The sequence below is a fragment of the Trichogramma pretiosum genome, unplaced genomic scaffold, assembly GCF_000599845.2.
Source record: "Trichogramma pretiosum strain Unisexual culture from Peru unplaced genomic scaffold, Tpre_2.0 scaffold37, whole genome shotgun sequence".
In the NCBI taxonomy this organism is placed as follows: Eukaryota; Metazoa; Arthropoda; class Insecta; order Hymenoptera; family Trichogrammatidae; genus Trichogramma; species Trichogramma pretiosum.
In genome coordinates this window covers 1099330-1169741 of record NW_019641622.1, presented here as the reverse complement: position 1 = coordinate 1169741, position 70412 = coordinate 1099330, and the positions used below count along the sequence as shown (strand labels likewise).

General features: G+C 40.6%; 7 protein-coding genes across 9 annotated transcripts in view; 4 read left to right on the top strand and 3 right to left on the bottom strand.

Annotated features, from left to right (window-relative positions):
* LOC106649662 (BAG domain-containing protein Samui) overlaps window positions 1-20308 on the bottom strand; it is a 22278-nt gene extending 1970 nt beyond the window's left edge. Inside the window, exons 1-5 of one of the 2 annotated variants that reach the window (XM_014367193.2) lie at window positions 8653-8916; window positions 7191-7293; window positions 1716-1934; window positions 850-1624; window positions 435-760 (exon numbers count right to left, since the gene is read on the bottom strand). In XM_014367193.2, coding sequence (XP_014222679.1) covers window positions 435-760; window positions 850-1624; window positions 1716-1934; window positions 7191-7262 — 1392 coding nt within the window. In that variant the 5' untranslated portion in view covers window positions 7263-7293; window positions 8653-8916. Of the gene's footprint in view, window positions 1-434; window positions 761-849; window positions 1625-1715; window positions 1935-7190; window positions 7294-8652; window positions 8917-19993 lie in introns of those variants that run through there. The other variant, XM_014367192.2, reaches the window with a different exon arrangement.
* A 4571-nt stretch (window positions 20309-24879) lies between these two features.
* On the top strand, window positions 24880-27078 carry LOC106649623. Of its 2 annotated transcripts, none has more exons than XR_001339302.2 (2): window positions 24880-24973; window positions 26334-26416. XR_001339302.2 is itself a non-coding variant. In XM_014367098.2 (2 exons), the coding sequence occupies exons 1-2, from the start codon at window positions 25841-25843 to the stop codon at window positions 27027-27029; spliced, it is 774 nt and encodes a 257-aa protein (XP_014222584.1). In that variant the 5' UTR covers window positions 25429-25840; the 3' UTR covers window positions 27030-27078. The 2 variants fall into 2 exon arrangements, 1 of the variants encoding a protein (XP_014222584.1); XM_014367098.2 differs by lacking the exon at window positions 24880-24973 and adding an exon at window positions 25429-25918 and having other exon boundaries at window positions 26334-27078.
* A 277-nt stretch (window positions 27079-27355) lies between these two features.
* Window positions 27356-32028, bottom strand: LOC106649573. The gene is made up of 11 exons (XM_014367033.2): window positions 31403-32028; window positions 31130-31295; window positions 30566-31060; window positions 30032-30492; window positions 29747-29962; window positions 29320-29682; window positions 29040-29238; window positions 28805-28977; window positions 28642-28739; window positions 28303-28564; window positions 27356-28227 (listed from the first exon to the last, which is right to left on the bottom strand). The coding sequence occupies exons 2-11, from the start codon at window positions 31260-31262 to the stop codon at window positions 27727-27729; spliced, it is 2901 nt and encodes a 966-aa protein (XP_014222519.1). The 5' UTR covers window positions 31263-31295; window positions 31403-32028; the 3' UTR covers window positions 27356-27726.
* A 7038-nt stretch (window positions 32029-39066) lies between these two features.
* LOC106649486 (signal transducer and activator of transcription C-like) lies at window positions 39067-40995 on the top strand. The gene is made up of 2 exons (XM_023458951.1): window positions 39067-39665; window positions 39828-40995. The coding sequence occupies exons 1-2, from the start codon at window positions 39522-39524 to the stop codon at window positions 40878-40880; spliced, it is 1197 nt and encodes a 398-aa protein (XP_023314719.1). The 5' UTR covers window positions 39067-39521; the 3' UTR covers window positions 40881-40995.
* Window positions 40996-41688: 693 nt separating this feature from the next.
* On the top strand, window positions 41689-58689 carry LOC106649666 (transmembrane protein 94). The gene is made up of 23 exons (XM_014367199.2): window positions 41689-42520; window positions 42617-42784; window positions 42859-42993; window positions 43060-43196; window positions 43260-43453; window positions 43510-43977; window positions 44045-44200; window positions 44282-44424; window positions 44488-44585; window positions 44657-44894; window positions 45578-45724; window positions 46136-46229; window positions 46308-46525; window positions 46589-46949; window positions 47035-47183; window positions 47858-48019; window positions 48534-48749; window positions 49244-49606; window positions 56259-56433; window positions 56508-56997; window positions 57063-57156; window positions 57242-57400; window positions 57466-58689. Exons 2-23 carry the CDS (start codon window positions 42624-42626, stop codon window positions 57536-57538), a joined length of 4431 nt encoding a protein of 1476 aa, XP_014222685.1. The 5' UTR covers window positions 41689-42520; window positions 42617-42623; the 3' UTR covers window positions 57539-58689.
* Window positions 58690-58746: 57 nt separating this feature from the next.
* LOC106649667 (GPI ethanolamine phosphate transferase 2) lies at window positions 58747-62613 on the bottom strand. The gene is made up of 11 exons (XM_014367202.2): window positions 62257-62613; window positions 62027-62186; window positions 61762-61960; window positions 61301-61699; window positions 60693-61223; window positions 60348-60593; window positions 59958-60291; window positions 59728-59881; window positions 59361-59658; window positions 59128-59294; window positions 58747-59054 (listed from the first exon to the last, which is right to left on the bottom strand). Exons 1-11 carry the CDS (start codon window positions 62294-62296, stop codon window positions 58814-58816), a joined length of 2769 nt encoding a protein of 922 aa, XP_014222688.1. The 5' UTR covers window positions 62297-62613; the 3' UTR covers window positions 58747-58813.
* A 467-nt stretch (window positions 62614-63080) lies between these two features.
* LOC106649611 lies at window positions 63081-65589 on the top strand. Its single transcript, XM_014367084.2, has 3 exons — window positions 63081-63552; window positions 63631-63949; window positions 64027-65589. Exons 1-3 carry the CDS (start codon window positions 63338-63340, stop codon window positions 64138-64140), a joined length of 648 nt encoding a protein of 215 aa, XP_014222570.1. The 5' UTR covers window positions 63081-63337; the 3' UTR covers window positions 64141-65589.
* Window positions 65590-70412: the final 4823 nt, after the last annotated feature.

Genomic DNA, 70412 nt, shown 5'->3' with positions numbered 1-70412 from the left:
CAAAAAGTATATGTATTATTAAAAATTAAACCCAGAAAAATAGTATATTTCATATTGAGTACGTAATAATCAAGTTAGTTTCTTTAAAAGAAGAAACGTTATTTTTGTTCGGTATTCTTTAGAAGCTTTTAAGAATTTTATTGTTAATGCATAAATTCGAAAATTGGTCAACTTCAAAGTCATAGTAAATTCATTGAAATTAATTCAATCACATGATTTACTTTATATTCTAGTTTCGACAAGCCTTACACATTCCATTGCCGTGAATACACTTCCAATTAAGAATGCACAAAATATCCAACATCTGTGCATTTTTCTACATTTCCAAGTGCTACACTCTTATTGAAAGTTTGGATACAAGAAAACGATGCAATATTTCTCAAACAACCGATGATCTCAATCAGAAAACTGAAAAGTTCTTGATTTCAACCTACCTCATTGGTCTCCATTTTTTCCTCACTATTTTCGTCGGTTGCCATAGACTCATTTTCTGGGGCAACTTCGTTATTCTCCGGCTGACCCGGCAGAGGTGCTTTGGATTCCAGAAGAGCGATGGACTCTTGTATACTTTTAATAGCTTGTTTGCGGGCTTGTCGGACATTGTCCTTGCCCTCAGTTTCGATGTCGTCGAGCTTAATAAGCTCTCGCGTCAACATCTCGTCGAGATACATGTACTGCTTGTCCTGTCGCGAGTTACCCGAATACTGTTTCACTTGCTCGGTCAGTTCATCCACCTCTTTTTGGACTAGTGCAACTTTTTCTAAAATACAAAGTTAAGTAGTTATTATCTTGATCGTCGATCGTCTATATAGTAAAGTACTCGATTGTTAATCATTTCAAGACACTCACCTAGTGGATCTTTCGGCTGAACCTGTTGCCTGGGTTTAGGCGGTTCAGCTTGTGGCACTTCCGTTTGTTGGTGTGGTTTTTGCTGATGTGGCTGTTGGGGATGATGGGGCTGCTGCTGATGTGCTTGCTGGTGTCGCTGCGTCGGTATCGTTTGCTCGGTGTGCCTCTTCTGTTGATGATGTGGCTTCTCCTGAGCTCCGAACCGACTGTATAACGGACTGGACGTCGGCGGCGAGCCCCAGCTGCTGGCCGGCTGATCGAAGAACGGATCTTGGAAGTGCCAGGCGGACGAGGGCTTGTAGTGCTGCTGATAATGCGACGGCCTCTGGAAGTGAACGGGCGACTCCCGATGTTGCTCGCGAGTCTGTGGTCTGACGAAGTCCGGCTCGTCGACGTCCTTCGGCAGCACGGGTCTGTCGCGACCCTCGACGAAGATCGGTATGTGCCTGACGTTTCCGCCTCCGGTCTGCTGTGGCTGTGGCGACTGTGGCTTCTGTTGCTGGGACGAGGGTGGCGACTTCTCGCGCTGTCCGTTCTGTTGGGGCTGGTCGTTCATCTTCTGCGATGCGTTGGCCGTGACGAACGGGCTGCCGTTGCTCTGTGGGACGTTCTGACGATTGTCCGGTGGCGCCGACATGGCACGCACGTTACGCGCTGGATTTTCCATCGTCGATGGCTGTGTCTGTTGCTTCTGTTCTGTCTCGCTGCCGTTGTGCGAGCTCACGCCACTTGCACCGCTCGCCGCGCTGCTTCCGCTTGCTTGTGATCGCGCGTCCTGTCAACGAACGAGTTGGGGGCGGTTTAGTCGATCGAACGAAAAGAGAGGCGACGAGTAAGATATGTTTAATTCACAAGGCGACACCTACCTCGTCCGATTGATTATTGGCTCGTTCCTGTGAGCCTCGTCTGACCGATCCGTTGCGATTGCGATGCAGCGAGTTTGTATTGAAGGGTATGTCCGCCCACGGTGGGCCCAACAGCTGATCGGCGAATTCCGGATGCCGAGCGGCTAGATCGTCGAGGTGGGTGCGTATGTTGTTGCCGCGGCGATGATGGCCAAAACCTTCGTCGTCGAATGGAAAGCCCTGCAAAAACAAAAGTACAAAGAAAACGGTGAGATTCTCTTGTCGATTTCATTCAACGATCTTTTTTTTTATCTTCGTAAATTAGCGATGACGAATGGCGTAATTGTGGGTCGAATGTAGAGCGGAAAAGGATAAATCTTCGTTACGAAAAATACGAGACAGATGTGTAAAAATAAATATGGATTCATAACAACAACAACAAAAAAAACCTCTTTCGCGTTCGCTTAATTATTTGAAAAGATAACCGGTTTCTTCTTCGTGCGAGCTTATAATCTCGTGGGTGGAGGTATTGGCCGCGAGCGAGAAACAAAAATTAAAAAATAAAAGAACGATCCTCTCTAGATATAATTGTTTTCGGGGGTTCAGCTCGCACAAATCATCGCACAGAACGGAAGTGGAAAATTCAAAATTAGTCGACAAATGGACTCGTTGTGTTTTTCAATTCCAACCGCAGCAGCAGCAGCAGCTTTTGAATATTAAAATCGCTGAACACGATATAACACATCGGAGATCGTATTAACGATTCGTTTGATCGCGTGCTCGCGCGCGGACGGAACTTATAAATATGCAAATACACGAGAGCGCGATTTTATAAAAACGTAAATAAGTGTGTCAGTGTTACCGTGTGCGCCGTCGCCGCCGATCGTTTTTATTATATATTTTGAGATTTTCACTTTGGTATCCTTGAAGAGACCATCGCGTCGTCGTGTACGTATAGTATATAGTAAGTATGTTTTAATAATTCGCACGTATACATAACGCCGCGCGATCGACGGATCGGAAACAGCTGCACGCGTTTATATGGATTAATTACTCACGCGTGCATGATTTATTGTAAATCTTCGCGTAGTTTCGCACTACCGAGGGGAGGGAGAAAAAAAGGAAGAACAAAGAGAAGAATCGTGGAAAAATGCTATTATGCTATACATCTCGAATGGCAGAAAAACGCCATCGTCATCGAGATATCCCAGCAGAGTCGCAGAGTCGCAATCGATTTAACATTGCCTTTTACGTGGATTTCGAAAGGTCGCCCGGAACGACGCCGATCGTTCGCTCCGTCTCTCGTCATATACGCGGCGCTCGAACGTGGGAGTAGGTGTACATATTTCTCTCTTTCTCTTATATGATTGTAAAATGTTGATTTTTTTCGCTTACAATACTTATAAACGCACGGAAACTTTTTCTATGATTGATAATTCCGTATTATTTATAATTGTTATCTTTGTTTCCTATAGTTACAAACAAAAGGCTCGAACACACAACGAGACACTATATACATGTTTACAAAGAGCTGTACGTGCGACCAGACGATAATTTGTTATTGTACATGTAGTAATAGTAGCGGTAATGAATATACAAAAAAAAATCAATAGGCTCAGCTATTGAAGCTATACTACCACTGGTATACTAGCTATTATATACGACGCACATTATGAGATTTAACGATTGCGAAAATGTATAACAATACAAGCTCGGGCATGTATGTATTACGCAATGTACAAATTGACATAGGCTACAACACGTGCTCGGCCCGTATACATAGGAGAGGAGCAACGGACACTTAAAATTTGAAGTATGCTCGAATAGTATGCTACGAATAGTCATCAGTTATTATAATTCAATTTTTTTTTCTTCATAATTAAACGATGCTACACGTGCCGCGTTTAATTATCGTTCTCGTATGGACACGCGCGTGCAACGAATAGATTTTGCTTTTCGTGCACTGCTACACGATTCATCATTGTTATTATCGTTTGGTTCGCCAAGACAGAGTGAGAGCAAAAAAAAAGTTACAAACACGATTTCTGGATAACTGGGTGAGTGTCAGGGTTTACCGCAGACGCTCATTTGAATAATTGTGCGTGATTCGTGCTCCGCATGTAACTGCTCAAGGGTGCCCCACCGACGACAATGGCACATACGGCACGAGCCTTAACCCTGTTTCTTGTTGTTTTTTTTTATCCAACTACATCGAAAAGTCGTGGAAATCGGACCGATTTCTCGAGAATCGTGTCGCAGATTATTTTTAACGTACTGTCAAAAAAAGAAGCAAACGAAATTAAGACGGGCGATAAAAAGTGAAGTAGCCAGCCTTCGATCGCGCCTGCATGTCCGCGTGCCAAATTGCATTCATACAAATATATAACATGCCCTTTTCAAGAAAACGCACTGCGGTGTCGGAGGCGACGCGGTGCAATCGTGTGTTGTTATTGGTGCGAGTTAACGTTGCAGCGATAAGAAAAGACGACCAGTGCACGCATACAGAGCCAGTAGTATAGCCCAGTCATACGGGTCAAGGACGAGCAGCAGCATGATACACAATCCCAGCAGCAGCAGCAGCCGGTGGTGCTAAATCTCTCGATATACATACATAATTGAGCACTGGGCAAGGCCGCGAAGGTTACATTGTTTTCATTAATTTTTAACTCTTCGCGATTTTATTAGCACGTGCTACTGCTGGGATTGTGTGTGCATTGTCTGTCTGTGTGTATACAGGCCGCGCTCCGTGGCGTTGTTCAAAGGCACGACGTGCGATATTTTCGTTCGGAATACTTACACACGCGCAGAAAAAAAAAGAGACGAAGACGACTTATGTACGTAGGAGAGCGAATTCGATTCAGAGTCGTGTGTTTTCAAAAAAGAAAAACAGAAAGAGAACACCGCCGACGCATAATAGAGAGAGAGATGTGGCGGTCGCTTATTTATAGAAGTGACTCTTCCGCGATGAACGACGAATTTTTCTCTTACGTAGGTATACGACATAGCGCGACATTTATTCCACAAAGCTCGATTCCAAAAGTTCGCCAGCGGAGAGCAAGTGTCTTCCATAAAGTATATAAAGTGAAATCTCTGCCGAGATACCGAATTTTATTTATAAAACTCGAGCAATAATTCGACCTTTTCTTTTCTTTAAAGGCATTTAAAAAGACGAGAGAACGAGAAGCGCCTACTATATTTAAGCTCGCAAAAGTTGTTTAGTCGTTGCTCGCGCGCGCGCGCGTGTGTGTATTTTTTTTGCTTCCTCTTCGTCTTTGGTTCAAGAAACTTGTAATGTTATGCTCGCTCACTTCGGTGGTTTATGCGAGCGCGTGTGGATTTACCTGTTCCGTCTCTCTCTCTCTCTGTCTCTCTCATTCTCATATACGCCAACGCTGCGAGTTTGTATGTATCTCGCGCACATAAACACGTGATTTTCGAGCGATATTGCTATATGGATTAGAAACAAAAATCTTTTTCGTCAACTCGAGCGAAATCGTGCTTGCACTCTGGTTAATGGGCGAAAAGAAAACCCGCGAATGTTACAAACAAACAAAAAAAAGGCTCTTTTATTGCTAAATGCACTTTTGATATTGCAAGAAGAGAGCGAAGCGTGTGTGTGCGTATGTGCTTGGTCGAAGAGCGCTTGCTCATTCGTTATATTATTAGCCAGCGAGCAATAGCGGCGACGCGTGGGCGAGTGAAAACATCGAAATTTGGCGATCTCTCTCTCTCCTTCTCGTATAACGCCATTTTACAACGCGTTAAAAGCATTTTTTCCGCTCTCGAAATTTACTACAAAACGTAATAATGCTATGTTTTCCGCGCGAGCTTTCCTGCGTATATCGAGCATACATACCAAAATATCGTCTCGTGCAAGTTGAATAAATTAAAATCCTGCGATATCTGAACTGCGGATCACTGCGTTTTTCGATTTGTCATCGCACGACACACAGAACTATATATCGATCGGAAATCGGCACACATATATCTCGAAAGACCAAGAAGCAACCAAAAGAAAAAACAAAGTTTATACTGCCGAAACGACGCGAGAGTTGTGGAGCGCGTTGAAAGCTGTATCGCGACTGTACGCTGCCAAGAGCTTTAAAAGCGACTAATAAATATCGAGTCTCTCTCTCTCTCTGCTCGCGCTCGCGCCTCGATACCGCACCGAAAACGCGCAAAGATCGTCGTTATTGCACGTACGGCGCTCGGTACACTACATATGTATAACGCACGACGACGACGACGACTTGTAACACCGAGAGTCCGAGAGAGAGAGAAAAACACGTCATTGTGGCTATTTCTAAACTGACGCGTAACCAATTTACACACATACAAACGATCGTCGCGCGTACATATAATATGTCGTTACATTAGCGCGTTTGTGTGTTACTGTGCCGTGCACGTACCGTATATCGTTCGCGGATTTATTTCCTTTTTGTTGCTTTTATTGTTTCACCGCGACGACGCGATGCAGGCACGAACGAGCGTGCAGCGAGTATTATAACAGCGACGAGCGATGTAAAAAAAAAAAAAAACAGAATCGAAGTTCAGGTAGCATAGCGGGGCTCTCTGTTAAAAAAGAGGTCTATGCGCGCTCGTAAAAGCGAATCGCTTTCAAGGTTGAAGTACGAATAATATTTAACCGAGTTTTTTTAAAACCCCTGCCTCATTAACGAGCAACAACAACGACGACGACGACGACGACCACGACGACGAAGAGGAGAAAAACAAACGCTGCAAGGTTTACTCGTATAACAAAACAACGAGAAAAGAGTCGAAAATGCAGAGAGGCAGAGAGTGTGATTCAAATTATGTGCGAAGCTTAGAGCTGTGCTGCTGCTGATTATGATGATGCTGGTCGTCGATCGCAAGGTCGCGCCTTAAGGCGAAACGAAGAAGTAGAAGGAAAAAGAAATACAAAAAAGAAGAAAAGGTATATAAATATAATGCGTTTCGTGGGCACACACTCTTGGTTTTGCCAAATAAGGGTAAGATCCGATTGTGAATAATCATGAGATTCGAGTGGATAATGCAAGTATATTACTCTACCGAGAGCTCGACGCATCGGTGGTGCGTGTGTCCTTCGAGCAGCGCCGCCGCCGCGTCAACAGCGGAAAAGCCAGTCTCGCCGTTTTGAAACGCGAAGGAAAAAAGAAAAAAAACAACAAAGAGACGAGAGGAACGCACACGTTGGATAACGCGTTATATAGCATTGCCCGATATATATATAGTCAAGTTTGTTTGAGGACAGAGAGACGTGCTGCTGCGCGTCGACTATGCTGACTGCACTTTTTTTCGCTGCTGCTGCAGCTGCTTTATACCGCGGTAGCAATACAAGAGCTTTCGAGAGTGTAACACTATATACACATGTGCGATATCGTACATATCGATTTCTCTGAACTTTGGGTTAAATTTGGGTAATGAGATTTCTTAAACTTGCTTTGGTTTACTTCCATTTTTTTTTTTTTTAGGAGGACGAGAAAAAAAACTTACAGGAAATTCATTATCCAAGTCGAGTCCCCGGCCAAATCTTGTGGCACCGTCAAGGATGAGTGGCGAATCCATCGTGTTTCTTCCTTGTATATTAATTTTTGCCCTTCGAAAAATTGCATACAAGAATAATTATCGATTACTTTCGCGGCTCTCTCAATTTTTTTATCTTTTTTTATTCTCTTTTTAACCTACATAACACCTACTATATAAATTATACGATATACGATTGCCTTTCGTGTTGCGTCCCTTCATGAATCGATCGCAGAATAAAAGGTTTTCGATGTAATTATACTGATAATTGTTAGTTCACGCGTACACCTCGATTAAATTTATTAATTTTAAAAATCGCAAATCAATAATCCATTTTCGATAATGCTAATGGTTTATGTTTATACAAATTTCGGGCTCGACGCTGTAATAACGTATGAGCCACATTGGATTTTATCGATTATTAGAAGTCTGAAAGTTAAAAGTGGCACGAAAAAGACATTACATGTATTTAGCTAAAAAATATATGAAAATGTTACTGAAATGATAATCGTAATTATGACGCAATATTCTATGATTTAGCGTTTAAATAAAAAAAAAGAAAAAGCAAAAACGCGTTTTTTGCGTATTCTGGACAATTGCATGATAATTACTACGAAAACCTGATTTCTACGTTGCGTGAAATAATTATAATATTATAATGCGTCTATTCGTGTGCTCGTTTTGATGATGAGAACGATAATTGAAAATGTCAAGTGCAAATCTGTACCCATCGTTAATTTCGGAGTCTGGTTATAATCAGAATTTAAGAATTTTCCTCGTTGGAAGCTTCATCTCGGCCCGTACAAGTGGTACGCGTTCTTGATGTACGAGATTTAACGCACGATACATAACACTATATATAAGCGATAAAGTCCAAAAATAAAAACAAAGCCGAATTCGTGTATATTACAAGCTATAATACGCGTTGATATTCGCATCGATGTGTGTGTGTGTGTGCTCTCGATTTTCTCTTTAAGCATCGACAAGAGAGCTCGAGAAAAACATTCTCGAATACGCGCGACGTTCTCGTTTTCGGCATTCGCGAAGCGTCTCGAAGGAAGCTAACCTATAAGGCGCGCGCCAGACTCGTCGTCTCGCAGACAGGCCAGACTCCGCCGCGTATAGAGATGAGGATAGATTTGCACAATTCCATCTTATTTTTTGCGAAAGTCAATTGAGAAAAAGGAAAGGAAAAAAATAAGAGAAACACAAGCGTGATATTGACGCAGGCGGTTATTCGTGGATACTGATATTTCTGGTGCGGTGTGTCGTTGATGTAATAACGGACGTAATTATGTATGTATGAATGATGAGAGAACGATTCGGGTAGCAGCACTAGTAGGCAAAAAAAGACACTAAACTATTAAAGAAAATCAAGAAAAAAAAAATCGTACGATAGAAAAAAACTTAAAGGCAAGTGTTGTCTATTTACCAATTAGACTTTTTAAGTAAAAATTATCACTCCTCGTTCTTCACTTCAAATAATCACTCGAATTCGTTGGTAGATTATAAAGTTCACTCACAAATTGTCTTAAACACAGAAGAACTTTCGTCGGTCAATGTAATAATTTCACACAATCGATTTGGAAATGTAGTAATATGAATGTTAGCGTTATAACGCCGTACAAGAATACGTTGCGAAATGTTCGCAGTGTTGATTCAAACTCTGTCGTTTGTATACTGGCTCGCGGTGCGATCGAACGCCAGCTTAAATAACGCAGGTTGTGCTGTGCGAGTGGCGCTGCCGCCGCCGCCGCTACTATGCATTACATATATACACGAGAATGTACAGGCCGAGCCGAGCACCCACGCGTACGCTCGAGAACGTGCTGGAAGCTTCAGGTAGAGGCTCGATTCAAGAGACGCCTAGAAAGAGACAAGATTCTAATTTCTCCGATTTCTCGTAGGATGTATTCGGGCTACGAGGCAGAAAATTTTGGCTGCGGGAAGCTCGACGTGTATCGATTCGAGGGATAATAGTTTGTCATTTCGCATGCACGAAAAGCGTTACTTTGCGCGATTTTTACAACGTTGTACGGCTTTGCAACTTATAAGGTGTGATGATCGACATTAGTCATACGTACGGCGTATAATACGCGTTTGAATCATCGCGTTAAATTTGCATCTCGAATTACATTATCGCGCGTGTGTGTGCTGGCGAGCGAGCGAGACCTTATTATAAATAAAAATATGATCGAATTTTCTATATATCCAATTTGTACAGACCTCCGATCGGGCAATAAAGAAAAGTAAAAAAAATAGTCGATACTGTCACATTGTGGGGGAAAAGAACTCTGTCGCTCGATTTTGAGCCCTCGCGCGTGCGCGCATACTCGAGTTACTTATATCGTTGTTTCGAATTCAACGAAAATGTGCAAATGATTGTTTATATATTTACGCGAATTTTATACGTACAGTAGAACGTTAGTACCAGACGGCAAACGCCAGACGGCGCCAACGATCAATGCTGCCGCGATTTGTCGTCTGCTGGCGTTTGACGTTTCTTCGCGCACGACGCTTGACAGCAGCACGGCGCGCGCGCGTTTGTTGTGACGCGCATTTTTACATACATACACGAAAAAATCGAAGAACGTCGCGATCGCGCAATTGAAATGATTTACGCAACGTCGCGGAGGAAGCGAACGATTACACGCAGGAACGCGGTGCAGATAAAGGAAAAAAAAAGTTTTCTCACCTTTGGCGCGGCCCGCGATAATAATATGTAAACAAAGCAAGCGCGCGCACGTGATTTTTACGAGCTCGCGACGCGCCAATTACATGGTCCCGCACCTTTTTTCGTATAGATAGAGGTGCATACGCACGAGGCACAATCGGTTGACGACGTTTTTTATTTCAGCTATCTTCCACGAACTTCTGCGTTTGCATGTGGTCGTTCTTACCCGATGTAGCAGCCAGAATTAGGCTGTCAATAGTAAATCTCGCGAGTCCTAAATTTCCAATGTAATCAGGTCATATACGAATTTTTTTTTGTTTCTCGCGGTCGATAAACATCTTCGTATTATAAATTCCAATTGGCTCAAAATCTTATTAAATTTAAATACTTTGATCTAATTCCGCGCTCCAAGTTGCCACGTAGCGATTAAGTACTCGCAGTTTACTTATTCTACGTCAAACACGCGCTCATCGATCGAGTTATAAGCGTATATAAGTACGCGCCGCGCTGTTCTTACTTTGACATAAGTATATATGCAAGTGCTTATTAAATTTCGATGTATATAAAGAAACCATTTCATCTTCGTTTACGATGACACGAGCAGCGAAAAATTCTGCGGCGCGACGAGTACGCTTAAAAAAACAAACATATATGTGTGTACGTCACGACAAAGAGAGACAAATAATACACATCTCGACAATGCTCGTTGTTATTTTTGGTAACTTCGAATATCATTATAAATACGGTATACCGTACAAACTTTTAATAAGTATTAAGAGGGAAATTATGTTTCGGCTCGTATTTCGTTGCGGGCGCTGCTCTCTGGAGTAATAAACTCGCACGATAATAATATATGGTCAAGCCCAAAGAAAAATTCAGTTTCGTTTATAAAAAATAGTAACAGTTTTTTTGTTTATTGAGGTACTGTTTTTGAAAATTCCAGATTGGATTGCAGAACCTGTAATGATTGAATTGCGTTAGATACATGTATCGCACGATTTGATTCATTGAATCTTACCAGAAAGTAATTTTTGTTTCCTATGGGCAATCATCGCAGATTGGCTTATCACCATTAATTTGGGATCACAATTTTAGGAGATGGATTCGGAACGAATAATTGTACTTTAGTGGATAATTATTCGAGAAACTCCTAAAATTTGGAGCTATCTAATTTTTTATTCAAGTCACTCACGCTTTCTTTATTACTTTCGATTATTTGTATTCCTCTGTAAACTCGTCAACCTTGAAAATCTTTTTTTACATTCAGTGATCTGTACCCATCTTGTAATGCATGTAAGTATAAGTTTTCACATATTTTTGCTTTACTTTATATACCGTATATACAAAAACAGCAGCAGCGAAAAAAAAACGCAATACAACAGAGAGAAGAATCACGTCATAGCTAGTTGTATTAGAGACCTTCGGGTTTTTTGCATAGGATCTATGTACAGGAAAAAAGGCGCGGCTGACTGGCTGGTTGCGGTTAATTCGAATGAAGTGTCATTAAGGCGTGCTCTTACGTTATACATCCAGGCGAAGATCGCGCAGCGCAGCCAACGTCAAACGTGTGTCTATGAACGATACGATTAAAACGGTATTAATGACGCATTATACGCGTGTATATACTGCGATGGACGGTACATACATCGCTAGTAGTGCGGCAAAGCTTCCGCGTATTAACGACCCCGACATTGAAGCGCGCGGCAACATTTTAAACTTTATTTTTCTTCTTTCGTTTTTTTTTGTTGGTAAATTATGGTCGCGACCGCGCGCAACTGCGGCCTTGAACTCGCCCGAGCTTTAACATTAAGTAAACACTTATTGCCGATCGACGCTCGAGTAATAAACCTCAAAGTCCACTCGGCGCGATTGGCGATTATAGTTTTTCCAGCGAGTAATCGTGCAGCATAAATATTTCTTACGTAATTTTCGCATTACGTCGCTCGCGCGAGCCGCGGCGTATCGGTGGCGTTGAACTAATTCAGAAAATATGGCCTATCTAAATGAGCGCACTGGCGCCGCTCTAGAATGCTCCTATCGCGCGCACTCGTCGCGTAAATATGTACGTGCGAGTCGAGCCTCACGTGCACGACGAAGCGCAGACGGCAATTATTTATTCGATTTTTCTACATAATACATAATATGGATCATACATCTTTCGTTATAGTTAAAAATTTTGTGCTTTAATGTACGCTCGAATAAACCAAAAAAAAAAAACATTATGCGCGCGTCGTCCGAAGCTGCGTTTGCTACAGCGCGCCTCACCGATTCTAATCTCCAAATATCGCTCGTGTTCCGGCCTACGCGTTGCCAACTCGTCCAATTGCGCGTATTGTTACACGCTTTTTATACGAGACTACCGTACAGAGTCCCATATCTCGTACATTACGCGCGCGCACACACGTATCCCGGAAAAATCTCAAACTTCGTATTCGTTTTCTTCGTGCCCTTGAAATTGCGAGAGAAAAAAAAATTTCTCTTTTCCTTTTTATCGACGCGTACACAATATACAATCTGAAAATCGTCTGGCCGTTTTTTTCGATTATATAGTAGACGGGCAAGAATATATATAGGCTCGATCGTCGATTAGCAACGGCAGCTCCTGTCTGGCATATGTGTGTGTGTGTGTGTGTGCAGTGCAATCGATGTGCCCGTGTGCCATGCGCGCATTGACAAACGGCCGGAAAAATATATACGTCTGCGACGCGGCGTAAATCGAGCGCACCGCACGACGACGACGACGACGACGACGACGAGCAGCGGAGCAGCACAATATCTTCCACGCGAGGATTCGCACGTGATAAAGGTGGAGGCAATACTTATGTATGGTGTATGTATGGCGGTTTCCAAGTAACGAGCTTGGCAGCGAGCCATCCTGGCTCGAGTCTACTCGCGAAGAATTTCGAGACCGCGATAGTAAGAAGCTCTCGATTTTTTTTTCAATTCCGTCGCGAAACGGTGCACGCAACGATCGAGGTACAAGCTCGCCGCGAAAACGTATCTAAAATATCAAACTTTACAACGATTTTGCCCCTTTGGAGGAACTCATTCGGAGTTGGAAAACAAAGCGGAAGCTAATTTTATTCGCGCAAAGCGAGAGAGAGAAATGACGTGATCGCGTTTAAAAGAATCCGAGATCGCGTTCGAAGGTTGCGCATCGTTTTTTTTCTTCTTCTTGCGACCTATAAGGCGAGCGCGTTTATGGATATATCGAGTCGTTGTCGCCACGAGTTTACGCGCAAACTACACAATTAATAGGTGGATATCGGAAGCGGAGTGTCCTCTCTCGGATTCAAATCGATCTTATACATATAGCTTCTCCGGCAACGAGAAGCGCAGGCAGATCGATTTCCGAGACGAGATAAATGAATTCCCGATCTCCTCGCAGTGTGTCGTTTCAATGTATTGACCTTTGAGGCAAAGATTTATACGATTTTTTTTCTTATTCTCTTCAACTGCGCGTGGCATTGACCTTGTGTTTTTAATTAAAAACCAAAAAAAAATCAATAATGAATAAGCCGAAGACGAAAAGCTCCGTTGCATATACGCTCGATCGTGGATTCGACTGCAGTTTGCCGTTCTTGGTGCTTATAACATACGCGCACACACGAGCGCATACGTGTGCAGCGCAAATCCAACCGATTTTGCTCGCGTAGCGTATGTGCGATCGCGAGCGAATCGAGCGATACATGAAAATAATGACGTTTGTTTTGTAAAGCGATACGATCGAGTATCACACACCTAAACGCGAGTGAAACAATCGTCCAACTATATACAATAGGAATAAGAGACACGTCGATCGACACGCGGAGATCGATCATCGTTTCGAAGCAATGAGTAGAATGCGACGAAAAAAGTACGAGCGCAGCTGCAGCGCGGTATCGTTGCGTTCGTTGACGATCAATGATCTAGACCGATCGATCGATTGATCAGGAGCGCAGTCGACGCGAGCAAGTATAGCGGGCAGTCGGCAGCAGCAGCAGCCACCTCATTTTCATATATACATGTATACTATTGTGCACATGTTATACACCTAAGCCACGTTCTCGCTTCTGATATTTTTCCCCCTCCTTCTACTTCTTCTTCTTGTTCTTCTTTCGCGCTGATTCACTCCTCCTCCTTTTTTAGCGCTATGTATGTGCCATGCACGCGCACGCATATATCTTGTATATAAAGCGCAAATTGACGGCTGTTGCTACACTTTGCATGGCATTTCCAACTTTTTTTGTTTTCATTTACGCGAACGATGATTTATCGCAGTTGTTTTCATTTGTGTTTTCTTCTTCTCGTCGAATGTGCACACACAGCAACTATACTCTTGTATAAATAGCACTATTTCGTGCGAGGGGTTTTTTGGCGTCGTAATTTTCCTTACGTATAAAAATTACTCACATAATAATCTAAGCATAATAAGAGCCTGAATAATCTTCCATCTCGCACTCGTATCATAATATACGCGAGCTCGCACGAAAAAAAACACAAAAAACAAAAAAGAACAAAAAAAAACAAACAAGGAACGAATGCGAGGAGATTTTATTTATAATTAACAGGGCGTTGACATGGTTTTGCCCGATCGCTCGAGAGAACTCGTGCGCTCGACGAGTGTATTATTATTAGGGACTCGAGCGAGTCGCTCGAGCACCAACGCTCGCGCCGTAAAATCGTAGGATATTTTCAACTGATCGCGCGATAAAATTCACGGCTGCGCGGGAAAATTACCCGCGCGCGATATACACTGGTATGTGTAGTACCCACAACCGTTTCGAGGACAAAAAGTTTTGCCACAGATATCGTATATAGTTACATGCATTCGAGCCTATTTCTCGAGTAATTGCCATAATACGCGCGCGCGCGGGTAAAAGTCAACGCGTTGGAATATTATTATTACCTGCTATAGTAGGGCTAATATATTTCATACTAATTTATCGCGCGCGAGTCGCGCTGCACTGCACTGCACCCTTTTTCGTGAATTCCTCGCGCCTCGTGAGCGCGCAGTATACATAGTATATACCTCGGTGCAGGCCGCGCTCATTCCAGCACACGTGCTTTTATCGTAGAAAGAGAGATACATTGCGGAGTATTATAACGTTGGAGCTGTAGGCATGCTCTATCTGTGCTCATATATACGAACGGAATGTGTCGATTCGATGCCAAGTATCTTTCTCTCTCTTGAATAGCTCGAGCGATGCACACAGGCTGCAGGGCACAGCTGTAGCCAATAGCAGCGCAGCAGTAAAGTAGCGGAGAAAGAAACGAGACAATTTTAATACTCGTGCGTTTTTCTTTTTTGGCGCGCGACACACACGAGGAAGCAGCAGCGCGACATTCGAGGGTATCTGAACATATGGATATAATAATCGTCGTCTTCAAACGATTCGCGTTAAATTCATAAAACATTTAGCCACATCGATGAACCAGCAACGTTGGAGGCACGTGGATAACGATAATTTTACGAGGAAAAAAAATCACCACCGAGAATGAATATTGTATACCTGTACAGCGCAATTTCTATACGTATTACAGTGCCGCCTCGGGGCTCCGTTGCAGCCGGTGCATGTGTATATCGCTCGCACGATCTCGCTCCGCGCTCGGTGCAAAGATTCAATTATTTACCAAGAGCGAGCCGCGTTGCGTAATGTATCCCATAATATGTTTCGAAGCCTTTTCGAGAATGAAAATATCGACGCGATTCGTGACTGCAGGCGAGAGCAGAGCTGCTGCCGTCCTATATACTTGATTAATACACCGAGACGTCGCGTCGTTGTGTGTGTGTGTGTATAGCTTACGCGCCAAACGTGGAAAGCCTAGAATATTACTTGTTACACAGACCATAAAGTGTGTGTGTGTGTGTGTGTGTGTGTGTGTGTGTGTAATAGTCCAACAAAGCGTCGAATTTCTGTGTGCGACGAGAGAGCTTGTCCGTTGCTGCTGGGGTACACACGGTGTACTCGAATGACACACCTGCGACCAGCTGCCCCGAAAATAATTTAATATTCGTCCATCGTACAGCACCCATGATATCCGCACACGAGCAGCACTACAAGGGCTCGCCTCTCTCTCTCTCACTCTCTCTCGAGCACACGATGCTATTAAAATTAGTTTTGGAATTCGCGGTAAAAGTCGCAAGAGGCAGACTGCTGCTGCGGCTAGGGCATCGCATATTATAGTCCCACCGGGACGATGCGCTCTGAGCACTATGGTTTATAATTACCCCCGAGTCGTCGTCGTCGTCGTCGTCTTCGTCGCCGTTGCGATGCGACACGTATTTCGCATTTAATACTATGTGTATAAGCGGCCGTAGTATAGCTTTTGAGAGCTCGGCTCCTAATTGCTATGTTGCGTCTGCGGAAAAGCGACGTCACTTTTATGTAATAACGACTGCGAAGAAAATTAACATTTTTCGCATTTCGCGCGCGAAGAGAAAGACGGAGAGAGAGAGAGAGAGAGAAAGACTGTATAGACCGTCGTGACGCGTCTATATAGCATTGCTACATTCGATCAGTGTGACTTATGTCTACCGAAAGAAGGCGAAAGCTCGGTATAAACTGCGAGCTTTCCGCAAGCTCGAGTCTTCGCAGACATAATACTCGACGCGAGCCTCCCTTCTTCTTTTATTTTTTTTTCCGAAGTTGTCGAGAAGAGTTTCAGAGTGAACTGCGAGAAGAAGGAAGGAAAAAAACGAGAGAGAGAGAGAGAGAGAGAGAGAGGAGGAAAAAAAATGTTTGAGTGTCGGGCGAGTAGAAGCTGTACGCAGAAAAATACCAGCAATCGTCGTCCTTCGGTGTACATATATACCGCAGTGATCCTCCTCCTCACTCGTTCTCTCTGTCACGAACATTCGTACGTACACCGAGAGAGTAAATATTGAATATAGCTAGACGCGAGCAAGGGTTTTTCGCACGCAGCGCGAGCTTGCGAAATCGATCGACGTTACTTTTTTTTTATTTGTTCAAACTGCGACGGAATATACATACTTCTTCTTCTTTTTTTTAATACGAATCATGCGACGACGTTGTGCAAACGCTCGTGAAGTGAGAGCGAAAATAATAATAAAAACTCAAACACTTGCTGCGCGTGGACGGGTATTATAATCGAACAACTTGTGCTCTGTTGTATATTTCAATCGTCGTCAGCATCGTTATATAGAAGCGAACAACGGACGCCTGATACAGAACATTAGGTACACACACTCTGTTGCGCTGCTGCTTCTTCTTCTTCTTCTTTTGTATATAATAAGTACTTTATGCGTACGCGAACGAGCGAAATATAAGGTATTTGGCACATCGTTCATCATCGAAGCCAAAATATACAACTTTTCCGTCTCGCGTTCATCGATCTCGCTTTATATATATGATACGTCTGCCGTTCGTTACACGGCAGACAAAAAATACGGAGGAGAGAGAAAGAGAGAGAGAGAGAGAAAAGTCTTACAGCTTTCGTTCGAGCTCTCCCTCGGCGTCAAAGCCCGCAAGCACGGCAAGCAGCAGCAGCAGCTTCTTTGTTTCTCTAAACTCAGCTCCTGCCAGCACATTATAATAGCATGCCTATATACGCGGGATTTCTTTCGCATTTATTCGAGTTACAACTCCCAAAATTATTTTATATCAGGTTGAAGTCTATGTACGTAATTTCCAGCGTTCTAGAGTCAAACGGAGAAAAAAAATGTTCTGCTCGTTCGCAGAGAATAACCTGCGAGGAGGAAAATCCCGAGGGCAAATGATCGTTGCCACTTGCCAATGACGAGTATATATACGGTATATAATACGTAATTGCGCAATCGGAAAGGTGCGGAAGATACGTATCGAATTGAAAATGAGCATATATATGACGTATCTGTTCGATGCGTATATCTTTTGCAATAGGCTATATAAGCCGCGAGCTGGGAAAAGACGAGCAGAGCGCAGTTATCGAGTCGCTCGAGGATTCATAACGTTTACATTACATTATAAATGTCGCCTAAAAGCTCACCCCTCGCCGACTCCTCTTTGATATACGTATTTTCTCTTACCGCGCTCTGATTAGTTCGGGGGTGATAATATTATATGTCACTGGTTTAAAGCTCACGCACGATTCCTCGATATACTTCGTGAGTTTGTTATACGCGAGCACGAGAGAATTAACTGCGGAACAAAATTACGTTTGGCTTGCGATCGTATCGAGACGCAAGCATAGCCTAGCGTATATAGTAGTACAAAGGACGCGCAAATTCCAAGTCGGAAACTCGACGAGATGAGGTATAGTTTACACACACCCTCCTTGCGTTAGCTGGTGCAGCAGCATCCCCCGGTCTGGAGCGAGAATGAGAAAAGCGCCCATTAAATGCGCCTGTGTCGTTTCATACACTGATAATAATATATATCCCCCCCGATCGTACGTACGCCCCCGCCGCATGCTCGAATTTTACGATTCTTTGTCCCCCGTGGGCGAAGGCTTGTCTGTCTGTGTACGATGGACGTAGTGCATGTACGTATTACTCGAGTGCGGTGGTAGTGGTGCTGGTAAACAAGTGGCACTCACCCTGCCAAATTCTACGATAAAGTGGCGCAGCTCTGGGGATACACGAATTCGCGGATGAGCAGCAGCAGCAGTACGTCATATACGTCCACTGCACCATAATATACTCTATACGTGTTCTGGTTAAATTGAACGCGACGATTGTATGAATGGGTCGAAAAAAAGCCATGTGTATCTTGTGATCTCTTCATTCGGTAAACGGCAAAGAGAGATACGTGTGGCTATGCTAGCAGGCTCTCGAACGTTCACGTGACTACTAGCAAAAAGAGATAGAGAGAGAAAGAAAAAACGTGGGAGTCAGATCGGCGCACACATACACGCTTACATTCGTCATGTGCATGTAATAAATGTTTAATATGCAAACGTGTTTTTCTAAGCTAGTCGCGCCGAGATCGCTTCGTGCCGTGAGCATTACATTATAATAAACGTATAGGCGCTACTACTGCTGCTGCTGCATGTGTCCATAAGATATTATATATCTTTGTCTAAAGGCGCTGCAGCGACTGCAGCAGGACGCCCACTCGGCTATATGGACGTATACACACACATTCGCACGCACCGCGACTCGCGCGAATGGCATACAGCGGGTTTTATAATATCGTAACGGAGAAAGAGAGAAAAACAAGGAAAAGCCGTCGTCGACTCGTAAAGTGCGTAGGTCCAGTCGCTGCGCTATATATATAATATAATTGATCCTAGAAGCCGATTGTATAGGCGGAGATTGGCTCCTATTCCCCGCGAGATCCCGACGCGCTGATTATTCACTCTTTTTCCATTATACCAACGTATCAGTCTCGTATACGAATACGCTAGGAAAGTTCTCCATGTGTAGTATGACTAAGAGTCCGTTTTTGGCCTCCTCGTCTCTCTTCCTGGGTTTTATCTCGTCGAGCCCATGGAAAATCCACGCGGTACTATCGTCCCGATATATCGTCGTACTCGAGTTTGCGGGGTAAAATTTGGCCTGGACTAGGCGACCATTACCAAAGCTGATGGTTAGTCGTATAAGTTTTATCTGCGGTAATTCGGACTTTCCCTGCGCACGAGATCGAACGGGGTTGCAATTACGGATGACTGATATAATCCGAACGTACACAAACCATAAGATAATAGTGTGTGTGTGCGTGCAATAGAAGAATCCAATTTGATAAGTAAAGTACAGGATTCGTCATGCATTATACGCATTGTGATCGTATGAAAAAAATTAACGAGTACGATCGCGATTTTGAAGAATGTGCGCGATAATTCAACCTTGGCCGAATTCCTGTGCTTACTCGAAAGAGATATCAAGAGAGAGAGAGAGAGAGAGAGAGAGAGAGAGAGAGAGAGAGAGAGAGAGAGAGAAAGAGAGATAAAGTACAAAACAAATAATTGTATTATGCATTATTGTTTTTTTGCCGTCAAACCCAAACAATCAAACGTCAGCTCTAGCCCCGAATAAAGAGGCAAAATAAAAACAACAAAGCACGCACGTATACAAAAAATACATTCGTCATCGCTGCGGCTGTCATTAAACGTATGAAAAATAGCTCCGATTCGGTTGATATAAATTAAGCGTCGTGTATATAACTCGAGGACTACTCACCCTTGGGAAGGATCGATCGAAAGCACTTCTCATCGGATTATGAGCGGCACTCGATGGCTGTGACGACTTGCGTTGCCGCTGCTGCTGCTGCTGCTCCGGCGTCGTCGACTGCGTCTGCGGCCGATCCGCAAAGAAGTCAGCGTCGTCGCCGAACTCCTGCTTCAGCTCCTTGAATATGTCGTCGCCGAATTTTTCCCGAAATCGCTCGCCGAACTGCGGCTTCTCGCGAAAGTAGAACGACATGATATCGTCCTATTTCTTTCTCAAACTTTTTTTTTTATTTCGATTTTATGATAAATATTATATACGATTTAATTACGTATGCGCGCACGATCTCCACTCACACTGAAAGAAATTATACACACACACTGTTGACTCTTTTTCTTTTCTTTTTGCCTTCTGTATACTTTCGCTCGCACGAGCAGCAGTTCTCTATACAATACACTGCGAGTTTTTAGCAATTATAATATATACAGCTCGCAGCAGCTGCCGCGCGCTATTCTCGAATCTTCGGCCTTTTTTCCTCAAAGCTCTTTCAATCGCGTATGTGGCGTACTGGATGAGCGATCGTCTTTGTATCGCGCTCACATACCGATCGTTCGATTCAAAGTATATATAATGTATTATGAATTATGCCGGCACGCCGTGGAATGCCGAACTCGCGAGTCGCGCGTGCGGCATTAAACAAATAATACAAGACAGACCCCGCGAGTGAGTGAGAGAGAGAGGAAGGAAAAAAGAAGATAAGAGACCCGACGACGATGATTCAAAGAAAAAAAATGTGTGTCGCGATGAGCACCGATGCGAATTAGAAAAATTACGGCTCGTTTATATTATTAGGTAATTTCAAGTATTACAATTATTAACGCGAGCGATATATTATATTATCGGGCCGAAATTCGCGTGTGTGTGCGGCGCACGGCCGAATTCGCCGACTTTGCGGTGCATTAGCGGATCCGAGCGAGTAGCGCGTGTATAAGTTTAGAAGCGCACATTTCTCGGCCCGGAATCTCTCTCTTTCAGCTTTTGACTCGCTCGCGCCGGGCCTACATTCGGGAGAGCTTTAAGATACACTCGAGCGAGTGCATTGTATAGTTAATAATGTAGGATTTATTTTCGAGCTGCTCAAGTGCGAAACGAGAGTCAAAAAGCAAAATAAAAGAAGAAGAAATTGCAGAAATTGAATTATCGTTACACTCGACACAATGCAAGCACACTGCGCGACTTATATGCACCGACGTCGTACTATATTATCCGCGCAGCACTACAATTTCGAGTCGAATCTTCGCGACCGAGTATACGCGTATACACTCAAAAGAACAAACGACGTTTTCGCACTCGCAATGCCAAAGCCTTAGGTTTAGATAAATATTCTTACTTGCGCGGCGCTCGAACTAAAACTAAACTCCTGTACACAGCGCAAACACTTTCGCTTAGAGCTGCCACGGCGGTGGCGGCGACGGCGACGGCGGCGGCTCGACTGTATACGTACAGTACTGTGTGTATAGGTATTAGTACTACATATCGTGCCGCACCAACCGTTTCATGCTTATAACCAGAGAGACGGAGCAGACAGTGGGGAAAGCTTTTTGCAAAATATACTACTACTTTAGCGCAAAGAGAGAGAGAGAGAAAGACTGCTCTGTGCTCTTTATTCTCTATTGCTTTTTCGCGTCTGCGCGTTAGCTCTCGATGCCATGCCACCGCTGCCGCATGCTCTAAAAGAAGCTTTTTGTACTTTGTATACGGCATGAAAAAAAGCTGCTCTCGATTTTCACGATGCGCGGGCAAAATGTTCGGCCCTGAAAAGAAGTGCTACTGATTGATGTATCATTTATAAAAATCGCAATGAGATACTAATGGTTTGTTATTTCCTCGAGTCGCGATACAGAATCGAAGCTCTGCAGAGCTTTCTTTTTTGCGGCTAATTTCTAATGAGTGAGTACCAAAAGTGCTGCTTTAACAGGAGAAGAGTACAAGCTTGATAATATTAAGTTTGATTAAAATTCATAGATTGATTATTAACTATTTTATTTTTAAATGGCTACCGGTGCAACGAAAACAGGTCATTTTTATGATTTATATATTCTCTTGAAACTTATCGGCTCTTAAATTATGGCTGAAAATACAGATATTAACGATAAAGAAGCCTTCAAAGTCTGAAAACAACGTATGATTGAATTTTCCAATTATAGCCAAAAATTGGTTCAACTGATTGCATAGCTCACTTTTCCAAAAGTTTCCATGCAGAGGGGGTTTAATTTTCCAGAAGTTAAAAAACACGGGCTAAGCGATCTACTGGATGCTATTAATATCAATAGCTGAGATTTTCGTGAAAATGCATACCATTTGCTGCTGTATCTATAATAATAAAGATCAGCGTTCACTTGAGGGGAAAAAAATTAAATTCGTAAAAAGTTAATATGATTCAATCTTATATTTTGAAATGTATTTCGGAACTGCCTTCCGTAATTTGTTGTCCAATCAAATTACAATACCACAAAATTAAGAGTACACCCAGGGAATAAGTGACAAAGTGCATTCTATTAATCGTATTTTTTTCCAAATATATCTAGACTTTACAAGCAATATAAAAGCTATTGACTGATAATTATTTTAATAAATAAAATTGTACATATAAATATGAGACGGCTAAAGCAAGACGCAAACAAAAAGCAACGATTATATTACTCATATAGAAAGCATCTTCCAAAAGTCTAAAAAAGGTAATATTTGTATACTTCGTTTGAAGTAAGTATATAAAAAAAATTAAATGTCAAAACCTTATGCTATCATTAAACAATTTTACGCACTGGATAGTTTTGAATATGTGTCTGATTCTCTACCATTGCAATAATCCGTATCTCCATCGATGTCTGCATTGTCGAACCTATCGCTGCACAATAAACATTTCATCAAGATATTTTTGAAATTTTCAAATCCTTACCATACGATCTTGAAAAGACCATGTATCTGCTCCATCGATGTTACGTAGAGAATTTCGATGCCAGGATGAAGAGTCGAAAGCAGTATGCACAAAAACAAAAATAAACAACCAATCTCGTAGTGATGATCCTCTCGAGAGAACCAAACGAAATAATCATGGTAAGGCAATAATCTCTCTCTCTCGTACCGTTCGAGAGAGGTACTATGATATCCATGAGAGGAGGCAGGAAAGGGATGATGCTATGAAATATATAAGCTGATCCTATGTAAACTGTATGAATAGCAGTCGATCAATTAATTCCGATGATTCGTATTGTACATATCAACTAATTACTAATTGGACCTGAACGCGCGTACCTGAGTCCCAAGTGCCGAGAAAATTTGTTTTTTCACCTTACTTCATCATCTCCCTACACTCGTCACTGTCAACTATTGTGTGTCGCACTTGATATACTTCGCTTAACAATACTTTCATCTTATAACAAAATATGATTTGTTTTTGTTTAATTAAGAAAACTTCTTGTAATACATATTTTAGTGACATTTTTATACTTCATTTCTTATCCCCTACCTTCGGTAGATTTATTAAACACAAGATGTACCTTACGTAAGTAAAAGTGTAAAATAGTCCGTACCACAAAGTTTCCATGACCATGAGTTGATCATCAGAATGAAAAAATCCATACAAAAGCTTTAAAAAGATTTTTGGAACAATTATTAAAACTGGCACACATATAGATTATTTAATATAATTGATCCATACCACAGGAATGGCAATGAATGGCAATAACACCATATTGAATTTGACAAATCCCAGAAAGTTTTCAACTCTACTTTGATTCGGCCAAAGTCTGTAGGACTTTAAACAATATTTACCGATTTTGTTGTATTCGCTTTCTAAAAATTCCATTTTTGTCAATTTTGTACTATTGACGCAGTGGGTGCTTACAATCAAATGAAAAAGTGTATTCAATGCAATAAAGCAAATCGATATTCATACATTGTACATTTAGAATCCTTGAATGGAACTACTTGAAATGAAGAGGTGTAACGAGTCATTTTCTTATAATATAATTCACACTTGTGAGTTATAATAAGAAAAAGTGTACTATTTAAATTGAATTATAAGTACTACCAAAGTTTACTTGGTAGCATACAATCTACTAAAATTAACTTAATACTAGGTGTAAGTTGGTGTTAGGAACACACTTTTGACCGAGTTTAAGAGCGAATGAAATTTACTTTATGCAATTTGATGTTAAAAATCAAGGTATTAAAAAGTAAAAAAATGAAGTTATAAAATTGGTCATTTTCTTGAATACTTTGTAAAGTAACATTGTCGCAATTTTTTCATGCGAAAGTAAGCAAAAAAATAAATAAATAAGAGCACGAGGATTTTTTCCAACGAATCCGATTGACTCGACGATATCTTTTGTTTAATTGAAAAACGAGAGCAAAAAAACAAATTAACGAGCGAAATTGAGATATACAGGAGGAGAGTGTGTCACGTATTATATGCAGTCGCTGGCATAATAGTTGTCAGATAAAGCGGGCACTAAACAGTATAGACGAACGTGGCAGGTGTAGCAACTCAAGATATGCGGCAGCTTCCAAGGTGACATAGCAAACGGATGATGTTCGATGCTGTTTATTCGACGTCATGCATTATCGAATGTATTAGAATATAATATGCATAATAAAAGTTATAAACCAATGCCAATTACGCGTGACGACCATCGAGCTTTTCGTGCATTTCGAATGAAATCATTCGTTATTTTTTTCGATTATGCTTCCGGATGATCTGAGCTCGAGAAGGTCTTTACTTCCTTGTAATCCTCAAAATTTGAAATTCCATCTGTAGTGTTCAGTGTTCACAAAAGTTCCAGAAATGACCGACACGCGCATGCGACTAAGACACGTGCCCGCACTCAGCAGCCTGCGCGAGCCACATGGTCATGAACCGTGATTCGTGAAGGTCAGTCAACCAATATTTTGTGCCAGTTTTGTGAACTCTGTAGTGCAGTCACTTTCTAAGTATGTACAAGTTTGATTACATTTTTATTTTATAAACGGGTCTCTGAAGTTCGGGGCAAGAATACAAAAATTTCCAATTGCGTTTTCTATCCGAATATCAATAACTTTTTACTAAGAATCAACGAGGTTTTCTGTAGGAGGGAAAAAATAACGACCTTCGCGTGAGCGTTTGAAAAAAAATATTCGTAAAGGTCGGGTATTTTGTAAACAAGCATTTGAGCTATACATTACGCGCCCAGAAATACGCAAAATGTGCGACTTTTTCGCGGTAAAAAAGTGACAGCTCTCGCGGCTGCCGCAGGTCTCGGCACGTGTACACAGACACACATGTATAGTACTATGCAGGTGTAAACTCGTGCACTGTAACGAAGCGGCCCGCGCCCCGCAGGCCGGCTGCGGTGGTGGCCACTCGAGGCTCTCCTGACTCCCCCAGAGCTCGAAAAATATTCGCGCGCGCAATTTTATCGGAAAAATCTTTTTTATGCATTTAGCACATAACCTCGACTCGCGCACAATGACCGTTGTTGTTTCGAAACTCCGACGACATTCGACCGACCCATCCGCGTGCGCGGAGTCGTCCTCCCATAGTCCCATCCTGCGTGTATTGTACCAAAATAAAAACACAAGTGTTACGGTTTTGAGCTTGTCCAAATTACGCAGTGCCTCTTAAATTCAAGTATCGATAATTTATCGCAGTCCTTCGTAGCATCAAAGGGATTTAAAATAAACGCATTCAATGTAGAGAATACGCAGCATATTTTGTCGCGCTGCAAGTGCAAGTGCAATCGACGAGAGATTATATATCGCGAATTCACGAGTTACTTTTTTTGATATTTTTTTAATGAACCGAAACAACCTCAGTGCGCAATGCCTGCCGAGGCTGAAGTCAGCAGCGCCGAATCGTCTTCTACATCTCAACAACGCGTGCTAAATCTTAAGACGGTGGTGAGTCTTCGAAAATTTTAATGTCACCGAAATTTCGCCTTCGTTTCATAATTTTTTTACGAATCGCAGCCGGCGTGAATCTTTGTAGACAAAACGAGCATTGGCGTTTATAGCAAACGATGTTAAATTACCGAACTTCAAATCGAAATTCCGAATTATAAACACGTCGTTTGGTTGGAGGCGCTTGGGGGTTTTCTGCCTTATCGGAATGATACTGAATGATACTATTATTGATACTCCGTAGGATACAAACGATTGTGATTTAGCACGAGGTTATGATTTGCGGCTGTTATGTGACAATTGCGGATATGTATCACTTGAGCGCTCAAACGTGTAGAATTTCTTTGATAAATTGCAAAAATTTTCAATTGAAAATTGAGAATGAATTGGCTAATAACTTTTTTCTTATTTGTAGGAAAATACAGCAAGTTTTCAAGAGAAAAAACGCAAATTAGTTGATGAATCGAAATACCAGTGTGTGGTTTGTCAAGTTAATAAAAATTCTTTGAGCGAGCTACATTGGCATCAGACCTATCAACACTCAACAGAAGAGCTCTCTTTATCAGTGATTGGTTGGAAAGACATTGTGAAAATTGTTGGTCCACCTGCCAAAGAAAAAGAAGAAAAAGAAAACAGCAACAAACGCTCAATTTGGAATAGTTTCTCAAAGAAACCATCTCAATTTTATTATCTCTCCAGCAGCATCCTGGGGGTTCAAGATAAATTGCAAAATAAAGCAAATCTGGAGACTCCTATAGATTGTTCCGTAACACTAACAAGAGTAGAAGAAGTAATAGATTTACCTGTAAAAGCTGAAAAACTAATCACGTTAGTGTCTAAACCCACAAAAATAATAAAAGAAGAAAAAGAGGAATATAAACAGGTGACAACGAAGGAAAAAGCCTTAAATTTACATAAATATAAGGAAGAAAATAATATGAGTGATCCAGAGGATATGATATATGAGAAATGGGAAAAAGAATTGAATTGGATGAGAGAAATAAGTATGGAAGAGTTCAACAAGGGAGCCAGAGCTCTTTGCAATGAGCTAGAAGATTATAAAAGATTATGTGCCTTGAAAAAGGCATCCAAAAGAAAAAATGTTCTATGAACATTTTAAATTATATGAATTTTTCTAGTAGGTTTTGAAAAGAATTTTTTATTTTATTTAAGTTAAAAGTACCAGTAACATATTTTTGAAATATATACATGGTTTTTTGTGAAAATAGAAATCGAATCTTCAATCAATTTTCTTTGCTTCTGCAAAGTAATTATCTTTTGTAATAAGTTTTTCCATGTTAATAGATCATTAATCATTGCAAGGTCTTTGAGCCATTATTTTTTTAAATATTTTATAACATTAAAATCTTCCACTAGAAATCAAAGCAGGTTATTCATTTTCTGTCTATCTCTAATCAATGACTAAAAAAATAAAAATACTCTTGTATAAATAAACGTTTATTCAAATACTAAATGTATATGTACAAATACCAAAAATGAAAATATAATTAAACATTTTTTTATGAAAATTGGTTGTTTATTGTTTGTTAAAGCTTCATCACCTGCTAAAATTTAAACCTAAATATGTTGAAAAAACTTCCTCATTTTTTAATGGCAACTGAACCCTAATAAGATTAAATACTTGGTATATTTTAAAGAAATTTTTCATTTACTAAATTTGCATTGTGAAAAACTTATTTTTTACCAATCCACAAGAACAGTATAATCCCCAAAACAGCTACATTTAGTATTTATCACAGTAATCTAACTATGGTACAAAAGTAATAAAATCACTTTATTTTTTTTTTTCAATAACAATCCATCACGTTCATATCGTCGTTATCACTCAAAGTAATTATATCCTCAAGTACTGAGTTGAAACTAGAAGTATAAGTTTTGAGCCATTCAGATTTTTTCTTAATATAAGAATCAAAGTCAAATGGCATTATCTCCCGAAGAAATTGTTTTCTATCAATAAGAGCAAGTTCTGCTAAAACTTTTTTATTATTTTTTTCAATTTCAGCAATATCCTGCTCGTCTGGTTGACTGCTTAATGTTGGCAACAGATTGGTATCTGAAGTTAAAATAATATCATCAATAACGGCGTCCATTTCACGCTCATCTAGCCTTTCTCTGGTGTTAGATTTCACTTCAAGTTTTTCAATTATTGGAATAATTTCCTCTGATTTTGTTTCAATAGGTGCATCGATTTTGTATCTTGTTAAAATGGTACGCAATTCTATTATTACCATGGCTGCTAACTTTGTAACTTCAAAGTCACTCTGATCGTGTAATGTTGTTAAGAGTACCTATATAATATTTTTAATTAAAAAATGATATCATATCTTCAAAGAAAATATTATGAAGTAAATCAAAATTAGTACCCCTAAACAACAATGACTTGCCAACAAATCTAGTGTTTTGGTAAGCCGGCGTTTAATCTCATCTTCGTTGAGAATGATGATTTTACGGACTTCTTTACAAAATAAGTTTGGAGGAAAGCAGTCATCCAGCATACCTTGATCTGTCAAACAATTTTTAATAAAAAGTCGCCAGAATAGTAAGGCATTAAGTTTCACTTCCCAATGCAGATCATTTACTGCTGCTATTGCCATTGTTTGGGCCATACGCGTAACCATTTCATTTCTACATTATAACAATGTTTTGAATAAAGTATTATAATCTATAATTAATTAATAAGTTAAGAAAATAATCACACTCACGGCCAAATTTTATGTTTGTACAAATTCGTTAGAAGACTAACAGCCTCGCGTCTGACTATTCCTTCTTTCTCTGTAGTAATCAACTTTATTGCCAATTCCTAAATTATTTGATTAATTAATTAAAATTCATGAATTCTTAAAAGAATATTCGAAAATTAAGTACCGGTAAATCTAGTTTTTCAAGTTGCCTCGTCCATAAATAAGTCACTCCAATGGATTTTGATAAAAAAGATAATGCTGCAGCACGTGTATAACTCTCCGTTTCACTCTTTATCACTTCTATGGCAACTGGTATAAAATTATTTTCGTGTATGAATCGTTGAAAAGGAGGATATTCTGCAGAAAAATAAAGTATTTTAATCACAATGAATATAAAATTGTATAATAAAACCACTAACTCATTTCTGAAAGTTTTGCAATAGTTCCTAGTAATTCAAAAGCGCTATCTTGCACTTCCCAACGAGTATCATGGATCCTCTTGAACAAAGTGGGTCCAAGTTGTTTTGTTTCATCATCACTATCAACCAGTAAAACTAAATTTGGTGACATGAAATTTTCTATAGCTATCTGACAAGTTTTCAATGCTAAAACACAAACCTGAAAAAGATTAAATAAACTTATCATTGCTCCTATTATCATTTGTAATAATATCAGTAGTAACTATTTTCAATAATTTACCCTTGAATCAACACCAGGATAATCAAGAATATCTAAAGCAATAGATAAAATACAGACAGTTTCAACACACTCTTTCCAGTTGAGTTTAAATTTCTCAATAAATGTATTCATTCCTTTTAATAAAGCTGCAAGTAATAGAGGTTTTTCTACAATAGGATCGCCATCTAAAAAATGTTTCATTGGAACAACTCCCTTTTTAACTTTTTTGGGTAAAAAGTCAAATAAAGGACAATCTTCAGGATGATCTTTGCAGCATATTTTTTCAGTTTCATCATTTTTTCCATCTTCCCCTTTTGTTTTTGACTCCATGATAAAATTTTTCAGGGTATGACATATGGCTTGAAATGCCAAAACAGCTGTTTCCTAAGAAAAGTATCATTATAAAAATTTTTATCATTTAAAAAATCACAACTAGACAGATACTTACTCTATCTATAATATCAATAACTTCCAGGGCATTTTCAATAGATGTTATGCAAATTTTTTCCACTGGTACTGGTTCTTTCATTAGTACTTCACGTATGTTATATCCCAACCTTTGCACTGATGTGCAGGTCACATGAAATATTTTATTTATGTAATCGACAAATAAAGAATGAGCTAACTTATATTCAGGTTTTGTGGCTACACATAATGGTAGTATCTGAAACAAAAAATAATTTGAGAATACATCATTTAACTAATTTATTTATTAATTCATAAAATTACGTACCAACAAAGTCATAGCTTGATCTTCAAATTTGTACGGTGTAGCTCCTTTAATCTTTTTTATCTTATACAACCGATTCCAATATATAATTCCCATTTTTTTAGAATTAATTAATTCTATTAAAAATTTCTTATTTAATAATAAAGTAGAATTAGAACACAAACTATCACTAAACTCTTGAAGGACTTCTTCGCTTACTTCCTCTGAATTCTCTGGTTTTTTCATAGCATTTCTAAGCTTTGCAAAAATTATAATTTTGCACAATTTGTGAGCAGTTTTCATTAATGATGTACTAATACAAGCCTGCAATAAACCTCTAGCCCGTTTTTCTAAATCCAAAATTTCTTCCAATTGTTCCGGAATGGTATTTTCTAGATCATAAAATGCAGAATGTTCCATAACAGCAATAAGTAGATTCATAGTTGTTATTAGTAATTTATTTTTATCCAAACACATGTGATCACCTGTTAAATTATTAATTGAATTTAATGGAATGATTCTAATTGTACAGTATAGTTAATTTATTAATAAATTTACCAAAAGTTATGTCTGTATTACTCATTGCTGCTGTAGTTGCTTCAATGAATGGTTCACTCATAGTGATAATTATTTCCTTGCAGAAAGGTTTATCACTGCACCTATTAATGAGTATCGTTGATAAAAAATGTTGACATTCATTTGTAACATAGATTGTATGATTTGATTGTGCTATCATCAAAACTTGTTTCCAAATCTTTTCTGTGTAGATCCATTGCATACCACTTTCATGATTCAACAAACTTACAAAAAAGTGAAGGTATGCCATTTTCATTGAAGCTGACATATTAACATTTTTATAATTAAAAATTATAAGAGCTTTATCAATAGTCTTATGCTTGTTAAATCTAAGAAGTATAACTTCTTCTGAGCACAAAATTCCCAACAAATTTACAATAAAAATTGAAATATTCGCTGATGGTTTATTGTCACTGGTCCAAGTATTCATGGCTTCTTCAAACCATTCTGTAAGTATTTCTTGGATGGCTTTATCACCTTATAAGAAATGAACAGAGTATAAGTAATTACGTGATTCACTTTGAAAAATATTTTTTTAGTACCAACCCGTTTTCAACTCCGTATTTACATGTTTGGCCAATAAGTCCAGATAAGTCAAAGACTTAATATCAAAACCAGGCTTCCGAATTAGCTGCAACACCTGTTGCAGCAATTCTTTATCAACACTCACTGGATTCATGATGAAGACTGTTCACTCACTTTGAACGACTTGCTATGAACAAAAAAATTATCATCATAATCGACAGTTCAAAAACTATGCAGTGGTTCCACGAATTGTGCAGGAGTGCGAAAAATTTGCGAACGTCTCGTCGCACTAACCAAGAAAACGAAGATGTGCTCCTCTCTGCGGGTTTTATGACTTCGTGATAAATATAGGTATATCGCACACTGCTGAACACACACGCAGACACAACAATCGTTTGGTCCGCGGCAGAGACTACAGTGCAAAAGGCGACGATCGTTACGTCAGCTTACAATGCAATATATAAAATGCATTTGCTGCTAATAATGAAAATAACTATACTTCTTAGCTATCAATCGTTTTGAACGGCCATTGGATTATGAATTCGTCGCCGCGATAATTATAGTATGGGCGCTGGGCCGTTTAACAAAGTTTCAACAATTCGTCGAATCAAGACTGCGTTGTTATTTGTATTTATAAATAAATAATATATATACGTATCGCCTTTATCGCGGAGTGCAATTGTCGACGACGGACGATTCTCGCGCAAAAACAGCTCAGCTCGCGGCTTATGATACACAGAAGCAGACACACGGCAAGACAATTTTATCAGTGCCTCTCGCTGGTACCGATATGCGTATAATACATAAAAGCAGCGCCGCGCGCCCTGTGACTCGATAAATTTGTGTAACTCACAACGTTTATATGTGCGTGTATTTATATTATGGTAAATATTATACACGGCTGAGCCTATTGTATGACACTGTACGTGCGGCGCCAGATCTATGAGAATACTTGATATACAGAGAAAATCGTATAATAAGCCACGAGCGAGCAGCTGATGACGATCTTGTGACTTGATGCTCGACAAGTTCTATAATTATACATTCCACGATTGATAAGCTCTCGCACTCATACTGAGCGTGTGATTGAAGACTTGTCAAACTAGCGAAAATAATTTTATTTTTTATTATTACGAGTCCGCCTCGAATGATCATCGTTTACTAATGCGTGATTCTCCTCTTTCGTGAATTACATATGCGATTGAATAATTGTAAATTTTTCGCTTCGCCAGATTCGTTTGAGAGTTTTTCTCCGCATTTGTAAAGGTATAAGAAAAAAGATCAAAAGTTTATTAAATTGTCTTTTACTTGCGGGTAATGTTGCGCATGAAAGCTAATCAAATAAGACATTATAATGCCAATAATGGAAAAGAGCAAATAAAAATAAAATAAAATCGTAAAAATGAGCAGTGCGCGCATCTCGCAGAGCGCATCTGCAGCCTAACCACCGGGCGCGGAATTCAAAAAATTTGAAATTTGATTAGGAAAAAATAGTATGAAAAGTAGTATAAATAACATTGAAAATTATTAAAGATGTGGTATGATTGAATATTTACATTTTTCATCATACATGTGTATGAGGATCTATTTACTCTGTTTTTGGTGTGAACACGATGTTGTCAGTTGGGAGTTTTTTTAGAGTACTTAGTTTTTTCAATAAAAAAAATTCCTTAAAGAAATCGTAACCAAGTTAGAATTTTAAATTGTTTCAAATATTGTAAGAATAATGTGAAAACAGATACATCGGTAACTTAATTGAAAACAATAGTTGAAACAGTCCCTTAACACACTGATCGTGTTTATAAAAACAAATTAGTTAGAATGTTATTATTTCCGATGATACAACCCATAATCCCAGGAAATAAATTTTACTCATTCAATTTCCGTGACACTTAATAGACTGATCAATCGTTTAATTTAAGTACCAGAATGGCTAAAAGTGAGAAGAAATCGAATGAAGTAGCCTCAAGAGATAACTCAATTGAACATAGTTGTTTCTGACGACAAACAAAACATTGATGATATGTGTCAGGGGACATTTACCCTAAAATCCAGCATGATGGAACATCTAGACACAATTCACAATGAAGAGAATAATTACACATGCAACAAGTGCGAAAAGAAATTTGAGTTCCGAAGCCATTTGAGTAGACACCAAATATCGGTACACAAAAGCCGCAACGATTTTCCATGCGAAAAGTGCGAGAAGAAATTTGTGAAAAAATCGAATTTGTTAACGCACCAAAAATTAGTACACAAAGATCGTGAAGATTTAATGTGCCACAAGTGCGAGAGGAAATTTGAAACTAAATCAGTTTTGCTCAAGCACAACAAAATATTTCACGAAGTTTTCAAAAATTACTTGTGTGAAAAGTGTGCCAAGAGATTTGATACTAAATATCGTTTGCTCATACACATAAAGACAGAACATGGAGGTCAAAAAGATTTTGCAGATAGCAAGTGTGCGAAGAAGTTTGAAGTACACGAAGATCGGAAATATTTTATGTGCGAAAAGTGCGAGAAAAAATTCGGATGTAAACCGCATTTGATCGTTCACCAAAAGATAGTTCACGAAGGTTGTAAAGATTACGCAGGTGACAAATGCGAGAAGAAATTTGGGCAAAAACAGGCTTTGCTCAGACACTTCAAGACAGTCCACGAAGGTCGCAAAGATTTCGCATGCGACAAATGCGAGACAAAATTTGTACGAAAATCGGATTTGCTCTTACATCGAAAGATAGTACACGAGGTTTACAAAGATTACACATGCGATCAGTGTGACAAGAAATTTGGACGAAATTTAGATTTGCTCAAACATCAAAGAACAGTCCATGAAGGTCGCAGAGATTATTCATGTGACAAGTGTAAGAAGAAATTCGGAAATCAAAGTAATTTGATAAGACACCAAAAAACAGTCCATTCAGGTCGCAAAGATTATGCCTGTGACAAATGTGAGAAGAAATTTACGCAAAAACCGGGTTTGCTCTACCATCAAATGACAGCTCACGAATGTCGCAAAGATAACGCATATGACAAATGCGAAAAAAAATTTCCACGAAAATTCGATGTGCTTTTACACCAAAAAATGACACACGAGGGCCGCAAAGATTACGTATGCGACAAGTGTGAAAAAAAATTCGGAGGAAAATCGCACTTGCTTCAACACCAAAAAACAGTCCACGAGGGTTGCAGATATTATGCATGCAACAAATGTGAAAAGAAATTTTTGTATAAACACAATTTGCTCTCCCATCAAAGGGTAGTTCACGAAGGTATGAGAGATTACCCATGCGACAAGTGCAAGAAAAAATTTGGACAGAAATTTCATTTGCTCACCCACCAAAAAACAGTTCACGAAGGTCTTAAAGATTTCGCATGTGATTATTGCGAAAAGAAATTTGGGCAAAAATGTACTTTGTTATTGCACCAAAAGACAGCCCATGATAGTCGCAAACATTAGGCACTTAATAAATGCGAGAAGAAATTTAGACGGAAATCAGATTTTATAATGCACTAAAGGACGGACACTACACTAAGGTCTAGAAGATTTCGCATGAGACAGGTACGAGAATAAATTTGGACCAAAAGCGCATTTGATCAGATAAAAAAACACTCCACGAACGTCGCACGATTTCGTTTAAGATAAATGTTAGAAGAAATGGCGATTGATAATTGTAAATATGTACGGATATTCAATGATTATTGCCCATGGATATTCAATGATTGTGGACATGATCAGAAGTGATCATGGGTGTAGAAGTACTTTAGGAAATTTTAATAAATCTTTCCAACCACTTTTTTTAACAAAATGACTTCTATGAAAAAAAATGTCAAAGTTCATCTGTCAATTAACCCATTAACGTCCAAAGTGACGAAATTTTTCGTTCGCGATCTATGCGATTTTTTTTCATGTCCTGGACCTTGAAAAGACTTCGTATGTACATAATTTTATGTAAAATTTAATGCTCTTTCACAATCCGGGTTCGAATTGAAAATTCAATGATTCGATAAAAAGTCATGATTGTTTTAACAAAAAAAAAAGTAAAAAATTGTGCGAAAAAACGACTTTGAGAGTTTACTTCGAACTGTTGCGGTAAATAACTCAAGATATAAACATGATTAGAGGTGATCATGGGTTTAGAAGTACTTTAGGAAATTTTAATAGATCTTTCCAACCACTTTCTTTAAAAAAATGACTTCTATGAAGTAAAGTGTTAATAAAAATGTTAATAAAAAAATCATTTTTGCTACTCTTTTTTTTAACGTCACTACTCATTTATTACAAAAACCACTAAACCAATGTAAAAATTTATAATTCAATTTTCGAAAAATGAAAAAATGAACATTTTCGTTCTCAGGATGAAATATTTTCATCCGCTCACGTGGCAGAGTTGTAACGTGTACTGACTATATTCACATACTCAACGATCTATATTCTATATGTTATTATTGAAAGTAAAAACCACAAATACGCTATACTATATTTAAGACGAGAAGGAGATATGATATTTCGTTAAGTCAAATCGAGGAATGACGCTAGTTTTATTTACATGTTTAACGTCGAAGTACATAAAATTATTATTGTTTTTGAAATTTTTCCATATTAAAATACTTGAGTCAAAAAACTATTAACACTTAGGTATAAAATGAAGTGAATTTCACCGTCTGAATCATTGCGTACTAAGTTCTTCATAGATTACAGACCTCTGAAAATGTTCAAGATACTATTTTCAATCTGCATAGTTTACACAATCTTCATGCAGCATAATTCGCAAGCACAAATAATTGGTGGTAATTAAAAATAATATCTCATATTCTAACCCTTAACTTGATATAAATACAATCACAGAACATATGTATTGATATTTTTGTGAATGACTCTTACTTATAGACACTCGTATACCAGCCAACTGCAACCCTCCGTCCAATTTGATTGCTGCAGCCGACGGTACTGGCCAAAATTACATTTACGATCCGAAGACAGGTCGTTGTCTTCAGACCCAGTGGCCGAATTTGGCGTTCAATTCGTTATTCATGTGTTTTGCCAAATGCAATCCAGATTAATTTTATATTTAATAAGCCGCACTGGTTCATTCCGAAATACAATACATTTTTTTACCATCACGTAAAATAAAAGGCTCACTAAAAGGCGATGGGTTACAATCATGTATGCATTTTATAAATCTCATTGCTGCCTACCAGTAACAATGGATGTATTTCAGAATCAAATAAATTAAAATTACTTTTAAATACTTACTTTTAAATTTATCAATAGTTTATACACAACATTTATCCTAAAAATATTCATTTAAATTTTTTGTTCAAAATTACGAAAAATAAGCTAGCTAAAGCACATTTTTCTTTACACAATGATAAATTTAAATGATCCTATCAAATTGTTTTTACTTGAAATTAAAATATATACATTTTCTTGGTGTAAGATTCAATCGCAAAAACAATTTAAAAACTGAGACATACAAACAATTTTCTTTGAATCGTTAGATGTAAAAATTATTTTCAAGATTAATAAGATTCTATTTAAAAAAAAGTAAAATGCTAAAGTAAATGTACTAAATAAAATGCATTATATATTTTAATTCTAAAGAAAATGTATATTTTTTAATTTCAAGTGAAAACAATTCCTTGGAACGAAGCATTTTCGAATTAAACGAGCGACACTCTTTTATGATTCTTCCAGTTCATAGTTTCGTCACGACTGTGCGGGTATTTATAAGTGAAAAAGAAGTATTAAGTAAATTTCTCAATATATTAATATTTCACAATGTGCTTCGTTTATTTTCAAACTTTTCAAGCCTTTGTCATCATTGATAGTAAGAGTAAACAACAATGTAATACTTCAAGGGAACTTTGAATAATTAAATCTAAAATATAGTTGCCACTCTCGGTTGCCTATTTTTAATCACAAAAATAGTTAATTGTTTTTCTACATCAATCGACTACATCAATCACACTCATGCTCTCTTGACGATTTTTTCATTTATTTTTCACGTTAAAAGGCGCTCTAACTCTCATTATCGATATCACAATTTCTATATTCTTGGAGTTTGAGATTTATAATTAAATATTTACGAGATACAAGATTTAATTTTTATGATTCGTCTATATTGTTTAAAATAGATTTTAAGTTAATTTTCTATAAAATCGCTCTAGTTTTAAATTGTATATTACCGACGTCTTTGTCTCGGTGGGCGCTGGATTCGTCGTAGCGATGGTTGGAGAGGTAAGTAAATAAACTTCACCGTACTTGCTGTTGGATTACAATGATGGACAGATCATTTATCAAATTTTCAATACTGTTATTTTGTCACTCTCATATATTATGACGATGCCTGGATTACCCACAAGACCCGTCATTTATGACATGGACTGGAATAGTGAAACGAACGAAATTGAAGACTTCCTTTAAAAACTATGAAAAAATGTTAATATTGACAAGGCAATCCTTTTACATTATAAAAATGTGTTGTAATATAAAGATCAATTTTAGGAAACTTATGGCTTCTACTAATTTTATGATAATTTTGTATTTAATTTTGTTGCAAGATAAATATTACTTATGTAATAATTATGGCGTTTTTAATTACTTACTAATTGATATTTTGCAATCCTATCCATTCATACATCTGTTATATAATGTATAGTTTTATGTTATATCAAATTTACAACTTTTCACAATTTTGGAATTATTTTTTTTCAAAATGTTTCTATTGTCTACAATTTTAGTGCAATAAGTTTTCAATAAAGTTGTATTCAAAAGAATATTATCATGTGCAAGGTAATATTTATGGATGTGAATTAATTATAACCGAAGATGCGAATTTTTAAACATTTATCATCCGATTTAGCCAATGATCGACTACGAACTGAAATACTGTGTGACAAAAGTTCGAAATTGGTATTTTAAACATTATAATAATACAACTATTAGGTACAATCAAGTTTTTGATCAAATTTTAGCTAAAAATATCAATCGGGATAAAATGACAAGAGTTTTAAGATTGAAGTATCGATCACTCGCCAGCGGATAGTCTGCGGATGTGTCCTGCTGGTGGCTTTGTTCTACTCGTCGTCCATCCTCGCTCACCTTACCAGCCTAAATTTCGACACGAATGTCTACATGAGATTCGAGACGTACCGCGAACTGGACGAGTTAGGCCTTATACCGATTATAAATCCTTCCTTATTTAACGTAACTTTTGGATACATCAACGACCCTCCGCTACGCAGGTGTGTATAATATTAATATTACATAATTATGCTGTATTATAATGCGTTTTCTGAAAAATTCATAATATCTTGCAGATTTGCTGAAAAAGCTATCCAGAACACGAACATTGACAAATGCTTGGGATGGCTGCTCAATAACGCCGTCAGTTGCATTGCTGGGAAGAACCTTATTTTATACTTGCAAGCTCTCTACAAGGATCAGGTGAAACAGGTCAAGCCCTGCTTTTGGTCGGCCTATCGGGTTATCATGATGCGGCAAGGCTCGCCCTACACTCCGAGATTCAATCGAATAATCCGCGTCGCCTAAGAGTCAGGAATTGTCCAGAACCGGTGCTAGAAGTTCCACGACGAGGTTGCCAAGTTATACATAAATGGAAATGGCGTAAATGCGTCGCCGAAAATTACCGAGTTGAGAGACAACTCGCACAAAAATGTCTTTTATTGAACGGATATGAATTAGCTTTTTCTGCCAAACGAGGGGTTACAGCACGAGACGAAGGCAAACGAGGAAAAAAATATTGTACAACTTTACTTTGCTAGTCTAGATTTTTATAGGCTGCCGAGGCGAAGCTGAGGATTCAATATATGACAAATGGAATTCAGGCCTAAACCGGGAAAATAGAGAGCCCGAAACGAGTCACCACAGCCCATATTTCTACCGATAGAGAGATCTGTTGACGACGACGACGATGATGAGTACTGCTTGCAGATAAGGGACAACAGCTATAGGAGAGACTACCGTGCGAGTGTTACAAAGGCCAAGTCGGACAACGATCTATATGGGCGACGAACGACAGTGGGCGAGAAATCGAGATTTAATTGGAGAATTGAAGAATCAAGGGCTTCGGAAACAAGTTACTTGACCTTTCAAAATTGAAAATATGTAATTTGTCGAAACTATAAGAATCGATCAATAACATTCGAATAGTTACCGGTTTAAATGTTTATAATGTCGGCGCTGTAATCGATCGCGTAGAATCGACATAATCATCAACAATCACGAGTAGTCCGTCGCGCAGAGTCAACCGAGTCGGTTAATGTGACATATCAAGCCATTTCGTTGGGGTGTTGTATTTTTTTTAAGCAAATAAAATACATCGAGCTGAAAACGGCATTGCCGACGAACGTCGATCAGAAGAATAAAGTGGAAAATCCGCGCGGCACAATGGAGCAGAAGCATCGTCGAGACGCGGAAGAGACGCGAGCCTGGTACGAGCGTCAGCTGCAACGGCTGCAACAGCCGCAACACGAGGTGGAGCAGCAGTACCGTCGCGAATTCGAGGAGCTGCGAGCGGGCCACGAGCGTCAGGTGCGTGAGCTCGAGGCCAGGCAACGGCAGCATCGGCTGGGCCGGCGATGTCGGCAGCAGCAGCTGGAAGCGCTGCAGCGGATGCATCTGGACGAGCTGAGATGTCTGCACGGCCTGCAAGAGAAACAGCTGACGATGACGCAGAACTTGCTGATGATGCAGCTGATGCTGAGGCATCACGAGGAGGAGCGCCGGTCGTTCGTGCTGGAGGACGATCATCGGCAGCGGCAGCGGGAACAAGAGCAGCAGGTCGACGCGTTGCAGCAGCAACATCATGGGCAGCTGCGGACGATGCTGGAGCGGCAGCGACAACAACTCGAAGACACGAAGCAACAGCAGCTGCAGATGTTGCGGGATCGGCGAGACGAGGAGGAGATGGAAACGATGCTGCAGCTGATACGCCAGCCGCAGCATCGACGGCCGAGCGCGGATTGCAACTGCGCGGATTGCGTGGACGAGCTGCGGAGCAACGTCGACTTCCGCGTGGATTATCTCGGCCAGCCGTACAGGGCTGGGCTGCGCCGCGACTTGGACGTAGCGCAGGATTTACGGGTCCGACGCGAGCCGAGCCAGCCGGACCCGCAGAAAGCCGCGATCGGCTTCCACGGCGTAGATCAGGCGTCGAGCGACTCGACGATCAACATCGGAGAGTGCGACCCCGAAGACGCAGCGCGCAGCCAATTACCCATGGTGCCCGTGCCCGATGATCAACAGTCGTTGGTTTCGCTTAAGAGCTGCAACGACGATGACGGTACGAACGAGGCGGCGATAGTTCCCACAGCAGCTGTACAGGAACGCGTCAGCGACGACAACGATCGAGTCAGCTCGGAGCTGTATCCGGACCGTCCGATGCATCATCCGTACGACGAAATGTTTCGGAACGCCGGAAGCAGCCGAATTACGATGGTGGGCCGGCGGGGGCGCAGACGACCATACGATCGGGAACCCGAGGAGCTGAGAGAGCCGAGGGTGCGGCTGCCCGTGTTGATGGCGGCCCAAGACGACAACAACGGCGCCGCCGCCGCCGCCGCCGCGATACCCGCCGAAAGGCTCCGCGAGGACGACGACGCGTCCTTGGACGAGGCCAACAGGCTACTGAGCCACTCGCGCAATTTCGTGCCGAGGTACAGGAGGCTGTTGCGGCGAGCCTCGAGGACGAGCAAGCGACGGCTGTTGTCGCTGCTGTTCGAGTTTCTGACTCAAAATGATCGATGATCGATGTATATACGTTCTTGTTCGTGCGCGCATCTCGCCAAGGATGCGTTCATTAATTTGATTTTGTTTCAATCGATTCAACGCGTTGATTAATAAAAAAGGAGCATTTTTTTTACTCGTTTCAAGTTTTAATGATCATTTTCTAAATCGAACGCGTAATTTGGCATTTACGTAATTTGGCTGCAAGCTCGCCGCGTCTCTACGTTTCGACACCTCATGATATAATACTTTATAAACACGTGCGCGTGTGCCCCAGGTAAGAATTGCCAATATTACATATGTACGTACGCCCGCGAAATTCTCGCGACGCGAATCCGCGGAATCTTTTTACGCGCTCGAAAGGCCACGATAAACGCACTCGACGTATATAGTTATTGCACGAATGATGTATTATTAAAAGCCTGCGCACGCGACCACGACGACGTTATTTTATTTCGAGCTTTTTACACATTTAGCATAGCTGCGCGCGCGTTACCTTCGCTTATAATACGCGCGTGCATGCCATACAGCGTTCGGCATTCGACAATCAGCGCAGCTCGACAACGACTTGGTCATATATATATATATATATATGCGGCGTTCAACGCGCCAAGTGTACTATACGAGAATAAATATTTCTTCTCTCGCGAGCTCTCGAATATTTGAGAGTACGAAATGTAAACACGCGCTCGAGTACGCGTATGTGTTGTACACCTATTACGAGTCCCGTGTACATGACGGCTAAGACCAGCGTTTTTAGCAGTACTACTGCTGAAAATTTAGATTCGCGAATCGCGATTCACTGTTCGCGCACGAACGCGCCTTCCCTATATACATATGTACCTAGTTTCCTGTGTAGAGAGTGCGCCGTTTTTTCCCAATGTTCTGTGCTATATGTATAGCTATACCTGTTGAATCTTCGGCGCGCTGCGAATTTGTCTTCTGCTTGAGCTCGCACGAGCGCGCAAGGCAGTATATATAGTACAGGCACCCCGAGAGTATTCAACGAACAGCAGTTTTGTGTCTACTGCTCCGCGCATATCTGCGCACGAATTGCGCTCGGTGTGTGTGTGTTACATACCTATAGATATTAAAGTGCACACACATGCCATATCTCGCTATCTCTTACTGGCTGGTGTCTATATATACCTACTTACTGCCTGCTGTTGCTCGCTACACACGCACACACACACACCCACAAAGACGACGACTATTCAGTGGGGTAAAAGGTATAAGCAGCTCGGCAGCAGTATAGCTGGCACACCAGCAGCAAGCAGCACATCGATTTTCTCCACCGTATTCCCAATGTTATTTCACGTCGCGAGCGTTGTTTAGAATGCAACGACCAGCGTAACGTAGACAGTAACTTGCAAGCTCCCGTTTTATCGGTTATCACAACGTATACGCCGCGAGTGCGAGAACTTTTCAGATCATTCGACCAAGATAAAAAAGGGTAAATCTCAATGATTGCCCAGTGTTTTCGCGATTACGTGATTGAATGAACCCTGGGTGAATTTTCGTCCCCAGCGATGCTGCATCATCCGCTGCCTTAGATGAGCTCGACTGCTCGCCCAGTCTCGGATCTCTCGTTGGACCCGCGAGACTCGAAACTACGCGTATGCTGGATTATTCATGGCAGCGACGAGCGACCGAAGCTAGAGGTGAGAGAGAGAGGAGGGTTGACGCGCGGAGAGAGCTTATGTACGTAGAGTGGAGCTTTTTTGACAGAAGAGAGAATTTCGTTTGTTTCTATATAGAATCATCATGGAGGCTGGCCAGGGTGACAGAGTAGATAAGAAGGATGACAAGAAAAAGAAGCCCAAGTACGAGAACTTGGGCTTCAATACGGCGGAGGCTCTGGATATCCTGCAGAGGGATATCAGAAGGATAATCGACGAGTACGAGAAGGAGTGCAAAAAAAACAAGTTGGTCCATTAGTGTATTTCTATTGTGCTTATCTTTCATTGATATTTATTGTTCATGCTTATCTTGTTTGCAGAAAGTACAAAGATTGGTTGAAAGATGCCTTGCATCATAAGAGTCAGTATACAACATTTTGTTGGACATCCGCTGCTGCTCTTCTCATTAGTGCCGCAATGTTGATTGTTTCTTATTTTACTGCTCCAGAATCAGAGTGAGTTTGATTAATTTTATTTACCTACTCGATGCTCGGAAATAATTAATCTATTCTTTTTTTCAGATTAACAACTTGGCCTTATGAAGGAAACATTTTATTTATTCTAGTTATATTTAATTCTATATTGGTCATCACTGACAATCGGTTTCGACACCTTGAAATTTTAAGCAGAGTAAAACATGTAGCTCAACAAATAGAAGGTACGTCCTTATTTTCCAATAGAATTAGCTTAAAACTCAATAATTATTAATTAATTATTTCAGTTGCAAAATCAATATGTTATTGGAAGCTGGAACACTACCCTCACTTGTATAGCCCCTTATCCCCCTGTATTACGCTTCAATATACATACAGAGATGGTCAAATGGTAAATCTTCCTTGGGCACTTCTAGTTGCTGGTGACATAATTGTGATAAGACCAGGTCAACAAGCCCCTGGATATTGTACACCATTTGAAGTGAGTATTGATAATGAAATGAGTGTAAAGTGCTTAACCATAATCTTATTTTTCAGGACTCTGATGGTCCAGTATTACATGCACATGAAATATATTCACCTCCTCTACCTACAGGTGATGTTTTTTCATCGCCTCAACCAAGAGTACCTTTGCGCAATCAACGATATAAACTTCAAGAAACGCCGTACTTAACTAGTTTAAGATTAGCTTTGGATCAAGCTTTAGATAGGCCAGTTACTTGTTTCAACCGTGAAAGACATCTTGTTGTGATTTGTTGTATTGAACAATTAGTTTATCCAATATTACTCATTTTGATACTTATATTCAATTTATTGAGGTACTTATACTTGTATGAGTATGTTGGAATTGGACATTGGACAGAATTATTTTTATTACAACCAGTAACTGTTACATTGCCATTGTTGCCAATAGCTTTCCCAATATGGTGGATTATTTTAAATTGTTTCGGCATGGCTAGATTCAAAGCTTTATTTAAGCTCTATCAATCGTCGAAAAAAAATCAAGTATATATAACTTTCACATGTATAAAATTTTATTGTAAACATAAAAAACTATGAAAGAATTTTTCAGTTTTTAGATCCGTTTGAAGAAGGAACAGATCATAGTCAACCAGATGTTGTTTACAACTGGACTGAATTATCTCGTTATTTTTGTGCCATAATGTTTGGTAAAGAACATATGATGACTAGATCTGCTAATATTTTACATGTTTTGGGATCCGTAACGGTAAGTTTTCATGGTTATTTGAAAGTTTAACTTTAAAAAATCGGATGATATTGAATTTTAATAAATTTTTTATAATCACAGGCTTTGTGTTGCGTCGATAAAAAAGGTATATTGTCTTGGCCAAATCCCACGGCTGAAAAAGTTTTTTTTCTTCACAACGCCAACGCTGCTGCCAATACGAGCTCTAACGCAAATCTGAAAGAAACGGTATCGCATACTTCAAGGTATTATTTTTTATCGCCGTTTTTAGTCATTTTGATTTAAAAGTGATTTTCATTGATTCACAGCATGACCAGCATTAACAAGTCTACTGAGCCCAATCATCCAAATGACAATAGCGCTAAACAAGAACAAACGAACAAATCTTCGACTCAGCATCAGAACGGTAAACGATCATTTTTCGAATGTTTTGAGAAGAAAATTTACTGATTTTCATCGTCGTATTTGATATGCCAGATGGAACGCACGTCGTAGCGGAAGTATTGGATCTCACTCACGATCGGGCTTTGCCCTTCAAATTACAATTCGACGATCAGGCCTGGAGGCAACATCTAAACTCTCTTAAGCCATTGGGTTTGGCAATTTTGCTCAATACTTGCAACATGGAGACGCAGGAGCATTACGCCCGTTTCTGTTGTCACGTTACTTGCGAAGCTTTCCACAATGAAAATCTCGTTCCTGTAACCAATAGACGGTAATGATTTACGCTTGATACTATAATGCTCAAATTCTTTGCTCAAGTTTTTTGACTGACGGTGTTTAACTTACATGATTTAATTCAATAGTTTGGCTTTTTTATATTGAGATGATGAATATTTTATTGGAATTTTTCGAGCATGCTGTTGGTTTTTTTTAACCATTAACACATGTTTTAGAATTTTTAAAAACTTAACGAGCTTATGAAAATATTATTTAATTTCGTATAGTTTACAGTCGTAAATCAATTTTCATGATAGTTTAAATAGATGATAGATAGATGAAATAATTGAGATTTCATTCCTATCACAGCTTTGAAAAATATTTTATAATACATATTTATTGATTGCTAGATCAATAATTCAATTATAAAAACCAAGCTTTCGTATGTTCTTTGAAATGGATTTTGAATTGTCAAATGTTATTTAATGATGACATTTTTTTGCATTCAAATACCTAAAGGATTTTTCATGTTGATTTTATATTTGTTTTAATTCAACTTTTTGCAACAACAATACCTTAAATTCAACTCAATACATATTATAACATCTAAAACATAACGACACGAAATCATACACTCGGCGAAAATCGGTAACTCATTACGATAAGTCAAAAAAAACTTCGTACGTGTAAGGATATAACTAAAACTAACAGAGCGTCAAATAAATGACCGTCGATCAGCTGGTTAGAGCGAGAGAGTAGCTGCACCAGCAGCAGCCGAGCGACCTCGTCCCACTACTGCCACCACGATCAGCAAAACCAGCACAGCAGTAACAATTGCGGTGGACAGTATTTCGTCGATGAAACCGGATATGTTGAACAAATGTGGTCAGTGATAACACAAAAAAAACCAAAAAGAACCAAACGATATACACGTCCAAATTGACATTTCTCTTGTATACTCTTTACACGGATGGCAGCTACTCTATTGTGTTGCCTTTCGCTGCCGTCTATTTTTCTTTCCTCTAACATGTCGACCTCTGTACATATTTAATCTTTTGATATAGTTAATCAACTATTTTATTTTCTTGAGTAATAATCAGTTCTAGGTTCTCTGGTGATGGGTATTATTTTTTTAAATCCTTGTACATTTTGTGAAATGTATTTAAGTGTTCGATCTTTGTGCATAATAATTAATTTTCAATCTATGTAAATCTCTGTAACTTTGATGACGCTTCAGTAACTTTTGAATTCATATTTTTAATTCTTCAAATTAATGTCGAGTGGACTATTTTTTAGGTGTCTGTGCGAGCTAGCCAAACAAATCGGTTTCAAAGATCAAGCCAAAGAAATCTTCCATTTGGAACAGCAGCTTTCTACTTTTCGCCATGTGGTACGAATGAATTTTCTTCCATGAAGAATTGACTCTACATTTAATTTGTTATCTAAAATTTTGTAATTTTTCATACAGCCAGAGACAGCTCGCGTAAGAGATATGAAATTCGCTCGTTCGTTGAGCATCTCGACCAAGCTAAAATTTCCATTTCCGCACATGGTCGCCGTGGTAGTGAGAGAAAAGAACGGAGGAGGCTTGCAGCTACTCACCCAGGGCACTGCCGATATCATTCTCGATTCCTGCATCGAATTCTGGGACGGACACGACTTGTGCCCGCTGACCGAATCCGAAAAGTAAGTTCGACTGATACAACAATGATAAAAATCGATGAAAAAAATATGTAATCTTTGTTACAGGAAAAAAGTCCAAGACTTTTACAATCGCATGAGTCTGACGTCCTACTGCACGGCGTTCGCCTATCGTCCTCTGACGCGCAGCGTCAGCAGTCACCTGTCCAACGTCTACCTGGAGTTGCCGACCGAGAGCAAGCATCTCTTTACTCCGTATCGCAGCCCGACCCCGCTGCCCTGGGACTTTCGCAATGTTCTCGATCCCAGGATCAAGGGCCTGTTGGGCCAATTTCACTCGACGGACTCGTTGCTCTGCAGCGAGGCCAAAGAGGACGAGGTGAGCAGCGTCGAGGGCTGCTTCGAGCTCCAGTGCAATCAGATTTTCATTGGTATGGTCACGATGCAATATCAAGCTCAAACCGATATGGTATGAATTTTTGGCTGATTTCCGATTGACGCGCGGAAAGTAATTAAGATTGTTGTTCCCCCCTCGTCGTGCGTCATGTATTCAGGTGACTTTGATCGAGCAATTGGAAAGGGCTTGCATAAGATTCGTGCACTTCAGTAAGGAGAACGAGCTGAGATCCCGAGTGTTTTCCGAGAAGATGGGCCTCGAGAGCGGCTGGAATTGTCACATCTCGTTGCTCAGCGAGCGAGCCAGGTAAATACAGCACGCATAAAAATAAGTATTTACTTAATTTTGACACTCACATACACACACACAAATGCACACACAAGTTGAAGCTCGATTACCGATAAAAACGAAAGCAAAAAAAGTTGGTGAGCTTTTGATGTCGCTATCTACATGGTGTTTTATAAATGTCATAATGTTGATTGACACATTTACAAAGAGTTCATAATTATTTTTAACCGTTCACAGTAGATGTAAGGAAGAGCTAAGGATTTTAATTATTTTCTCATGTTTTTTCTGTTAATTAATACGAAACATATATTAATGTCGCTTATATTAATTTTTTACACGATAAAACAGTAAAGCTGTGTAATATTTGTGCAGGAGGCTACAGTTGCTCAAACTATTTCCACACTTGGCCTCATCATATATGTTTGTCTATATATATATTTACGTTATTTCAATAGTTATAAAATTAATCTCAGTGTGAAGCTTTGCTAAAACGAAAACGGACATTTGATTTACATATAGTTTTTAAATGAGCTTATCATAACATGAAATAATACAAGCGTCGACTAACATACATCGAACATTTTACACGGACTCATTAATTTTTTTCTTCGTTCACGAGCATGTGTTATTTTCGGTTCGGTGTTATTGGTGTGATTTTTTTGTTGTTGTTTTCTATAATTAACGACTAACAGGATGGACAGCCCAGTGGTGAAGTGGTTGGCTTCCTCGTCACCGGCGATATCCTCTCGTGGAGGACACCGACGTAGCCTTAATAAAAGACGCGCCGAATTGCAAATGATGCATTCGGTTCATCATGTTGAGGCGAATCTTCGGCTTAAGCGTTTTTCGCTTCGGTATGTTTCTATATCTCTCTCTCCTCTTTCTCTTTATCTATTTTTTTCTCTCTTTTCTTATCTTTCCTTTAGTAGTCTTTTATATAGCGTGTGTAGGCTTGGATCGTTCAGCGCACGATGAAACCAACACAGATCATTCGATTATAGTCGATACGATGCAGGATAGATCTCTTAGAATTATCGACGAGATGAATCACTATATTAAAATTGTACACACTAACTAACTAATTCATTTTGAATGATAATTTTTGGTATACTTTGCAAAAGCATGTGACGCATTTCAATCAGCTTCAATGGTGATAATAATGTAGTTATTTATTTTCATAGCGCATTGATATATTTGCAGTAGAAAATCGGGAATGGCCGATAAACACCGTTGCATCCGATATGAGACTCCAGTACAACTTTTTTTATATAATTATACCACAGTAGAAATATCCAAATATTACCCACAAAACGATCGGTTTAATCGGTTTTATGCACTAAATTTTATTTCAATTCGTACGATCGATAGCTCGAATCTGGACAACAGCCGGCAGATGAGCATGTCGGCGCCGTGCGCCATCAACAGCGAGCACGTGACCAGCAGTGTGAGATTCGAGGACGAGACGGCCGTCAATGTGATGACGTCGGATTCCGACGAAACGGCCGCCGTCGCCGCTGCCTCCGTCCAACCCAACGAGTGGAATAGTGCCGACGCGAAACAGTCGAAAAATTCAATAAGCCACAGGTGAGAGAATGAGAGAGGCGCAGACCGATTTTTGGTGAATGAATAAAATAAAATAAAAACTAATGTTGCGTCGCTTTTTTGTGCGATTTATATTTATCGTCCAGCGTGAGTAACTACGAGCAAGGGGACGTCGCCGCCGAGTCCGCGCGAATCAAACTGTAACGATCTATCATTGTTTCTTTATTGTAAACGTAATTTTAGGATAAAATTCGTAAATTGTGGAGTATTCGTTGCTTAATAGTTGACTAGCTTACACACTTGTAGAATCGATAAAGGTGTATGGTACCACCGACAAAGGAATGGTCACGTTGTGACAGTGATTATTTATTATTATAAAAGAGTGCAGAACTGAATAAAATCGGTGACCATAATTCACGCCTACAAAAACCATAAGTTGCCACACATAGCACGAGCAAAAATTCATTACGAGAGACTCGAATTTAATAAACTAAAGAGAAACAAATAACAAAAAACATCATGTTGCCATTTTACAGAGAAACGGAGCAGCAGCAGCAGCAGGCGACCGAGGATAGCGTGCTGATCCAGAGCATCGATCTCGCCTCGGGCCAGGACAACTGGCGCTCGCTGAGCTGCCTGACCGACAGCACCGAGCAGAGCGCCCCGGTCAACTTCGACCTGTCGAATCGGGCCAAGCTGCCGCGCGGCATCGACAAGATCAGGCCGCACATCGAGCTGATCGACAACGTGCCGCTGCTCGTCTCCCTCTTCACGGACTGCACGACGGCGGTCACGCGCGAGATGCTGCACATCATGCAGGACTACGGCGAGGTCGTCTGCGTGCTCGGCTCCGCGGCCAACGCCGAGAACATGCCGATCTTCATGCAGGCCGACGCAGCGTACGTGTTGCTTTATAAATTGCATTTTCGACTTTTTTTTTACGATAATAATAATATATGAAATAACAGCGTTGCGTGTGTTTTGGTATTTCTCGCGAAAAATTAGGCGAGATAGCGCGATAATTCCGCAAAATCTTTCGCGCGCTGCGATTAGCCAGCGCTTATAAGATACTCTGGGCAACAAAATTGTCGCAATAAAATTTTTCATCGAAATTTTTTTAGTTTTCAAATGCTTCTGTCTTCGTATATTACGATCGCATCGAGACGAATTTTTTTTTGATTTCTTGGACATTTTTCCTTCTATAAATGGGTTCGAGTGATTATCGAGTTACCAATAAAAAATTCATCTCGATACTATGAAAATAGACGAAGATAAAAGCATTTGAAAATTTACAAAATTTCGATGAAAATTTTTATTGCGTTAATTTTGTTGCGCAGTGTAAAAGAATACGCGACATCTGTCTCAGCGCTCATCATATCTTTGTAGTTTCTTATTTTTTTTTCTGATCTTCGAGTGCCTTTGTAGTTTGCAAAGTCTATGCGGCAGCTGTGTGTAACTCTTCTGTCTCTCTCGCGTAGCCAATAACGCGTGATCTCATAAATCAGGTTTACAACTGCGACAAATATTATGAAAAGAAATCCGAACCTGTCTCAGTTCAATCGGACGAGTTTTTTTTTTTTTTTAACAGTTGCAATCCTGTTTTACGCGCCCCCATGACGCAGTGCTCGCTTACGTGAACAATAGACATACCTTCGAATATCTGCTGGCTGCATTCCTCGTTACAACGTCACAGCGTGAACAAAGAAACATCGCATCTACCTTATCAAGTGATTCTCGTGAAATAAGTGAAAAATATCTTCAATTGTAATCGATTGTGTTTGGTGTGTGTGAGTGTGAGTGCGCATAAAACAATGTCCTCGTTCAACGACGAATCTGCGGAAAGTTCCCGTGGTGGAGGCGATCCCGAGAAGAAAGTCGACGAAAATTTAGAACAATTGAAAAGTTGGCGTTTGAAGATTAATTGGGAGGCCGAAGAAGAAAGATGCAAATTTGTTTGTAACTTTTTTATCATAACTTTACGTTTTCGCGACCGAATGCCAAATCTCCGAGACGTTTTTCTTCCCGAAGAAATCGAGCGTCTTCTTTTGGATGCCATAAAATTATCGAGTAACAAGAATGATGGTCAATCATTCATTGGGATCGTGGTTAACAGCGGCTACAAGGACGAGGCCGTCGTTGGTGCGGACGGCAGGCCATCGCCGCGTCGCACCACACCATTGCATCATGCGTCTAAACATTTGCCTTATTGCCTCGACGATGACGACAACGAACAATTGGTATCGGGTCTGTTCCGCATATACGACAGGTTCGACGTTAATTACACCGACGAGTCTGGCTTGACGCATCTTCACGTCGCCTGTCAATTTGACTGTGACGAGGCCGTCGAGTCCTTCCTTGTACACGGGCATGATCCAAATCTCTTGGTGGAAGAAACAGGTGATACGCCGCTACACTTGGCTCTGAGATACCACCAAGAAGAGGCGGCTAAATTGCTGCTGAGAAACGGTGCCAATCCGAATTTGGCCAACAAGAAAGGATTTACTGCTCTGCACGTTATTTGCTGGAACGACGTGTATTTCGACAACGACTTGGCGAATATATTCTTCAGTACCATCAACGACATCAAGCAGACGGTGCAGGTCGATGCCCAAGATAACTTGGGTCGGACGCCGCTGCACATGGCGCTGGAATGCGGCTTGAAGAACATAGCCGAGTCGCTACTGAAAAACGGCGTGGATCCAAATCTCGCCAACGCGGAAGGATCGACTCCCCTGCACATTATATGCAAGAAGGACGAGATCGATGAAATGGCGGAGCTATTCTTCAAGGTCAACGACGAACAGCATCGACTGGTGCAGGTCGACGTCAGGGACAACTTGGGCCGGACACCGCTGCAATTGGCCGTAGCAAATTGCATGCCGAACAATCTCAATGTGCTGTTGAATCGTGGCGCTGATCTATCTAGTTTCGTTTTTCCCACTGCAAGTCATTTCGGAGAGAGATTCGAACCGCAGGAGCGCGTGGATTGGCTCAATGTTAAAGTGAAACAAGCGTCTGGCGCTCTGTTGGTCGTCGAGCGCTTAGAAAAAAGAGGATACGAGCTGGAACGAAGCGACGTTCGGACGATCATAAAATTTTTCGCTGAGCACAGATTGTTCGAGAAGTCGTCGAATCTTCATAAATGGTGGTATGATCATGAACTTTTCAAGGAAGAAACAAACGATATATGGATAATTCCGGGTCTGTCACTTTACGACTTGATTTCTTTACGACTCGAAGAGGCGGAAAAAAGGCTGACTTATTCGGATTACTACGAGTTTTCGCGCGATATGGATTATGGTTTGGGCCCCGATGGTGCCTGTGAGCCTTGTGCCGAATATCTGTGTGAGATAATGTCGAGAGGTTTTTTCCGGAGCTGGGCACTGGAATTTTTTTTGGAGCTGACGCACTACCGACTGCCGATTCCGTGCTGTGAAATGATCATCGAGCAGCTTACCAACAAAGATATATGCCATATTGGCTTGGCGATTATGGACTAACATAAAGCTCTTGATTGCTCATTGATTTTCTAATAAACAAAAAATTGTTAACTGTTCAAAATAGTTCCAACTCCAAAAAAGTCCCAAGTATAAAATCGTATACTTCAATACATATGTTAATGTATAAAAAGTGATTACTTTGTATTATGGCAACGCATTGTTTAACAATGAGTGTTACAATGGAAATGAATAAAAATAACTGAACTCATTAATTAACTTTGATTTTGATATTTTTTTCACTACATAAAACTACATAAAAAAGGTACAATTAACGTTGAAATGAAAAAATGCATAATTCTAATACTCTAACAATAATTTTAAAATGTATGCTGCTTAGCTTGGCTTTGCGCTTCGGGTCGTGCTTGAAATTTCGGAGGAGCTTTTTTCGTTTGACGGTACAGTTTATATGGTTCGCGAAATCTTTTTCGTTTACTTTTCGAAGCACAACGCGCCTTGAGTTGGAAGAGTTCCACGAAAACGAGTCGGCGAACATGAGAACTTTGCAGAAAGATATTAACCGGAGATCGAGAAATGAGTATTGAGAGTTTGCCTTACTTGCTTGTTCTGCATTGTTAACGTTTTTTAAAATAACTTTACGTTTATTATTCGATTCTAGATAGCATTAGACATATATAAAAATATTTAAACATCAAGTATCAATCGGAATGATCCCGTAAGAATCTTGCCCGCCGGATAACGAGAGAATTGAATTTTATATTCGTTCGTCTTACGTGAAGTGTACATGTCGGTATTAATTTTTATAGCCTGTGAGAAAAATGAGCCTTAAGACTATGCCTTTGTGACGTCTATGTAGATTGTAGCTTCGTGTTTAGTCTCTCTCGCGCCGTGACTTGCCCCTCTTGGGCTATGCTTGTTGACTCGGGACCCAATCAAACGACACATACATACGGAACACGAGCTCCTTTTTACTTTCTGGAGGTGGCTTATCTTCGCATACTTTTTTACGCTCTTTACACATCGACTCAGTCCATGTTACGACGCCGCAGCGTTAACATAGAAGTATCGCGTTGGCTGTGGCGATTGATTCTCGCGAAATTATAAGTAAAAAACTATTTCATTTTTGAGCGATAAAATTCGAGCTACAACGCTGCAGTGTTAAAAAATAAATATCGCATCCTGCCTGCAGCAAATGAATCTCGGGAAATAAGTGAAAAATATCTGCAATTGTAATCGATCTGTTTGGTGTGTGCGAGTGCGGGTAATAATACAATGTCCTCGTTCAACGATAAATCTGCTAAAAGGTTTTGTGAAGTTAACGAAATGAACGATAATTTAGAAAAATTGAAAAGTTTGCGCTCAAAGGTTAATTTGGAGATCGAAAAAGAGCGACTTGATTTTCTCCGGCAACTTTACGACTTAACCAGCGATTGGAAGGGCCAACTTCCAAATCTCCGAGACATCTTCTCGAAGGAAGAAATAGATTCGCTACTGATCGAGTCCGTGACGCTCAGGGATGGGGAGGATAATACAATAAAACGCCCATTCATCAATTTTGTGATTCGCAGCGGTTACAAGGACAAGCCCGACCTCGACAAAGACGGTAAGCCACTTTTGCGTTGCACCACGGCGATGCATCATGTGGCTAGAAGCCGTGAGTTCTGGTTCGTCCACGATCTATTACAAATATACGACGTCGACGCGAATTACACCTACGAGGATGGATTAACGCATTTGCACGTAGCCAGCCTGGGCTTTTGTCATGCCACTGTCCAGAAATTTCTCGAGCTCGGCCAGGATCCCAATGGCATCTGGCAAGAGACGGGCGAAACGCCGCTACACCTGGCCCTGGAAAATAATGCTCCTGTCGTGGTCAAATCGCTGCTGAAAGGCGGCGCCGACCCGAACTTGATCAACAAACAAGGATCTAATTGTCTGCACGTTATTTGCGAAAGAGACAACGACGATTACGACGCGATGCTGCTATTCAAGTATTGCCACGACGAACGTAAAACGTTGCAAGTCGATGTTGGGGATAAAAAAGGTAACGCGCCGCTACACTTGGCTCTCGGCAAGAGTTGGAGGATGACTGTGGAAATGCTGCTGAGAATGGGCGCGAATCCCAATTTGGCCAACGAGCGAGGATGGACGCCTTTGCACATCATCTGCGCGGGAAAATGGGCCGAAGAGTTCGATTACGACGATAGTATCAATGACGAAGATGACTTATACGTTTACGAAGATTGTGACCTAATAATGTCGTTCTTTAAAATCCTTGACGAAACAAATCAGCTGGTGCATATCGATGCTCAAGACCAGGGGGGCCGAACACCGCTGCATCTGGCGCTGTGGAGCAAAAATCGAAAGATAACCAAGCTGCTGCTGAAGCTAGGCGCCAATCCAAACTGTGCCAACGAGGATGGCTTGACACCCGTACACATCGTTTGCCAGAGAAACTATTATAGCTCGTTGGACCTGGTACAGCTTTTTTTCGAGATCGACAGAAGAGCCAATCAACTGATACAGATCGATGCCCCGGACAAGAAAGGCCGAACACCGCTGCAAATAGCCGTGGCAAATTGCGTGCCGCCTACCGTCGATATACTCCTGGAACACGGCGCCGATTTATCTGCGTTCGTTTTTCCGACCGCGAGTCACTTCGTCGAGACGTGGAAACCGCTGATGGATAAAATCAGCATTTTTCCGAAATTGAAACTAGCGTCCGGACTGATGGTCATCGTCGAGCGTTTGGAGAAAAAAGGATACGAGCTGAAGCCGAGCGACGTTCGAACGATCATGACGGTGCTCGACGAGTGCGGATGCTTAAAGAAGTCGGCGGATCTTCACAGGTGGTGGTACTGCAAGTATTTCCAGGAATGGGCGAAAGAAGTGCCGATGACTTCGAAAGTGTCGCTGTACGACTTGATCCAGTCGCGGCCCGAGAAGGCGACAACGTTGCTCGCCTACGAGGAGTACCTCGAGTTCGCGCGCAGAAACGATTACGATCTGCACCCCAGCGACGAGTGCTACGAGCTCTTATCCGAATATCTGTGCGAGGTGATGCTGAGAGGATTTTTCCGTACGTGGGCGCTTCTGCCCATCTGGGAGAAGCTCCTGGGCCGGCTGCCCATTCTCTGCCGCGACGCGATCGTCGAGCTGCTTGTGAACAAGGACTATTTTACTCTTTTCTTGACATATTATTTCGAATAACGAAACAATTTTAAACTGTTTAAAATGGTTACGAAAAAATCATGAATCTTTGTGTACTTTGTATTGAATGTAAGACTCTTGATAGATATCTCATTATTCATGGACGAATTTGACAAAGGAAATAAATAAAAATAACTGAATTCCTGTATTTGCTTTGATTTTAATTTTTTTTTCTTCGCTACATAATAAATACACGAGTAACTTTGAGACTGGAAAATTTAGCATAACGCGCATACGCACGCACGGAGGTAAGACAACGAACGAGAAAATTTAGACAAAAATTGAACACAATCGCAGCAGCACCACTGCTGCTGCTACTACTTGGCGGCGTCGACGCCGTTGCGCCTGTCCTCGCCGATCTTGAGCTTTCGAAAGCGATCCAGAGTGCTGTTGAAACTGTTGCTGCCGCTGCTGTGAGTGTTGCCGCCCTTGCCCGACGGTCGCTTGTAAGACGCCATGTAGACGGTCTCGAACTGGCGCTGCGGCCTGCTCGAGCAGCAGCGACGCTTGTTGATCGCGCAGGTTAGATTGCTGCGCGGCCTGATTCTGCGCCTCGGCACCTCCTTGACTTTTTCCCCTGCCGCCGCAGAGCTGGAGCTTTTTTCTATCGTCGATCGAGCTTTTCCTGTCGTCGTCGTCGTCGTAGCGTCGTGATGGCCGTTGCTGCGCACCGTCGAGTCGCCGCTACCCCTTGTCGGCATCTTGGCGTTGGTGATTTTTTTCTGATTCTCGATCGACTCTCTCGATCGATCGCACGACGAAAGCTCAAATGCGCGCGGCGGGCTTTTGACAAAAGATCGCGAGGCACGCGGGACAACTCCGTGTATATATGTATTATGATTGCTATTTCGCGTATCGTGAATTGTTTTGTTTTTGATTGCAGAATAGCGGTAGAGCCGCTGTATCCACAGGTGTGCCAACGGGTGGCTGTGTTCACGGAGACTCGAGCCGAGGAGGGGCCGTCGCCCATCGAGCTGAGCCGCGCCCTCAACTCCGTGGCCTGCTCGTTGAGCATCAAACGCGAGGACCCGATCGCCGTTTACCACCTCATCATGGAGGTACGGTTTTCGGTCGCAATCGCTATATCGCGTCCTATTTATTTACCCCTCGTCGTCTTCTTTTTTTTTGGCAGGCTCGCCACTACATGAAGTGCCTGTGGAACTGCGTGCAGTTCTGGCTCTGCTGCGTGCTCACCCTGGCCCTGGCCCAGGCCCTGTCGGCCTTTCTGCTGCTGCCGCCGCTGTTCACCGTCGGCCACGTGCTCTGGCTCGGCTGCGTCATCGTGCCCGTGCTCGCCGTCTCGCTGGTGGGCACGCCCACCGACCCCAGCATCATGCAGCGCGCCACCGGCAAGAACCAGTGCCTCGTCACCTGGGAGGTGGCGGCCTTCGTGCTCTGGTGCTACGGCTTCAAGTTCCTGCCGACCATAGTCACGGTGCTGGGCTGGCAGTGTCTCGCGCTGTTCGCGCTCTGCGCGACCTACGCCAAGCCCGAGCTGCCCTGCTACTACGTCTATCCGAACGTCACTGCGTCCGACGTGGCCTGGGCCGGATGGGCCAGCAAGCCCGACACTCTCCTGGTCGTCCAACATATCGCTCTGGTCATCGTTGTTTTGCACTTTGGTACGATATTATACAATTGTACTATGCTATGTATAGAAAATTACCGTTGTGTATTGTTTTTACAGTGACGATTTCCGTTGGTTTTGTTCACCGTGAGTATTCTTTGTGGCGTAAGCTTCCTTTCAACAACTGGATCTGGTTCACAGTTGCCGTTGTAGTGTGAGTTCAACAAGAATGATTATTTACCATTTTTCGGTTTCGTAATTAAAATCAAGAACTAAGTGAAATGTACACAATTTTTTAGAATAATGTTGCAAATTGCCTTTTCGAGCAATGTACTATGCAACAATTGGAAAGACGATACGAAAACTAAAAGTTTTCCACTTCACTTGCCGCTCTATTTTTTCGCCTCTCTGCCCATTGTGCTTCTCATCAATGAATTCGTCAAAGCCCAAGAAATCAAGTAAGATCGAGCATTTTTTACAATTTAAAATAATTTGCTAATGAATTTATGGATTTTTTTTACAGGCTAAATGTCAGATATCAAAAGAGAGCTCGGCTCGAATTCACCACGAAACTGGGAATGAATTCGCCGTTCTAAATCGTTGTCTTATAAATTCTTGATGGGACAGTAGTATTAAAAATATTTTTCCAAAAAAATGTGTTTCACGAACTCTTGAGCTTAACGAATGCTGCTGCTTTTATGATTAATATTATTTCCATGAAATAACAATTTTCTTAATACTATTATGAATCCGGAATGTTATGTCACCGCTTTTAATATTACTAGAATAATACTTAACAAAAGACTTAAGATTTCGAAGTTAGTTTGATTCATATCAATTGCGATGTTGACTATTCTTCAATGTGTCATTTTTGAAAAAAAAAACTTTTAAATATATTTCGTGTAACGTTGTTCATCGATGGTTGGAAATCAGTTCTACGTCGATTTTCGATGAAATATCATGGAAAAAATCGTTACTAAATGTTCTAAACTGTTTATAAACACGCACAAATTTAATGCACAATGTACTTGAGAAATTGTTAGATATAATTTTAAATTCAATTGTAAAAACTTGATCGATTAACTGCTGGTGGATCAATATGGTTTAAAATTATATTGCATAAATGTTTTGTATAGATTAATATTGTAGAATTGATGTCTTTGTAATTATGTGTGTGTTAATGAAGCTTGCAAGCCATTGGAAACCCGTACCACAAAATATTTTGAATATTTTATGAATACAAAATATTTTGTATCCACTTTTTTTCTATAAATCTGTACTTGAACAATGCAGCTAGTCAATTCAAATAATATATCAATGAAAAACATATTTTTTCTTTCAATAATCTTCGGAAAAATCACCACGAAATCAGTATAAAAACTGATAGTATCGCTCTGTACTGGAATACAAGCGCAGTATATTAAAATTTTTGTAAAAATATTGTAAGCATAAATAAAAACAATTGTTTATGCTCTTAGTACAAAAAATGTTGTACTTACTTTTATTTTTATTACGTTTTAGTGAAATGAAATAATTTTTAAAACTAAACAAATTTCGAAAGAGGAGAACGATTGTTTATGAAATAGCTGATTTAAATATTAAAATAATTGTGTACTTTCTTGTTTGCATTGACGAAAAGAACACAATGTTTCGAAAGCGTATCATTTTGATGTTAATAACGAAGACTTACTGTATAAAAATATTCAATCAATTTTTTCAGAGACTAACTGATGTATATTTTAAAAAATTATAAATATATAAATATGGATTTTTACATAAAAACAAATCGTTCATTTTTAATACTACCTTGATAAATGTAGAAATAATAATTAGTCCAATTTTTAATGATGCCAGTAAAAAGCTTAATTTATTTATGAAATATTTTTCTTTCTTTTCGTTATTATATCGTTGCATAAGAAGACAGCTTGTAGCAAAAACATCACAGCAAATAATACAGCACAGTGAGTAGATTCGTAAAGCAGCTTTGGTGAAAACACTGACCATACGAATAAGTGGTAGCGTTGAAAGCTTGTAACGAAAGTGTAAAAAGTCATCGGTACGAGCCTCCAGAAAGCGTATCGTCTACACGCAGCCAATATCGTTGTGGAAGTACTGGAAACAAAAAATATTTTTATTATTGAAGTCGATTGAAAACTAATTTGTTTCTAAAACACAATGTACTAACGAGATGGGAGCTTGAAGAGTACAGTCGTAGATGTATAGTAAAAATCCTAAGACTATCGCTGAATATGTATTAATGATTAAAAACAATCCGATCAAGATCGGGTTGTACGATTTCAGTCCAACGTAGCCAGCTGCCACGTCAATTGTTGCTAAGCTATTTGAATTTCCCTTTAAAAAATACAAGTTCAATATTCCAATCATTATAAATTTGCAGATGATTTTTATTATTATTACCTGATAAAAATAAAATGCATTACTTGACCAAAGGTAAAAATACATTTTGACATTCAAAGTTGCTTGATTTTTTGTAACACCGTGAATTATAATACTGACTAATACTTGTGCGGGTAATAAAATAACATTGTATGGACGGTGTAAGATACATGAAACTATAATCCAGATTTTAATGATTGAGAACATTGCAACATTAAAAAATTGTTTACTGCTTTTTGCAGCGTTTACAACACGCAGAAACATATACATAGAATAGAGTAGAGTTACTCCCCAAAAAATATACATTTCTGTAATTCCTCTGCAAATAAAATTTACATTTTAATCAATTATCATTATAATTTTGCATTAATAATAGTTTATTACTTACTGAGAACTAAAGTTATGACTAGGTTTTATAACAGAACTATTAATTGCATGCCTAATGTATACTAGAATAGAAATTGCACTATCAAACATAAAAGCACTCATTTTGTGGTGTTTCAATTGAAAAGAAACATCGATAACAATCAGAAGAACGAGCCCTGTGAAATGTAGTTTTTATTTTTTTATGAAATTAAAGAATAAAATATATTAGATTTATTTAATAAAAATAAATACCTGAAATAAGAATCATAGACATCCAAAAGTTGTCATCCTGCTCTTTGAGCCATCCAGCAATGTCAGGCAAATGTGCATACTTATCTCCAGTACTATTTAATTTTCTTAATATGCGATGTGTAATCATTAACAATAATAAAGCCATAAATGATTTCAAATAATGCTTTTTAGCTATCAATTTGAAATGTCTAAAAGTAATGTACACAATCAATGAGATCCAATAGAAATACCAAGTTTGATGTTCTTCTTCTACAAAACTGCTGCTGGCTAAACTTAGAGCATGTCCAAGTGTACCAATGGCCAGAAGACATTCGAGACTTGACATATTCTTTAACTAGAAAAACAAATAACTTTATTATGTTAAAATAAAATCAAAAAAAAAAAACTTACCTTAGAAATAGGTAAAAATCTATGAGCGCATAAATAACAATTGTATATTGAGGTACCAAACCCCACAATAGCAATGCATAAAGAATAGACATCAAATCTATTTGGCAGGAAAATTATTGAATAAGCTTCTGAGCCAAATGCTCCATTCAATAATATCCAAAATGCGTAGTTTACAAAACAAGCAATAAAAATTTTCACAGCTGAAATTGACTCTGAACTTTGTTCAGATATGCTTATGTATAGAACCTGAAAATCAAAAATTGTATTGTTTAATTGTTTTGTATTATAATTTATTAAATCTTATTTTACTCGTTAGAAAAAAGAAAAAATTTATTAATTACTCACATTACACAAAAAAATCATAGCAGTTACCATAGAATGCAAATCATACTTTAAAAGATTACCCATGAGATCATCTTTTATTTCTATTATAGCTTCTTCGTACATTTCAATTATATCATCAACCATTTCATTTGAAGAACTTTGAGTAGTCAACCATGCTTCATGAAGCTTCATAGCATTCTGATAGTTTTTATATGCATTAGTTTCAAGGTAACCAGGTCTTTTTTGGAATTTTCGGAACAATAGATGAGCATTGTAATAAAGAGCGAATAATTTTTGTGAGTAAGACATCTCATCCATCATTTCTAAATTAATTTTTCCCAAACTAGAGTAAGGTATTGGCACACCTAATAATAATGCTAAAGTAGGAGCAAGGTCAATTTGATCAATTTCTTCATATTTTGGTGTACATGATCTACCAAATACTATTAATGGCACAGTAGTTTCTTCTAAACTTGCTCCTCCATGACCTCCTGAATCTTTCATACCATGATCTCCTAATATAATAAATAAAGTTGGATCTCCTTGTTGTTCCTGAATGAAAATAAATGTTGTTTTAATTTAATCATAATCATAGCAATTGATCTCATAAAAAATAATTAAAAAATTACCCAAAGTTCTACATCAGCATGGATTAAACTAATTATATCATCCATTTCTCTCAGCTTAGGTTTAATTAAAGGGCTAAATGGACCATCAGTATGACCAATGTGATCAAGACCTAAATAGTGTAAAATCATTATCGACCAATCAATTTTATCGAGTTCTCGATTAAGATTCCTTGTTACATTATTGTCTACTTCTGTGTAGTCAGAAACATAAAAAGAAGTTGTGCCTTCAGAGCGATAAAATTCATTGGGAAAAAGTTTTAACCATGTGTCATCGCCATAAAATATAGATTTATATCCATATTTTTTAGCTTGCCATAATATATTATCAATTCCAACTGATGAAGCTCCCAGATTGAACACTATATCTAAAAAATTTGACACCGTGCCTGTTGTCATTGCCTAGAAATGAAAAGTAAACAAAATATATTTTTGATCAAATTTCTATAAAATCATAAAATTACTTTTATTCTCGGCATAGTGACTGTAGGAGGATTGACTTTCATTTTGTATAAACATCCTGAATCATTGTTCAGAAGGTTATTTGTAAATGGCATATAATCTTTATTTTCTTCTCCGTCTACGAAATCCCATCTTAAAGCATCTATTACCATTATCACTAGTTTCTTGATCATAGGAACATAAATTTCATTGAGTTTGATTCTGAAATATTCAATTTTAAGATTATAACAAGAGAGGTAAATTTATATTAAAACAAGATCATTGTACCTTGTGCGTTCAACATATTTTGGGATATCTCCAGCTCTAGCCCATGTAGTTTCATTGTAACCAGTGGGAAAATAGCCATACAGAAAGAGTAATACAGACAAAGTACCAATGAAAATGATGTGGTTCAAAAGGTCGTATTCGCTGAATATTTTTTCTTTTTCTGGAATTAAAGGATATCATGAAAAGATGTATCTGTACAAACTAAACAAAATATAGTTTGCAAAACTTACTCTTTGGTTTATGAATATTTTTCATTTTTTTGAACTCCATTTATGAAAAGCAGGATTTACAGGAATGTTTTGGAAGTATCAAGTTCAACATAAAATTTAAAAATCCAAATTCTCATTGAGTTGTAGAATGTAAAGCCGACCTTTCTCCATGATAGCATTTAATTAGTTCAAAACTGTGGATGATTCATCGCCAAGTTGATGAAATGCCGGCTTTTGAACAGACACAAATGATACACATTGTCGAGTCGACAATAACTGCACACGGTCGAGAGCCTATTATTTGTTTTGACAGAAATCGTCTGCTATACGACGAAAGCGCGTGAATTTCGAATGTGTCGAATGCGCTCCGGAATTTCGATGAGTTTATGGGAGGTGTCGGATGTGCGATTCAGCATCGAAAGAATCGAGGTAGTGATAGTCAATTTTTTTCTGCCTGTAGTGAGCTATTATCTTTTCTCAGTTAAAACTATAATTGTTTCGGACGAGGATTACTCGTTACTTCAAAATCGACATTGACATCCAGCAAGTTTCATCAGCGCGATAGATTCGACTTTTTAAATTCGAAAAATGAAATTGTACGGAAAAATCGCGTTTCGATTTCGAATCGCGCAGAGCGCTTATTTTATAGAGCATTCGTCGGTGCGAAGGCGCGAGGGTGGGGGATCGCCCCGTGCAGAGCGGCGTGACTCGAATGTGCGAGCGAGTCGATCAATAAATATGTAAGTGCAGTAGAAGCCCTGCTTTGCCGAATCAGCGTTACATACGCACGCACACACACACACACACACACACGCCTCATGGGGGTGTGTTTACGTATTTAAGGGGTGGCCAGCCGTGTCTCTTCAGACGTTTTCGTAGAGCTCTCGGTTCGCGACGAGCAGCTGACTCATGTATCGCGTGCAACTATAAATATATACGCAACCGAGATCTCACATGATAGCTGTCACTTCTTTGTTACACTTAAAAATCAGTCATTCACCGCGTTAGTTCGAGCCAGCAGCAGTAGCAGCAGCAGAACGACGAGTGCGTCATCTCAAGAACTCGAAGCGAGTGTTTATTATTTACAACAACAACAACAAAAATGGCATCGATAGAGGACTGTTGGCGCGAGGCCACGCAGGGCCTCGACGAGGCGGCCAGCGAGTCCTGGCTGGTGCGCGTCCAGGAGGCCTACGGCGACGCCAAGCGCACCTATCACAATCTCGAGACGCTGGGCGAGAAGCTGGCCGCCTACGCCGAGGCGCGCGACTGCCTCAAGAATCCCCGGGCCATGCTGCTGGCGATATTCTTTCAAAAGTACGTATATATCGAACTGATCCTGCTTGCTTATAATAAATTGCTAGAGAAAATTGACATTCGTTTCGCTGTACGCAGCTTGGATTACGACCCCAAGGCCCTGGACGGCGACACGAAGAATCTGGATCAGTTCGAGGCGTTCGCCGCCGAGGTCGGCATCGAGGCGGACTCGGACCTCGCCAAGGACACGCGGCAGCTGCTCGAGGCCGCGACGACCAACAGCACCGAGGCGCACAAGATCGACGGCGTCTACGGCAGCGAGGACGCGCACTACCTGCTCGACCTGGACATGGCCGTGCTCGGCTCCTGCCCGGACAAGTACGCCGACTACTGCGACAAGATACGCGGCGAGTACTCGTTCCTCAGCGAGCCCATGTACACGGCGCTCAGGCTCAAGGTCGCACACACAGTCCTACCTTTTTTTGTTCATTGTTACGAAGCTCTTCGTTCGAATAATTTGGGTATCGATTACAGGTGCTGCAGAACTTTCTGCAAATACCCAACATCTTCGCGACGAAGGAGTTCCGGGAGAAGTACGAGGAGCAGGCCCGTACCAACATCAAGTCGGAGATCGAGTTGCTGTCTTAATAACGGTGGATGTTCGCTTCACTGATCCACGACGACGACGACGACGATGATAATAAAGCACGACCGAGTTATGCATAGGCCTGGAGCTTACGATATAACCCGATTGCGGTACTTCGAGTACGAGTGCGCGTGTCGTATTTAATAGGTGGAATTTATTTTTTACCGGAGGAATCGATATTAATATTATATATAAATAGTATATTATTATTGTAACGCGTGTACACCGACTTTATTCAAAATGGCAAGTATATGAAATTTGTTATTGTGTACTGGCAAGGGTATGAAAAATAAGCGACTGTTTGAATCAGGAAAACTTGCAACGTACCGGATGATTTACTGCTGAGCTTTTATTGCTCTGAGAAAACTTCTTCGGTAAAAGTTGCCACGTTCGTTGGAAAAATTTTTGCGCAGTCAAAGTCGAGGTGGATTTTCTATTGTAGAATATGGAACGTAGAAAAATTGTTATAATCATAAGTAGTTAGACTGTAAGGCTTCTAAAACCTCCCCTAAATAAACTACCCCTATTAATCTCAATGGGGTTGAAAATTGTTGCAACTTTTTTGCAAGGGTTAAAAAAAATTGTAGTGCAGAATCGGATGCACCACACCTATACGAGCACCTATGACTACCCACATGCCTGCATTAATTTTTTTTTAACGCTTGCAAAAAAGTTGCAACAATTTTCAACCCCATTGAGATTATTAGGGGTAGTTCTTTTAGGGGAGGTTTTAGAAGCCTTACAGTCTAACTACTATCATAGAGAAAATTACTAATATTCTGTAACAGAAAATTCACCCTGAGTTTGATAGCGCACAAATTTTGCCCGTGAACGTGAAAAATTTCTCTCGGTATAAAGTACGTAACATTATACGTTTTTGTGTGCAATATGTGCTTTTTTCTTAGCACCCAGTATCGTTTAGATGGATGTGACTCTTTTGCACCAATTGACTTTATATAATAACGAAAACGAGGCAAATAAAAAAATGTCCTTATTTCGAGCCGTGTCCACACACTCGCAAACGCGCTCATCGTGCTACTTTTATACTTAACTATAACAATATTTAAAACGTGTTCAGACATTGTAATATTGTATTTCGCACGATGGTCGTTAATAATGTCTCACGTGCGCATACCTGTAATAGTAAATCCAATCAAGCGACACGATTGTGTGGCCTCTACTGCTGCACGCACGACGATCGATTACTCGCGAGGAGAACAAAAAAAAAGTGTGTATGAGAGAGAGAAATAATGCTCTGCACGATCGACAATTTGTTAAGTTTGCCAGATTTTTTGCTATATTACGATACACGATACCGATATCGCATAATGATATAACGATATTATATTGTACAACGCGAGAGAATGAGAGATACGACTATATAGAGTAATGTAACAATGAACGTATGAGCTGATTGTATATCGATGTGCGTATATAAATTACATGTTAAACAATAAAAAGATTTCAAGACAGATCTGAAAATCGATCGCGTTTCGATTCCAAAAAGTCCGAGCTCAGTTGACTTTGCAGAAACACTGCGGGCCTTTTTTACTCTTCCTCTTCTTTTTTCTTTTAGCTTTCAGTGACTTTTCCAAGTTTTTCCTCTTGGCGATGAACAACTCTGTTGAAGATGAAAAAAAAATAGTATCTTCGAGCTCCGAAACAAATGTCCTCGTTATCGCGTGCTCACCGTTCAATCTTCTGCGGCTCTCCTCGACCTTGCGCTCGTACGAGCCGATGAACGACTCCCTGATCCTCGCGGCGCACCGCTTCAATCTCGCGTCCCTCTCGATGGCCGCCTCCTGCGACCTCTTCTTGTCCTCGAATCGGCACGACTCGCAGCGCACCTTCCTGCGGCGCTTGTCGTGCCACAGCTCGCGCAGATCGCGCCTCAGCCGCTGGTCTCGCTCGTGGAACTGCTTGAGCAGATTCAGCAGCTTCTGCTGCTCGTCCTTGGCCATGGCCTTGAGCTTGGCCACGAGCTTGTCGCGACGAACCATCGACTCGAGCCTCTTCATCTCCCAGTACTCGGCGTCGCGCTCGCGCATCGTCCGCACCCGCCTCTCGTCCTCGGCCTGCTTCTGGCTGTACTTCTGGAGCTTGTTGCGCTTGTGCGAGTCGATGCGCTCCTTGTTTTCCAGCACCGTGTCGACTTTTTTTATCCTGGCAGCAAGACGAGAACGCGTGGTTGTACGTAGTTGAAACGTTTCGCGACAATCTCACTCGTTTTACCTTTCCATTTTTTTCTCCGCCAACGTCGCGGTGATGTCGAGTATGCGCTTCTCCTGCTGCGTCTCGTCGCGGTGCTCGAGCTCCTTCTTCAGATACTTGCCCTGCATCATCCTCAAATACTTCCTGTAGGCGTTGTACTCTCTGAGGTTGCACTTGACATCCAATTTCGGCGTTATCATTCCAGCCTGATAAATAAAACGAACGAAAATTGCCTATCGTCGTCTTTCGGATCTCCCTGCAAAAAAAAAAAAAAATAACAACGCGTACCTTGACCAAAACGTCCTGTCGCTGCTTGGAGGCGCGAAAGAAGGGCGCCAGGTGACGATCGTGCAGACCGTCGTAGGCCAGCGGCGCGTCGTGATTGAACGGGTCCGAGGTGTCGAAGCGCTTGGGGTCGTGAAAGGGCAGTCGGAGGCCGCGGCCGAGCTTGCGACGCGTGTGAAACTCGCCGACCTGTAGGCCCGACGGCATCATCGGCATCTTGGCCTCGAGCGGCAGCCTATTCCAGCGCGGCAGGTGCGACCGAGGCGCCGTCCCCTGGGCCAGCGGCATCGTCGCTTTCAGCTCGTCCAGGTAGCTGATGCGCGTCGAGATGCGTCCAGGGAGGTATGATATTGAAAATCATCGCAGGTTTTTTTTTACGAAACCAATAATTGGGTATGACTTACATGGATTTGCGGAAGCTCAGCATGTCCAGAGCCGTGGACTTGTTGGTGCACGACATTTTTATTTGATTTTTTTTTATTCTTTTGCTGATGTTAATATAACCAATAATTTACACGTCGAAAGAGCTAAATTTTCATGTTTTGGCTGTCACATGTTGCCGGTAAACAAAAGCCTGTAACCTACATGTTTACAATGCATACAAACTTATCTATACACTTTGGAGCGTCGAAATTTATGCTTTAGGCTCTGCGTGTACTTTAAAATGATGATGATTCATTAGTAACCATTTATTATTACAGTTTATTTTTCATTTTACTTTTAAATAGTTTTTTTGTTATTTTGAATTCAATAACCCAATGAAATAAGTTATTTTTGGCATGATGCAATACAAAAAATATTATCCATTCATTAATATGTTTGTACTCTTTATAGATGCTTACAAATATTAATTATTTAATCAAACATTGGAAATATAAAATGACAATAAAGAGAGAGAGAGAGAGAGAGCAATGAAAACGAGAAAATTTTAGATAACGTGCATCATTTATTCGATATTAGATTTTCATATTTAATTTATAAATGTCTAAATAACATAAAATAAATTCTCGCTCAAGAGTACGTTCTCTATTTACGCACGTACCTATCTCGTATACCGAGGCATATAAGTATATCGACAAGATATACACAATACAAGTATAAACAATGATTAATAATTCACAGTTTGAAATAAAATATTTTACCCAAGTATTGAACGTACATTACGTGCGGCGAGAATTTTTTTTTGGGATGGTTTTTACATCGCGAGATTGCAGACAATGCAATTATTTTATTTTTAAGATCTAATTAGTCGCGCGGCACTGTCCGTTTGATGTGCCCAAATTTCGTTTATATATGAGACGCACATACATACATTTTATCATTACGTGTATAAAAGTCATTCAGGATTTCTCATTTCCCTTTAAAAATCACGGTTATTCAATTAAAACACCAGTTATTCATCGTAGCTCACTTTTCTGTCGTTTACAAGCCGATACATATTACACAATGTACATATCTTCATTCCGGCTACGCAAAAAATCTTTTATTTTTTGTTTGGTTTCGTTAGACGAGTCACTCCCGTTTTTTCTATCTCTCTAATGCAACCATCGATACAAACCGTGGACCATAAACGCCGCATTAGCCATCGCCAGGAAGGCCACCCTCAGTCAGTATGGCGGCCGGTCGCCCCTCGTCCGAGCTGGCGATGTCGACTGGCCGAGTATCGACATGTCGTCGAGCGAGAGTTTGTCGAGGTCGGGCAGCAGATTCTGGGTCGTCGGCTCCAGGACTATTCTCGTCTCGACGCTGGGCTCGGTCCTCGTGATCTTGCACATCACCACGAGATCCGCGCTCGACTTGAGCAGTTCCTGATTGTAGTCGAAGATCACGCCCTTGGTCATGGCCTTGTGCGACTGGTCTGCGGCGGTGACGTAGCTGCGCTCGAGCGGGCAGAGCTCGAGATTCTTCCAGTCGCCGTTGAACACGAGCAGCTGGTAATCGAGGTCGCCCTTGACGACGTCGTCGTCGCCGTCGAGGCACACCAGACGCACCAGCACGTAACGCTTCCACAGACTCGCGAAGATGCTGCGCACATTGGGATGGGGGGTGCTCTCGAGGCGCAGGTACCACTCGCGATCGAAGGCGCTGAACGTGGCGGAGCGCAGGCCCTGCTTCTCCACGTTCTTGAAGTTGCAGAAGTTGCGTATGCGCCAGTTGAAGTTGATCTCGTTGTTCACGAGCTCGAGGTTCGTCTCGCAGAACAGATTTTTCGTTTTCAGACTCATGGTGCGAAACTCTTTATGGGCACACTTTTAAACTGTTGGGCGTGGAGTTTTCGAAACTTTTTTTTGCTCCGAGATCTTGGACCGAGATCGGCTATTATTACTCCGTTGAAAACGCGGTACGATGATGCGAGAAACGAGAGAGATAATATTTTGTTTACGTTCTGATCGCCGACAGGAGCTCAAAACTGCCCGACGTTCGTCGATCGACGGGTGGGGTGAATGTATAATAAGCATCGGGCAAGGTAATGATACTTGATCAAGCTAAAATCATCGATGCTTTTACGATTTTTTTTCTTATTCTATTTTAGCTTCGAAATTTTCTTATAAATCTTTTGAGGATCGTAGGAAAAGAGATCGATTGTATTAGTTAAAATTTTTGTGGTCGAGTTATTACTATTATCGAGATTTCGAATTATAAATTTTGAATTAACGAATGCTCGCCCCACTCGATAATTTCGACTGTATAAAATTTACCGGTCAACGGTCGATCGGGAGCTCTCCGTTACGTCGCTCGCGCAAGCGTTACATTGCGTTTGACCGATTAGCCGGTGGTATTCGGCTTTCGTTAAGCTTTATAAAAATAATAAAACAGCAAAAGCTCGCCGAGCTCTACCTTCGTCATCATGAGCCACCAACGTCACATAACCGTGATAGATCCACCGAAGGAAAGTTTCTTCGAGTTCCGATGGAAAGTCGTCCATCCCAATGACGTCGTCGACGAGACGATTTCTCCGGTGTTTTACGTCGCGGACCACCAGATACGTATGAAAATTCACAAGCCCGAGAAGGAGGATTTCATCGCACTGGACGATCAAGGTGGATCGTCGGCCTGCAAAGAGACGAAGCACCTGTGCGTCTCGATTTTCACGACGATGGAGTTGCGCGACGTGCCCGCCAAAGAGTTCAAAGTGACCATCAGCAACGACTGCGGCGAGAAGGAGAAACTCTGCGAACCGAACGGTCCGAACTGGCCCGAAAACACCTACTGGCGAGGCGCTTTTCATCCGGCCTCGACGACGACGGCCATCGTGATCGATCTCTCGGTCGGCCGCAAGCACTGGGCCATGGACACGACGAGCCTGGACAACGGCCTGACGCCGACCAACGCCCTGCACGCCATCCTGTTCGACGACGGCCTGGCCAACCTCTGGACCGGTGGCGAGTTCACCGACTGCGTGCTGGTGGTCGGCGAGCGACGCTTCCGTGCGCACAAGGTCGTGCTGGCGGGCTGCAGTCCGGTGCTGCGCGACAAGCTCAAACAGACCGACGAGCTCGTGCTCGCCGGGCCCGCGATCGAGCACCAGATCGACGGGCGCGCGATCGACCCCGACGACTTTCAGGCGTTTCTCAGCTGCATCTACACGGGCCGCGTGGCCGACCTGAAGAGTCAGGTGTTGCCGCTCATGCAGCTGGCCGACAGGTTCAAGGTGTCCGGCCTGAGGCTCGCCTGCCAATCCTACCTCGACGAATGCGTGCGAAAGGCCCGGAAGACGACGACGACGACGATGGGTGGCCTCGGCATGGACGAGGAGTTCTACACGGAGACGGTGCTG

Coding starts and splice junctions, on each gene's coding strand:
- LOC106649486 (XM_023458951.1), top strand. CDS start 39,522: ATGGAGCAGAAGCATCGTCGAGACGCGGAAGAGACGCGAGCCTGGTAC. Junction 39,666..39,827: donor GAGCGGGCCACGAGCGTCAG/GTGCGTGAGCTC, acceptor CTGATGATGCAG/CTGATGCTGAGGCATCACGA.
- LOC106649666 (XM_014367199.2), top strand. CDS start 42,624: ATGGAGGCTGGCCAGGGTGACAGAGTAGATAAGAAGGATGACAAGAAA. Junction 42,994..43,059: donor TTTACTGCTCCAGAATCAGA/GTGAGTTTGATT, acceptor TCTTTTTTTCAG/ATTAACAACTTGGCCTTATG. Junction 46,230..46,307: donor TTTCTACTTTTCGCCATGTG/GTACGAATGAAT, acceptor TTTTTCATACAG/CCAGAGACAGCTCGCGTAAG.
- LOC106649667 (XM_014367202.2), bottom strand. CDS start 62,296: ATGGAGTTCAAAAAAATGAAAAATATTCATAAACCAAAGA. Junction 61,961..62,026: donor AAATATGTTGAACGCACAAG/GTACAATGATCT, acceptor TGAATATTTCAG/AATCAAACTCAATGAAATTT. Junction 61,700..61,761: donor TCACTATGCCGAGAATAAAA/GTAATTTTATGA, acceptor TTTCATTTCTAG/GCAATGACAACAGGCACGGT.
- LOC106649623 (XM_014367098.2), top strand. CDS start 25,841: ATGCCTGCCGAGGCTGAAGTCAGCAGCGCCGAATCGTCTTCTACATCT. Junction 25,919..26,333: donor TGCTAAATCTTAAGACGGTG/GTGAGTCTTCGA, acceptor TCTTATTTGTAG/GAAAATACAGCAAGTTTTCA.
- LOC106649611 (XM_014367084.2), top strand. CDS start 63,338: ATGGCATCGATAGAGGACTGTTGGCGCGAGGCCACGCAGGGCCTCGAC. Junction 63,553..63,630: donor CTGGCGATATTCTTTCAAAA/GTACGTATATAT, acceptor CGCTGTACGCAG/CTTGGATTACGACCCCAAGG. Junction 63,950..64,026: donor ACACGGCGCTCAGGCTCAAG/GTCGCACACACA, acceptor TATCGATTACAG/GTGCTGCAGAACTTTCTGCA.
- LOC106649573 (XM_014367033.2), bottom strand. CDS start 31,262: ATGAATCCAGTGAGTGTTGATAAAGAATTGCTGCAACAGGTGTTGCAG. Junction 28,978..29,039: donor TGCAAAACTTTCAGAAATGA/GTTAGTGGTTTT, acceptor ATTTTTCTGCAG/AATATCCTCCTTTTCAACGA. Junction 28,740..28,804: donor TTGAAAAACTAGATTTACCG/GTACTTAATTTT, acceptor CAAATAATTTAG/GAATTGGCAATAAAGTTGAT.